Genomic DNA, 72,089 nt, shown 5'->3' with positions numbered 1-72,089 from the left:
AATGATTTGTACTCCAAGCGCTCAGTCAATTCTAATTATATATAATCTGGCTACTGGGTAACCAGAACCGCTTACAGGGTAACCAGGACCTCCTCAGCTAATTCGTGCAAGTTGCATTTACGAACCAGTTTCGCTGCCGACCTTACTGCACGCTTTAAACCTAATAGTATTATGTACTTGTGACATGCCTACTTCTGTAAAAACGAAAACGAGAAACTTATCACATTTTATTACAATCAAATAAATCGGGAATACTATGAAACTATGAAACGCCTTTGGTGATTCAAAATCTAATCAAGTGTGGACTACAAAGTCTAATTAATGTTTATGTTTACAGCAAAGTTCTCGATGCCATCTGAAATGAAATATGAAATAAGAAACGAGGGCTAGAAATTAAAGGTCCAATACTAAGGAAAGTGAACATTTTAATTTCTTTTAAAAAGCACAGAAACTATTTCATTTTATTGGAAAATGAAAGTTGGTATGTAGAAATTCGAAATAAATCGCAGTATATGTACAATTATTTTTCTATGAAGTATGAAGAAAGTTAAAAAGACCTGAGGGGGTCATTCTGTCGATTCATTGAAATTTCAACATAATACACATACATTTCTTTGAGTTCCAAAGACCTTCTGTAAATTTTGACATGCCAATCTTCATTATTTAGTGTCTTACAGATGTCTATGCACTGGCTATGAAAAAAATTGCCAACTCACTTTCCCTTAGTAATGGACCTTTAAAGCACTTAATACGTCTGATGCAAATGTTCTGCTTAATTAAAAAAAAGATTCCCAGCTACTTAATCACATCTTTTTACGCTGATTAAATTATCTGTTTTCAGTGATACGAGTAACGCATGATGTATGGTTTCTTCTGATGATTATATTTAGTTTTTACCCCAAAGTAATTACTAAAAGAAAGGACTTAAAGAATGCATTCTTTCAGATTAGGCTATTTTTTAAATATTTCTGCGATTTCACAGGCTGATACAAATCGGCTTATAGTGCAAAATGCATTAACGACTTTATCTTATAAATGAAAGCAAGAGTAAAGTACTATTGGCATTGTATTAAAGATATGAAATCTTTCGCTGTAATATCGATTGAAAGGCTTTTGAAATTACACCAATTTGATAAAATAAAATACATGACTTTGAAATTAAGCATATAAAATGGTATACAATAAAATATAAGGTAGAGTTACTGTAGTAGATTTGTTTTGTTGGGTTATATGTTGCACCAACACAATATAGCTCTCTTAGCGATTTTCAAGCTTTGATGGTGGATGAATACCCCAGGTGACCCTCCATGCATTATTTCATCAATCACAGACAGGCACCAGGGTAGAACCACCGACCTTCCGTAAGCCAGCTGGATGGATAAAATATAGATATTAATAGATATTGAATAGAAAAGTTTGCATCATAATATACATTGTATTTGTCATAGATGATGCGATGCAGCACGTATGATGATTCCTACAAATAAATTGATGTATCTCAACAGTGCCTGTCAGTTGATTTGCTCGAAGGCACATATCCGAGAGGTAAACCCATTTCAATAAACACAATCAAGTCATACAGTCGTCCACGTTAATTCTCTTGAAAGTCAAATGTACTGTGATAAGATCTTAAACCAACTTCTCGAAGTAAACAAATACTTAAAGGTGCCTGCGCTGGTGAATGGTTGATTTAGTACTTTCTTTTCGCTTTGGGTTATCAGTACATATGTTTGCCGTAAACCAGTTTCATGGTGCCAAACCTCTTTATTTAACCACAAATTTCTATATCAATATAAAGTTCAAAATATCAAAGATCACTAAAATTCATTAGCTGCATTTGGGAAAACCCCATTTGTAAGCTTACTACAAGCTATAGACATTTCTTAGTTTGACATTTCACGTTGTCCTGAGGTTATTATTAAATGTCAATCAGTATCCCAGCCGGACATTTTGTTTCAGGTTTAATTTCTGCGTGGGAATTTCATATTATCAAAACTGCCCGTTTGTATGTAGGGAATCGAAACTTTGTCTCTGATCCTGCAGACAATTTGTTTTTTAATTGCTTTCAACGCGTAAGTTCAAAGAAGCATGCAGTGTCACAATACAATTATGTAAACTTTATTAACGTACGTGTTGCAAAGGAAGAACGGTCGACGTGGAATTTGAAACATATACAGTGTGCTAGCAAGAAGGCTGACATGTATAATACCGTAAAAATACATACTTTAAGAATGGATTAAAATCTGCAATTACTGGAAGCGTTATTATCTGACTTTTATTATAATAAAGCGCAGTGTTTCTTTTATCAATCAACTTTCTGTAATGTCGCTTGCCTAATGAAAACATACCAGATGGTTTTAACTTACAAAATATATGATTCATTCAAACTATATAACATCAATTTTACCGACGATGTCAAATGTTTAAATATATTAGCTTAGTTTGGACAGAGAGCATTTGCATCAATAATATTTAAATGAACATGTAACATTGAGAAAACTGAAAAAAGTAAATATTCTTTGCAAGCAGCAATAACGTATAATTACATCAACTATAAAAAGTATATCAATTTGATATAATATCATTTTTCCGTAAAGAACAGTGAAAAGAATATGCTATTTTCTTGCTGATATTCATTCCAAATCCTGGGAATTTGACAGAAGTACAAATTCAAAGGCATTGATCAAACATAGACAGCAATGCTCCATAGATGCAGTATCCAAAACAATGTATGGAATGGTCAGTGTCATCAACTCATCTTGGGAGCTTAAATTGGTTAATTGCTCGTAAACCCTAGCTCTTATCTCCATCTTCTTACAAAATTACAGGACAAATTGAATAAAAGTTACTCCTACAACTAACCCCTTTGCCATATGTATTGTTAACAAAAGGCACACTATCTAAAACACAAACATATTCGTGTAAAAGTTGGACTTTTCATACGTTATTTTTACCCGATGTGATGAGGAGTTTGAATAAGTAAATCAACATGACACTAATAACGCAATAGACATTATGTTAATATGTACTATATATCCCGTAATGAATACTGGTAATGTTCGTGCATCTCCGTATGCAAATTCGGGATTCTCCGATTGGTTGCTCGTATGAGCTACATTAACAGTCGGAGACTGCCGAAACAGCATTGGGAATTAACGTTATCATACGTAAATTGCCGATTGTCATGACTCATCCATTTCATTGAGTTTGATCGAAATGTGTCTCTGGATCTAAGTTTACTCAATAAGAAATATATTCAGTATTTTTGCCCTTTTTTCGGGCGGGTTTTACGTCGCACCAACACAATGGTAAGTCATATGGCGACTTTCCCAGCTTTGCTGTCAGAGGAAGAACCCCAGGTGCTCCTTCGTGTATAATTTCATTACGGGCGAGCACCCGAGTAGAACCACTGACCTTCCTCACATGAAGAATGCAATGCCCCTAATGAGGTGATGAGGATAAAGTGATTCTGTCAGTGACCTTAACCACTCAGCCACGGAGTTTTGCATAGTAATATCTACATTTCCTTTAAAGCAGTTCCTTTCTCATCTGTTTAGGTATTTCACACGTGTCTGTTAACAATAGGCCGTTATAGTGTTATTTGATTTCATTGTTTATCTTACTATATACAGAATATTAGCATTCTGTATGAAATTGATTTTAATATAAATAATAAAAAAACCATCACTATAAAAGGTCGAATTAGACCATCTTGGAATTTATTTCTCTGAAATCCCTATGTTGTCTTGCAATTTCCTACAGTACATGAAATGTTAGGACATATATTGTAAGTAATTACTTCGTCTGACATTGTATTTTCCGGGCTTAATGTCTGCTTGGTATTTTCCTTTGCAAATTATTTCGTTCAATATTAAAACGCAAAAGTCAGTTGTCTGTAATAGTGAAGTAGTCTTCGCTTTTTGTCACGCATCTTTGCTTAAGAAATAATTTTGTAGAACAGAGTAAATTCCAGTATATTTCCTAAATTTTCATGACTGATTCTTTAGAATTATTTTATGATGAAAATACTAATTTAACGTAAAGCATATATCTTTCAAGTGACTTCATTAAGATGTAACAGAAATGTGTTACAGAACTAAACCAAAATGAGACCTTCCAGTACTTGAATTCGCTAGAATTTTGCGCCATTTTGCTTATAAGAATCGTTCACTGGTTGAAGTAACGGATAGAAATATTTTGCATGAAAGCAACTGTTTAGCCGTTAAATAGGCTCTGCCAAGTTACCGCAAAACACTTATCCAAGGGCCAGATATTTCCGTCTGCCACGTCCAGTGATAAATGCTTACCGTATTTTTCAGTTAGTGTAAGATAATTTTAATAATAAAATCGATGGTTTTCCTTTTTACACTACTTTGATATAGTAGCATGTGAATTTACGCATTTATGGGGTGTAAGACGAGATTTTCCATCAGCTGCAAACGTAAGGGATGCCTGGCATGCAAGAAATATAGTGTCTGTATATCCGAAATGTTTTACATTGCAACAGTTAACACAAGTGTACGTAAACTCGTAAGAAATATTGACGTTTACCTGAAGATATCGCCAGTAATAAATTGAGCCGTGCCATGGGAAAACCAACATAGTGGCTTTGCGACCAGCATGGATCCAGACCAGCCTGCGCATCCGCGCAGTCTGGTCAGGCTCCATGCTGTTCGCTTTTAAAGCCTATTGGAATTGGAGAAACTGTTAGCGAACAGCATGGATCCTGACCAGACTGCGCGGATGCGCAGGCTGGTCTGGATCCATGCTGGTCGCAAACCCACTATGTTGGTTTTGTCATGGCACGGCTCAATTTTATTTGTGCTGACAAATACGTATCATTGCTTTTAAGGCATGTGTTGAAAGCGGCATGCAATATCTATAAATCTTAAAGAAACAGTTTATTTAATTGGTCTAACATATGTATCACAAATGCTGATGATTATTTATTGAATAATATATGAGATGTGTTATCTCGCTACTTGCCAAGCAAAATAATGGCAGATAATTTACTTTTTTTCTAATGCTATTGCGGTTCAATCATAAGAACGACAATGTTTATATAAATACATCAAATATTTCTACGTATTTTAGATTAGTATGGAGATCGAATATATATAGAACTTGATTCACCAATAACGAAGGGGTGAGTGCAAAAATTGTGTATAAAGAAATTTTTTGATTATTTTGAAAAAAATTGCGAGAACTATAATTTTATATTTCGAAGTGAAATCCAAAAACGTGTTCAATAATAACGTTGTTTCAAAAAGGGCAAAACGCAAACAAAACAAAAACAAAAACAAAACAACAACAAAAACAACAACAACAACAACAACAAAATAGTAGACTGATTTTGTCGGCACTGTCAATGTCCCATTTCATAAATTAAATATTAGCATGTCCTTGTTTGAAATAAGATCTTTTTTTTATTTGCCGATTTGGGGCATTTGCGAGTGGAGGAGTACTTGTATAGAAAAGGGGTATCTCGTCATCACACGCTACTTGTGAACGTTTTTACCGAACCTTCCGAAAAAAATACAGTTCTTGTATCCTTAAATCTTATAATTAATTACACAATTTTATTGTTTGCTAACAGTAAATGAGTTTAGCTATTATTGGGTGGTCTTTTCTGATATTTTGGTTGTCGATTTCGAAATGAATGTCACAAAAAGTACATTACAAAACTATTTTTTTTGTTTGTGCATAGATAAATATAATGACGTCATGGCGCACAATATAGTGTCACTGATCTTAAATGTGATCTTAAATAAGTGTTCACATTTTTATGCCCCCACTTTGTGGGGGCATATAGATTTGCCCTTGTCCGTCCGTTCTTCCGTCAGTCCGTCCGTCCGAGAATGTTGTGTCGTGCCTAGCTCCAAAAGTATTTGAAGTAGAGTCACAAAACTTTACAGGAATGTTGGTTAGCATGTGTAGTTGTGCACCTGGGGTTTCGCATCCGGATTCATTCAGTCATGTAGAAGTTATGGCCCCTGACTTTGTAAAAAATTGTCATATTAGTGTTGTGTCGCGCCTAGCTCCAAAAGTATTTGATGTAGAGTCACAAAACTTTACAGAAATGTTGGTCAGCATGTGTAGTTGTGCACCTGGGGTTTTGCGTCCGGATTCATTCAGTCGTGTAGGAGTAATGGCCCCAGACTTAGTAAACAATTGGTCATTTTAATGTTGTGTCGCGCGTAGCTCCAAACGTATTTGACCTAGAGTCACCAATGTTTACAGAAATGTTGGTCAGCATGTGCAGTTGTGCACCTGGGGTTTCGCGTCCGGATTCATTCAGTATTGTCGGAGTTATGGCCCCTGACCTAGGAAAAGTTTTGTGTCCTTTGTTATGTAGTGGGGGCATCTGTGTCCTATTGACACATTTCTAGTTATTAAATATTTGTCCAAAAAGTGAACGAAATAATAAATCTAAATAAACATTTTTATGGAATAATAATTATATAACACACATTTGGTTTTTTAAACAGCATCAGCAAGAACGTACATTGACTTATTACTCACGAAAGAAAAGTGCGTCAACCCTACACTTAAACCCTACATACGTAAGCTGACTGCTTTTAATTACATCCGTAAGCTAGTCGTAGTTGACAAATTCGTCATAATAAAAATTTAAAATTGATTAAACCGCATGCAATTTTTGATTTATTGCTTACATCACACATACATGTTAAATTTAACCTTTAAGAAGAAAATCGATGTCCTGTTACTTGTACAAAAATATGTGGTGCATGAGTAATATAAATCGACATAACAGATGGCAAATATAAGAAGCACGCTGTTCAAAACGTCAATTGCGTTTAAGTATAATAATCAACTTCCGGCAATAAACTGATCTATTAAGATAGTGGGCTCGTAATGAATAATGACAATCGGAAGTCTCCATTCGATTACGTGTACGTCGAATGTAATTTCGGCATTTTCCGGTATGTACGAAAGGCCAGTTGCTCCTACGAGCCACGTTGTTGTGAAAGCCATACAATAATGCGTTACCAATTGCCATTATGAATTTATCACCTTGACAAGTGCATTAAACATACAAGAGGTTTTAATCTGACATGTCTATTGCTAAAACGTTAACGTAACCTACATATCCACAATATATGCCAGAATAACAAATGTAAACAGTTATATTGTTCTTTTGTCAACTCTCAAAGGTGCATTTTGTCACGAGCAGTGCAAGCTATATATGTAAAATGAATTAAAGTGTTTGTTTATTAAAGTGTCACCCCTACTGAAAGGGTCAGTCATGTTGACTTATGAGACACTGAACAGCATTACTTCCAGATGTCAGGTACCTGGCAGGTACTAGACAATCAGTAGGTGGTTCACCAACCGGTCTCTCCAATATCAAGACCCGCCTATGACAGGGCTCTCGATTCCGGGGTAGGCACCTTTTCCTTTAGGCCACTGTAACTCGGTGTACATACTGAATATCAACCAAAGATGAATATATCTGAAGCAATGACCTTTAATTCTATAAAGGAATGTGGTGAATACAGCTTTTAAATGTCTGGAGTCTTTATAGATGATTTGTTAAACTTGAGTATTTTGGGACCGAGAAAAGTGAAGTCTGGTATATGTTGTAATGCACATTATCAAAGAAAATGGTCTTGCAAAGAAGGGTGTATGCCATTCAAATAAGTCAACATAGGAAATACAGTTTCTTTTACCGACACATAAGTTACTTATATATGCGACTATTCAGTTTAGTGAGCTCGTGTTTTGCTAGTTTGGCTCGAAAGGTTCATTCAATTCTTTATTTACGAATAAGTCCTTGTATATTATTTAAGTATGTATTTCAAAATATTGTGTAGTTCTTGAGATGATCCGATATTGCTAGTACCTCGTGATTCATGTTTACCACATTGCCACGTACAAAAAATCCTACAATTTTAGTGTGTCCCTGCAGAAGGAAGCTGCAACAGTATCCTACATCAATGTAATGTCACCTGGTTTTGAAAACTTAATTAGTGTCTGTGGGAATCATGGTCGTAACTCCACCCCCTGTGAGCCACGCAGAAAGGAAGAATATCGATGATGATCACAGGTAGAGAATCACTAATCAGACATAATTATTTTAAGTGTAATACTAACAAATCAGCTAGTGGAAAGGTTTTAATCAACAGGTGTACACATCGGCGTAGCTGTATAATATGGATTTTGATCTATATTCTATGGTCAATGGGACAGGTGCGCGCTGAAAAGATAAACCATTTATTTACTAAGTCTTAAATAGCATTGAATATCAGAAGGCACATGTTAAACAGAGGGTATTTAGTCATTTTTTACTCAAAACTAATTTCTTATTTTAAAGTCTTAAATTATTTATCATTGCAAGAGAAATCGAAAGTAAACTTCTTCCCCCGTTGCGTACCTCGTTTTCATATGAATGAGTGGTGGCTGGTTGTAACTGTAGTCAAACTTCGTATGCGGGTCGAGAAATTGTTCTTTACGTAAGAGGGCACGATTTTTTATTCAATAACAGCACAGGACGTCAAATCATTTTAACCTTCTATTACTGAAATGATACTTATTGATCATTTAAATTTGCAATTTTCAAATGCATCATGTACTCATAGATGCATATCAAATCTTTCCTGTCTGTATATCCTTTTAGCTATTATTTTTCCATGCGCCAAACATTACCTCTACGCCGTTTGTCTTTTTTAAATACATTTCTTGTTTAATATACGACATTATTCATCATGATTATTACTAAATAAATTATCTTATTATTTAATTTGTCTATGCTGTTTAACGCCAAGTCCTAACGTTCTTTCCTTAGATCAAAGTATAGAATATGATACAATTGTGAGACTACTAAATGGTTATGGAATGCACAAGCTGTACCAGTAGATTCTATACAAAGCCGATTGAAATTTGAATTTTGAAAATGATAATAATAATTTTCTGATATTGCTTATATGTATATTATGAAATACGCGTGCTTGTTGTCTTGGTATCCCAAATAATAACGTAGTATATACACTTGCGAATGTTTTGCTAATTCATTTGTAAAAAATAAATGAGCCGCACCATAAAAAAACTAACAGTGCATTTGCGACCAGCATGGATCCAGACCAGCTTGCGCATTGGTCAGGATCCATGCTGTTCGCTTTCAAAGCCTATTGCAATTAGAGAAACCGTTAGCGAACAGCATGGATCCTGACCAGACTGCGCGGAATGTGTCAGACAAACCTTGGGGTATGGGTCCTCAAGCCACTTGCAACATCTTAATTACGGTAATGCATGTGACGGTTACACCATTTCCTCAGAATGAAAGCATTTCAGGTCGTTAACGGAACGTCAATAAAAACTAAATCATTTAAATCCTTTGAATGAGGATGTTCATCTCTAAGCATGACACCGCCGGTAAAACTTTCGTGGTAATTTTATGAAATAAAATATTTGTTATTGTAGTGAACAATAGTCAAGTAACACACCTACTGCAAGAGAAAACTGAATTTCACAATCAACGTTATTTCTTCCATTCAGGGAAAACCGAATTCTTTTCTTTTAGAGACCGTACCATAGCCTTCGCATACTTTGATTTCAACTAAATGATTTTTACAAGTGCACCGTTACGAAAAATGTAAACAACGACTCTGTCTATGAACTTTGAAATGAATGAATGACAGTCGATCTCGTCATAATACTGATTGACATGTGATGCTAATGACTCCATGTATTAGAAAGGTATTTAGATTTGTAACTGGTAATTTCCCATCAATGAAATCCTCCACATAAACTGGTAAAATAATTACTTATATTTGGACATATTCATCGTCTTTGCGTTCGGCAGCTGCAAAAAGGCAAATATAAAAGATTCAGTAAGTAATATTTCACTGGTATGCCAGTTAGAAGTTAATACTCTGAACAACACTCAGAGAAATTTGGCAGATTGACCAATTATGACGTTGCAGCATTAGATATATTTTTTCTTTACACAAAAATGCCGTTAGGTAACAAACGAATTCGCCGATAATCCGGAGTTCACGATTATTGTTCCATGTCACGCAATGTAATTCCAGCAATTAACTGCATAAGTATTCTACTGCTGTTATAGGAAGTGGTATAGTGTCTGCCTTAGGGTGAGAGGTCCTGGTTCGAGTCCCAGTTAAGTTAACTATTTAGATTCTGCTAAAGCTAGTTTTGCTGTTAAAGACTGTTTCCAGATGTTCTAAATTTTTAGCACACAGTATCATGGATCAGTATTTAGCAATCCAGATCAAAGTTGAATGTTAAATCAAATGCACCCAATTAGAAATTATTGACTATATTAGTCCCTTTGATGTTAATGCTCTACATGTTCAAGAAGATTACATATCCTGATCACAAAATTTTCGTTATCATGAAAATATTAAATGCTCATAACCCGCACTTCTGGTTAAAATATGTCTATATTTCTGTTTTTGCGAAATAATATGGACATTTCCTTCATTTCAAGCTTTTTAACTTCAAAACCTATGATTTGAAAAACTTAGGTACTATCTCTATTTCTTTGCCTAAAATTAAAGCAAGGCTGAATAAAAGTTTATCAGACAAATTAAAATGAAATATCTTTAACGCTTTGTAAACGCATTTGTATTACATGTTTTCTCTTAATTCTGTATATTTCTCAATGTCAGGTCTACATTTTTCCTTTCTAATCCTAAAGAGAACTATACCATCTACGGATAATAAGTTACGGGAAGATTGTGAGACATAATGGCCGCCTAGCAACAACGATAACTGACTGAAAATAATACACAATCTCCATGACCATTATTATTGGTTTGATTGACAGTTCGGATCTGAGCATCACGCACTCATGTTGCTGTTAAAGAGTGAATACCATCAAAGTCAGAAATGTCTACATGGGTGCATAATCGTAAAAAATAACTTGAGTACACTAGCATTATTTCAAAACGCTACGCTGTTTACTCCACTTGTTATGGCCAATATGACTATTTCTTATACTTTCATTTGTCTGTACTTCAAAGGAACATATTCTAAATATAGCAAACAACTTCAGAAAAGTGCTTTTTCTAGGTTATTAAGAAAGTATCGAAACATTTTTCTAAAATTTTTCAAAATAAATACTTATTTCATTAGTGTCTACTAATAGCATTAATTTGTTTATTATTTCATACTAGATATCCAATCAAGTTTTCATTAAAAAGAAATTCAAACTATTTAGTAAATCGATGATAAAATCTGTTAGAAGGTTCTTCGGTATCAAATCTCGAATTATTTGTGTTAGTTCTTGCATGCAAATGTGTCTGAATTTTCGTGTGAAATATTTCTCAATGGTACGTCTTGATTAGTTTTTGTTTCATCACAAACCTCTGGGTTGGGTTGATTAAAAATCTAGCATTTGCATATAAGTGTGTCAATCAAAATTTTAAACAATTAAAATCATGCAATTCTCAACCAGCATGTACATTTACATAACATAATGATTGTTAGGTCATTAATGATCAGTTAACATGTACTGAATACAAGCTATTACATAAAGGGGCTTCCATTTTTAAGTTTTAGAAAGGAAATCGGCGCAATAAAAGAGGAAAGTTTAAACTGTAAAACATGATTTGTATTAGACGTTTCGTAATAAAAATGTCTGTTCACATGTACGACTGATTTACGACAATTCAATATGTTTGAAACGGTCTGCTATAAAAGGCTCGCACTTTTGAAGTTTCACTGCAATCGCCAAATACTCGTCTATACACAAACAGGTAAGTGAAATAATTTATTATGATTTTTTTAAAAAAGAAAACTTTTTATGCTGAGAATTTTGCATTTTTTTTTCTTTCATAATTAGAAAATTGTATATCATTCAGTTAATGATTTTAATTCGACTTTCAGATAACAGTGAACGTTTAAATAATTTCAAATTTCATGCTACATGGGGTTTTCTTAATATTGTTTGAACTGATTAAAAATTTTGATAATAAGGTTTGTTTTAAAATGTTTTCAGCTTTTTAATTCTTTTTCTTTTTAATTTGAATTAAGATAAACAAACGAAAATTCCTTTAAAATAGGACCTTTAATCATGAAAGAATGATATCTTTTGTGCTAATATAATGAATTTCCGTAAACAGTGTATAAATTATCATAAAGAAAAGTTGGCGAAATGCCACATTGCCGTATCAGTTTCATATATTTTTTTTTCAAATGAATTTTTAATATGACTATCGATAAGCGTGTATCGATGTAATATATAACTTAATAAAATATATATCATATCTACGCTCATTGCATTTATATCAATTTATTTTCTGTTTGACTTGTGTATTAACAAAAATGGCAACACGTGGAACACATTCCAAAGTTTAGTTGAGCCGCGCCATGAGAAAATCAACATAGTGCATTTGCGACCAGCATGGATCAAGACTGTTTGCTTTCAAAGCCTATTGCAATTACAGAAACCGTTAGCGATCAGCATGAATCCTGACCAGACTGCGCAAATGCACTATGTTGGTTTTCTCATGGTGCGGCTTATTTATTTTATTTATTTTCAAAGTGAATAGAATGCTTAGTATGATGATGTTTTACGTTTTACTTACACTTGCCAGCAAATAAATATATACTTTCTAAACTTTAAAAATATGAAGGAAAGTTGTGTGTGTGTCTTTTAAGACTTTTAAGGCTATTCACATGCTATAAGAATGTTAAGGCTAGATGCCAAAATATTTAAAATTTTAGAAAACAAGTAAATCTGTGGGTTATATCATTACTTTAAAATATACGTTTACACATGGTATTAAAGCAATATTTAGACAATAACTTTGAAGTTTTATTTGAAATTTTCTTCTTCTCACTTATGATTCTCTACTATTTCGTTCATTTTGAAACAAACATATACCTCGTATCAGAACTTAACTAATGGATGTCGTGGCGTTAAAACAACGATCAGTATTTTGAAAACTTTCTCTGTCAAAATCATTTAACTGTAAAAGTAAGAAGATTTTAATGTGTGCATCGAAAACTATGCACATGTTCTTTGCGAATAAACACTGTATCCTTCAAGTCATACAAATTCTTCCCTGCAGAACTCATGCATATTCATAACCTTCGCATGCACACTTAAAAACATCATGCCGTACAAGAGCGTCGTCTAGCTCTTGACGAGTGTAAATATGTTCATCCTGAAGATGACACTACTTTCCTCGTAACATTCATTTTGTTACATTTGATATCTGATATTTTTCAATGTGAAAATACAAGATATATTTCACTGTAGTATTTCGGCAATTTACTGAAAAACATGCAACAAAATTCATCGCCACAAGACTGGAAAAATATGTGCACGATTCCTTTACATAATGTTATTCTTGCACATTTAAGGGAACGAAAATTTTTCATATGGCATAGGAAATGTAACTTTTATGTCTTGCTTTTTTTTTCAGACAATCACTCAACAATGAAGTCAGTTATCCTGTTCGCACTCTTCGGCGCCGCAATGGCCATTGGTAAAGGTAGGTTTAAAACACAACCTGATCATTATCATGGAGCTTAAAATTCTTGATAAAGAACTGAGCATTTTTGAAGAAAACTAAATAAATACAAGTACATTAAACTGAAACTTTCATAAACCATCCTTTCTGGAACCATAAACTACTATTGTTACAGTATGTTTTTACATTTTGATACTTTGGGAGTTTGCGAAATACGTTATTTCATGAAATTTTAAAAATGTGATGCTGCACGCAGATTACATTTTATATCTGTGATGGAGCTGATTTTAGCCGAGAGATTCCTCTGACTAGTTTGTTGTTCAAATCTAAATGAAAACATGATTAAATGAAATCTGTTCTAAAAGTCTAAAAAGAAAATATCCCAAGGTCACAAAATCTGGAATCAAAGCGCAATCACTCATCAAGTTTCTAATTTATAATCAGAAATTGAGCGCCAAAGCGATTAAATTAATGATAAATACATATTTGCAGGCGGTTATGGATACGGTGGCGGCTACGGCGGCGGATACGGAGGTGGATATGGAGGTGGCTATGGAGGCGGCATGGGTGGAGGCACCGGGGGAGGTGTAGTCATTGTGTCTGGCGGTGGAGGCGGAATTGGAGGCGGTGTCGGCGGAGGAATTGGAGGAGGATACGGAGGCGGATACGGTGGCGGATACGGTGGTGGATACGGAGGCGGTATGGGAGGAGGAAAATATGGCGGTGGCATCGGTGGCGGATATGGCGGTGGATACGGCGGTGGTTACGGCGGTGGATACGGAGGCGGCATGGGAGGTGGCACCGGAGGAGGAGTTGTCATCGTATCTGGCGGCGGAAGTGCCGGTGGTATTGGAGGCGGAGTAGGAGGCGGTTATGGTGGCGGCTATGGTGGTGGCTATGGCGGCGGCTATGGCGGCGGTATGGGAGGTAAATACGGAGGCGGTATTGGAGGTGGATACGGAGGTGGCTATGGTGGAGGTTACGGAGGCGGTATCGGCGGCGGTATCGGCGGCGGTATTGGAGGCGGTATCGGAGGCGGATATGGAGGTGGATACGGTGGTTAGTACTTATATCTTGAAACGTTATTTTAAATCCATTTCTTAAATGCACTACATTATATCTCTGTAAATGGTTAAGCACACGTTCTTGTGCAATTCGTAACTCTTTGAGACTGATAGTAAAATTTGTGTTGTTACTATAAGTCATTTGAAACAGAAACTTTTATTTAAAATAAATTAAACAAAACCGTGACAGTTTTGGAAAAAATAACTCCAACCCTGAATAAGACAATGGTAATACTGAAGCAAAGTGGTATTAAAATGTGCGGTTAAGCAAAGCTTTCAGCATTTTAGGATGTGGCCTTAAACTCGAAACGCAATTTTCGTAACAGTTAATACGACATAGCTTATTGATAATAATTATTATCATGACAATGTTTGAAGGTGGTTACGGAGGTGGTATGGGAGGAGGTGTTATCAAAATTGTCACCGGCGGTGGTATGGGAGGCGGATACGGCGGCGGATACGGAGGTGGTTATGGTGGAGGATACGGAGGTGGCATGGGTAATTATCTAAAATTATTCCTATGGCTTTAAATGCAATTTAAATTAAACAGCAACATTTGGCGTTAGCGTCATGCACTCGAATGAATTGGTCATTATTCTTTGCTATTTATTCACGTGATAATTAGCTGAGACTTGCAAATGCTATTACAATTGCATTGCGAATGTAATTGCACTTACATTAAAACGGTTTTGGTGTCTACAAGGATTTGCTCTGCAGTTTTAAAAGAAATACAAACCGTGAAAGATAAATATGTCAGCATTTTTTCTTTTTTTCAAATCCAAACAATCTGCTTGAATGTTAAAAGAAGCTGTTCTTCATATATACAAATTACGGGAATATAAACTTTGCAAATCAGTAAAAACAAGCTATAAGTTTGCCTTATTAAATTGATAGTATGGAAGTCGTACATCAGCAAAAACATTCCGCCCGCTTAGCTCAATAAGGAGAGCGCAGATCAACCGTAAGTTCGATCCCTCGGCGAGAGGCGTATGTTCTTCTTGACGATTTGATAAAAGACAGTTTGTCTGAAATCATTCGTTCCGCACCTACGTGGAGAAGTTATTCCTTACTTGCGGAAAACAGGTACAGATTCCAGGGAACTGCCCGCCGTTACATGACTGAAATACTGTTGAAAACAGTGCAAACTAGAAAAATGTATTAGGTCTGAATTCTGGTTTGAGAAATATTGCAGCCGGAGGCCGTAGTTGAGAGGTTTATAAAAAAAAATTCATCTGTCATTTCAGGCGGCGGCTACGGTAGCGGTTATGGCGGTGGATACGGAGGCGGATACGGCGGCGGTGTAGGAGGCGGTGTAGGAGGCGGTGTTGCACTTACAAAATGTACGGTTTGAATATGTTGAAACGAAAATAATAATCTTATTTTATTACTTTTTTTGACTAAGTAAAATAATTTTTATTTCCAGTTATTTATATATAAAAAAAAATCTCATTTAATCTTTTTTTTATAAAATCGCAAAATCGAGTATTTAGTATGTGCAAATGCTTACTTGAGATGAATTTCTAAAACATAACGTACGGATAAAACGCCTTGTTCATATCTGATTTGGTGAGCTTAATGTTCCGCACGTTTAAACCTTGTCACTCGAGTAAGTAGAATGAAAAACAGTACACATATTATTTAAAAATAAAACTTGTATCATCTCTGACTTAAATATGTTTTTTTTTCTACTTTCAGCATACTAAAAAGTTCTAAGACCGTCCGACAAAGTAATACGAAATAAAGTCGACCATGATTTGCTGATGTAATACGACATCTCACTATCCCGACGGAATGCCGACAGGACCGTTTTACCGACGAGATCTATATTTTGTAAACGCTTAGTTGTTAGTTTTTATATAATACCCTTGTTTCATGATTAATTTTTGCTGTTTGTGTATGGAAACCTTTGCTTCAATGTAATAAAGCATTAAAAATCTCATATCTTGTTTGTTTTAAAAAGAATATTTGAAATGTTTCTATCTAATAAAACGCTATATCTTTGTAGAGGTCAATTTCCATACCATTGAAAACCTAGACTCACCCATAACATCAAATGTTTGCAAGCTGGATGCGTTACAGTTACGCTACAGTTTGCGCTAACAGACCGCCTAATGGAAGGCCCAAAGTGGTGTCTTTGTACACATGGTCCCTTAATACAATCTCAAAAAAAGGAGCTGCATGACTGATTCCATAATGCAAGTGGTCTTATTTTAAACGTAGTCACTCGAGCAAGTTTGACCTCATTGACTAATTAACCTTTATCTTGCTGTGCACGACTGATTCTGCCTTTGCGACTAGTGCAGATCATGATCAGCCTGCACGTCCATGCTGTCTGATCATGATCTGCACTGTTCACTATTCAGTCAGTAAAGTTTTTGTATGCACCCCTTTTACCAGTAAATGGTACTGTCGAAACTGAAAGAAGAACAAGTTCATTATAGAAATTTAGCAGGATAAGGGTTAACTTATGCATTTTCACTTGCTGTAACATTATCTGACATATTTTAAACTGACAAGATTCAAGTATACTGCAATTAAAACACACGGATGTCTCGTCCCCGCCGATACCCATGTGTCTCCCTTTAACTATAATAGCTAAATTCCTTCATACAACCATCCATAGAGGCACACGAGCACCAGAGAAAATAGAACCGTAGCAAACGCACAGCGCTCGACAGTAAGACATGGCAAACGAATTAACATAAAAAGTGAGCAAAATTCTCTGGAGACTGAGAAGTAAAAAAGATTTTCTGTTTAAGTACAAAGTGACATGATTTTCTTGCAAAATATTGCTAGTTTTAACAAATTATTTCTACTTTATGGAATTTTTTGAAATAATACTGGCTTAAATACTTATTCTCGTCAACGGTAAAATGAGGCCAGATAATCATATAGGCAAACTCATCGCCCAAATGTCCATGTCTAGACTTTATTTTCAATATTCATAAATCTGCCTTTCTCAATTGGTAATTGATGAGATCTAGTTGTATTACGTCAGCGTGCCATATTATTCACTTGGCATCAAGCCATAAAACGTTTTGATTAACTAATGAAAAAATGTCGAACTTAATCATAATTAAGAAAAAAATCGAACACTTCAGTATAATGACATGACTTCTTTATATTTTTTGAAAGGAGTAGCACACGTTGTACAAGAAACATCAACAAAATAAAACGTATTATTAAAAGAAGGACAAAGAATAAAGTAATATTTAGTCGCAGGTTATTTTAACGGCGAGTTTTCTAAAGCTCAAGAATATATGACTGATAAGTCTCTTAATCTTTTGAAATACAAAAGACTATGCTAAAATATGTCCCGCCCATATCAACGAACTATAGTTTACAGGATCTTTACACTTTCGATTATTTTAAGAACGCAAGAGTAATAAATTTATGTGACTATGCTATGCTTATGTATCCGAGAGAGAACCTTTCACTACTTCGTCCTAAAATTGCTTCACGGGGCCTTTAAATAGATTTCCAAACGACCGTTTGAATAATTAGGACATCTTAATGTGTAGAACTTCATCTGTTCTATTAACAAATGAAACACAAAAATGTCAAAGGAAGGTAAACGGAATGTGAATTCTACGATTCTTGTCCGATATACAATGAACACCGGTGGTGTATAAAATATTAGATATTATAAAACATAGACATGCATCTTTTGCCATACATTTACAACTAAGCCCATCCTTCTTAGGGAGTAACATTAGATAATTGTAAGTTTCGTTTAAGGCGATCGAAACAAAACGTTTTCCGACTGGCCTAAATGTCTAATTGAATGTCATTAAAACTTCCGTATATAGTTTTTAAAAAGATGGCCGACGCAGTGTAATTGGAAAATAATGATAAATGGGATGTTATTCGTAACAAGAAAGCCATGGCCGCGTGACGGAAACAGCTGATGTACACAAAACCATTATTCCGCAAATCAACCAAACACGGGATACCTACTTTCGTTTCGGCCAGATCTTTTCGGTCTGTTCTAATAATGTTGTATTTTGGATTAAAATCATCTGACGTGGAGAAAAAAAGCTTCCGTCAAAAAGTTGAATGTTATAACACACAAGGGAAAAATTGAAACTAGAAACATTTTAGTAACTGGTATATATAGAACTTGTATTTTAACGTGACTTTTATTGTATTATTAGTCATACTTGCTACATTTATTTAGACATACCAATAGTCATACTAAATATGTACTGACCGACACATACATTTTAAACTGTAAGCAGTGTCATTCAGGATTTGTCATTTCACTCAGCGTTGCACAAAATACAGGGTGAAGAAAATGAACACTTTCATTTAGTTAGAAAGCGTGTTGCATGAATCGTTCTATAGCTAAAACTACCTTTTATACGTTGATCTATCTGATTTTCTTACCTAGTCACGTGACACAAATCATTGTAGGTCATAGAAACGATTTTAATACGGCTGCGCCGAATAACATGATTAATACTTTTATACTGTATCATTACATAAAATTTCCATTTTTTCTCTTGCTGGGAAATTACTGCAGTGTGCAGTTTATTTCAAAATGTTTGCCCGCTATCTTAGTTAACTAAAGCAGCCATTTGAACTGGTATATGAATTATAAAATTAGCCCTCAACAAAAGATTAAACGTGGATCTATAATATCTCCCCCAATAAGAATAAACATCTTTTACTTTAATTAAAACTGAACGTCAATTTTGTCAAAGTAAGATCATACGTATGAAGCGGCAGGAATAGCGTATACAGTACAACATATTGAAGTAGACTGTCATCTTTGAGTCAAAGATAAGAGTTATTGTACTTGTTTTCAGAAAGTGCTATTGGAGAGGATTTAATGGCAGAGATATTCATTTTAAAGGACAAGAGAGAAATGGGTTTTCTTAGAAATTATCAGTGTCATTATGAAGAAAGAAACTTTATTACAGATTACTTGATCTCACTAGAGGTTGTAAGTCCACCTATTGAAATTGTGCACTGAGTTAATCATGATACAATTAAATAAAATGATTCCAAATGGGATACAAACAATCTGTTTTTAAATTAAATAAGCCCAGACTGTTTTTACTTGCAAATCGTCTTTGTTATAATTCCATAATAATTACTACATTAAGCCCTGAGTTTTAATTTCTGTTTCAATTTTATTAATTGATAATGCTAGAACCTTAACCTTTAGCCTGCTAGCGGCAAGTGTTCTGCCTTTACGACCAGTGCAGACCAAGATCAGCCTATACACCCGTGCAGTCTGATCATGGTCTGCACTGTTCACTATTCAGTCAGTAAATTTTCAGTGAACACCCCTTCATAATAATAAATGGTATTGCCCAAACTCAATGATAGACCAGTCGATTTTAGAAATTTAGCAGGCTAAAGGTCTAAATAACGTTGTAAAATTTCAAAAATAGCAAGATTACCTCTTGTTTAACAGATAATAGGACATATATTCATGAAGGACTGAAGTCCGAAACCTAGTCACACTCTAGATTAGTGTCTTCAGGAAGCACTTCCGAATGCAGGGTTTTCATATGAACGGTATTCAACATTTGTCACCTATATACAGACATAAACGATATGATATGACTTACGATCTACTTTCCAGATTTTATTTACTTCACAACAGCGGGTGTTAAGTGCTGTGTGGCGGCCGTAAAAAGTCGCCCCGACTTCATCTCAGTGTTGTTATATTTTCTGGTCCTTCGGGATCATTGATTTCAACTCATTTAGATTTGAAGATTGAATACTGCTTAAGCCGGTGCTAGGGGGCGTTGGCAGTGTTGCATTTTCAATTACTGCTCACGAACAGACTCAATCAAACCGAGTCTGCAATTTTCACAATTTGCATTGTTCTCGGTGCTTCCGAGGGATCAACTATCCAGATTCAACTATGCACTTCCCATTACTGCTCATGAACAGACTCAATCAAACCGAGTCTGCAATTTTCACTATTTGCATTGTTCTCGGTGCTTCCGAGGGATCAACTATCCAGATTCAACTATGCACTTCCCATTACTGCTCATGAACAGACTCAATCAAACCGAGTCTGCAATTTTCACTATTTGCATTGTTCTCGGTGCTTCCGAGGGATCAACTATCCAGATTCAACTATGCACTTCCCATTACTGCTCATGAACAGACTCAATCAAACCGAGTCTGCAATTTTCACTATTTGCATTGTTCTCGGTGCTTCCGAGGGATCAACTATCCAGATTCAACTATGCACTTCCCATTACTGCTCATGAACAGACTCAATCAAACCGAGTCTGCAATTTTCACTATTTGCATTGTTCTCGGTGCTTCCGAGGGATCTACTTTCCAGATTTTATTACGTTCGTTCGATACTACGGCTAAGCACACTTAATGATTTGAGCCGTGCCATGAGAAAACCAACATAGTGGGTTTGCGACCAGCATGGATCCTGACCAGCCTGCGCATCCGCGCAGTCTGGCCAGGATCCATGCTGTTCGCTAACAGTTTCTCCAATTCCAATAGGCTTTAAAAGCGAACAGCATAGATCCTGACCAGACTGCGCGGATGCGCAGGCTGGTCTGGATCCATGCTGATCGCAAACCCACTATGTTGGTTTTCTCATGGCATGGCTCATATTTTCCTTAAAGGTGCAGTGGTAATTGTTATCCCATTAAGTAAATATTCAAGTTGAACTTTTGCATTTTATTAGTTACGAAAGTTAAATTTTATTCTTGTACTTTGCAAACCTCTTAAATTCTATTTACTTACGCTTATACGATGCACTTGGTTTAGTTTTAACAAACTTCAGTTTCTTTACCTAGTACGGTCGATTATAAGTATAAATTCTTTTCTAGAATAATTTCTACAAGTACAGTGTATGAAAATATGGTATTTTATACTAGTCTGCAAGCGATAGTATATTTCTTGATTTAAAAAATGTACTGTAGAAAAAAAAACACAGCGTATCGCTACAAACGAAAAAAAAAAGACGCCCAGACTTTGTGCTTACTGTCTTTGAAACGTCATGACGTCATTTCTCTTTAAGGACGTTATTTCCCGGCTCTTGTGTACCTTAACATTTGTGTGTGCGCATGCCCAATCGGAGGCTAACTTGACGATTTACGACAACGTTTACGACAAGATAATTGCGTTTGTATATCTATTCTTTTGAAATAAATTCATCAACCTGTATCTGATCTGATGCTTAATGATTTAACAATGCTGAAATAATGAATAAATTACCGCAGAAACGCTACGAAACATTGTTGCCTCAATATGACGTCATCGACTTCATAACGTTACGTGTCAGTTAGCGCGCAAAATTAATAGCTTATATCTTAAAAGTACGTCATTCTGAGCATTTCTTTTTTAGTTGAGCCATTATCTGCCAAACTATTTTTATGAGTCTTTCGCTCTGAATAATGATCAATATTTTGCGGTTTTTATGTAGTTATATCGAAATGTTAATATGAGGAACAGGGATGTGCTTAACTATTTTATAAAATAATTAATTATTTACCTGATTCACTGATCACTGCTAGATGAGGCACAATAATAAAGAATAATTAGATTTAATTGACAATAACTGGTCAAATCTGAGTGAGTAATTAATTAATTACAATTATTAATTATTAATTACAATTATTTTAATTGACTTTTGTCTCAATTATTAATTAATTTGAACTATTTCAAATCTGTTAATTAATTATAATTAATTAAATTATAATTATACATAGGCACAAGCCTGATGAGGAATGTAAGAAAATGGATAATGATAACGAATGTTTTTGGGAATATAGCTGGGTTGAAGGTTACTAATTAAGGCCATTTTTAAATAAAAATTGAGCAGTTTGATTTATAATAACTATTTTTAAGTTTCCATTGAAAATTTGGTACTTATATATTATAACTGTGCTGTAACTGTAATTGTTCAAATGTCAGAAGAACATAGTGATTTATTGAATTCAATTAATATTTCAATGGAAACGAATACCGTAACCTTTATATCTAAATGTAAAATTCAAAGGTGTTGACACGTGTCTATTTAGGGAACACAACTTAAGCACTTTATCTGTATTTTAACACTATCCATGAGAATAATAATTGCAAGCACAATGACTTTTCCATGAAATTGCCAGACGAAGGGTACTGCTGTAAGTATTTTAAGCTTTGAAATATGTTTGGATAAATGCACATAACATGAATGTATTACTTACTTTAAAAGTAAAATGTTTTGAAGCTACATTAAACGAGAAAGATAAATTTTGTTTCATTTTTTTTCTAAGGAATTACGATAAAAAACAAGATATAAGATACTTTAAAAAACTGTGTTGCCACGGTTACTTCAAACGTTAAGATAAATAGGGTACCATGTAAAGTGCTTGATATTCTGGTAATAATATTACTCTAATATTCCATGTTGGTCATTAACAGAATGGCACTGAAGCCGTTGAAGAGCGCGTTATCGTACATTGTTGTTTAAAAATGAGAAACACTAGCCCGCGACATACTGTATACATTTTAAGCTTATATTAGAAAGCTTATGCGCATACTAGTAAAATTATCTAATACGCAGACTTCTGTGTTCCAAACAATGACTGTTTTTTTACAATATGTAAATATTGTGACTTGGAATATTCAAGGACTTAGTAAATACGTTGAGGGTTGTACTTTAAAATATTTTTTGAAGGGCTTTGACATTATATGTTTATGTGAGACTTGGTCAAGTTATACAGGTGAATTCGATCATTGTATGAGTAATTATGTGCATTTTGATAATATCCGGAAGGTTAATAAGAACTCAATTCGTAACAGTGGCGGAGTATCCGTATTTATTAAAGAGTCGTTGTTTCAACATATTAGTATTACTAGAATTAAAAAAGAATTCAAAGATTGTATCGTGATGCTATTTAAATTTTCGTTGATAAGCGACTGTAAAGATCTTATTATGTACTTTTCATACGTATCACCAGAATTATCATCATTGTATCATGATAATGAAAGAAATGGAATTATTCTAATACAAGATAATATTGATAATATACGATTAAGTTTTCCTGATGCTATGTTTTTCTGGGCTGGGGATTTGAATACTAGGATTAAGGATCTTTTAGATTATATACCAGCAGATAACCTTTTTTATGTATTTGGTGATACAGAATATAATAGTAGCTTCTTTGATATCCAAAGGCAAAGTAAAGACAATCGGTGTAATAATTTTGGTCGAACTCTTATAAATTTTTGCTGTACCCACGACATGCATGTTTTAAATGGTCGTTTTGATGATTCTCAAGGTAATTTTACTTGTTTATCTGGGGATGGAGCTAGCGTGGTAGACTATATGATAGCATGTGAAGATCTTTTTAATCATGTTTCATATTTCGATGTCTTGGAAAGGGATGAATCGGACCATTTTCCCGTAGCCTGTAGATTACACTTTAGTATATACAGTCATAATGAAACACAAACATTGGTCTCAGAGAGTACATCTGGAATGATATTTCCGAAATTTAAATGGGATTCTAATAAGAGCCATACTTTTTTCACTGTTTTTAATAATCTTTTTGAACAGCACCGAGACTCCTTTCTCAATCTTATAAATACAGACATAAATAGAGCAGTTGGTACATTAACTAATGTATATCAAGAAGCAGCATCACATATGCGAGTGTATTCTAAATCTAGCAATACTACATTATCAGTAACTCAACCAAAATGGTGGGATGAGGAGTGCGAAATATTAAAACTCAGTAAATATAGGGCTCTGCGTCAGTTTAGAGCAACAAACTGTAATCAAGACCTTGAATGTTATAAAGAGAGGAAAAGTATTTTCAAAAATGCTGTAAATCAGAAAAAGTATGCTTTTCAAAGTAGAGAACGCATTAAACTCGTTGAATGTTGTAATAACATCAATCAGTTATGGAAAGTACTGAAGAAATCTAGACCCAATCAGAGCGTAAATAGTTTAACTGTTTCAGCAAATGAATGGTTTACATATTTCAGTAGCCTGTTATTTGATGAGTCTGCAGAAGCCATTGTTATTAATGATGAGGGTCCCCGCGATCAATTTCTAAATTCTGAAATTACCTTAGAGGAAACTAGAAGCTCCATTTTAAAATTAGCAATCGGCAAAAGCCCAGGTAACGACGGATTGAATGCAGAATTTTATAAGTATACAGATGATATAATAGCTCATGTACTATGCGTTCTATTTAACAAGATATTCATGAGTGGGAGTTTCCCTACTTCTTGGGGTCAAAGTATAATCTGTCCAATACATAAGTCAGGAGCCCTTAATGATCCGAGCAATTATAGAGGTATATCTATAACTACCACAATGTACAAAAACTTTTCTAATATCATGAACTCACGTTTATATTCGTGGGCTGAAAACAACAAAAAAATTGATGAAGCCCAAGCAGGTTTTAGACGTGGTTATTCTGCCATTGATAACGTGTTTTGTTTACAAGCCATGGCTCAGAAATACTTGTCTAGATCTGGTGGTCGTTTTTACTGCCTATATGTCGACTTCAAGAAAGCTTTTGATAAGTTTAACCATAAAAAGTTATTTGAAAGTTTACAATCTAAAGGTGTAAACGGTAATTTTCTCAGGATCCTTGCTCAAATGTATCAAAATTTACAATCTTGTGTTAAGACATTAACGGGGAGAGTGACGGATTATTTTCCTTGTAACATTGATACAAGACAAGGGGACATAAGTAGTCCTGTGATTTTTTCCTTATTTATTGATCAATTATCCTCCTTACTGCGCGAAAAATGTAATTCAGGTATTTTTATCGACAATTCAATACCTGATATATTATGTCTGATGTTTGCAGATGACATTGCAAATTGTGCAGAAACTGTATTTAAGTTACAACAACAACTCAACGTATTTACAATTTTGTAATTCAACAGGAATGGAAGTTAACCTCAGTAAAACTGAAATAATTGTATTTCGAAATGGTGGACCCTTAAGAATTAATGAAAGACGGTTTTTCCGTGGCCAATTAGTTAGCGTTACGACTGTTTATAAGTATATGGGCATCTTATTTACGCCGACCTTATCTTCGACAGCAGCTAAAGAAAAGTTAGCGTCACAGGCACAACAGTCGATATATGCTATGTATAACTATCAAAGGCCATTTGGATATTTTAGCATTAAACAGTTGTTTCAGTTATTTGATGCTATGGTAAAACCAGTACTCTGCTATGGATCTCAGATTTGGGGATATAAATATTCGCCAGAAATAGAAACCATACATACTAAGTTTTGTAAAAAATTTCTTGGAGTAAAAAACTCAACGAATAATTTAATTGTTTTGGGAGAATGTGGCAGACTACCAATATGTATAACCTATTATTCAAACTGTGTTAAGTATTGGTGTAAACTTATACGGATGGATAATTCAAGATACCCTAAACGGTGTTATTATATGCTAAAATCTTTAGATAACGTAGGCAGAATCACCTGGGCTACTCAGCTCAAACACTTACTATTTTTGTTTGGTTTTGGTTATGTTTGGGTTTCACATGATGTTGGAGATACTGACTACTTCGTTAGTATTTTTCGTCAAAGACTCATAGATTGTCATACACAAAACTGGAAAGAGTATATCGATGAATCAAGTAGATGTCACCATTATAAACATTTTAAAACTTTAATATGAAATAAGGCACTGCCTCAATCGGGAATCGATCAGACTTCAACTCATCCCTTCAACATTTAAAATCAAAGCCTCGAGATGTCTGATGGTTGCGGGTTTTGGTAGAGTTATTTTCATTTTAAATGCCAGTCTATAAATATACATGTACAAGAAACAAATACTAATGTGCCTTATATCTAAGATAAACTCTGCCTGACCTTACATGAACAGCTGGAGGTCAGTGATGTAACCATGGGCTGGAATACCTGATCATTGACAGATCTTATATAATCTAAATGGCTAGTGTGAATGGTTAGAAATAAGAACTGCTTGATCATTGATAATTCATCCGCATTGTTGATGAATGGGACTACTTTGTGTAGCACATGAACAAATTCCTTTGGATGTGATTTGGAATCAAATAAAGATGCTACATGATTGTCAGAACCCGCAACCAAAAACTGTCTACTAGGGTGTTTAATAACAGGCAAATTGTTGAGAAGCACAATGACAGATTTAAGGTGATCACAACAGCTCACACTGTGCTTCAGGTAAGCTAAAAATCATACAAACTGAAAAGTTACTAGATTGCAACTCACTGTTAACAAGACTTAACAGACAGACACACATTAACAATCTATTTGCACCACCGCAGGTTAAGAGCTCAGTCTAGGGAGACATATTAGCCTTCTTGTGCAGGCTTGGCTTTTTCTATTTGTGTTAATTGTAATTCTGAAATTACTCCGTAAAACAAATCCTAATTTTGTTTTTATATACACATCACAAAGACTTGCATTACACTTTATTTATTGAATAAACTGTTCACATGTTTAAGTTTTATCTGTATACACATTTATAATGATCACAGATCACAAAAATTTTTTATCCATACATGAAATATAGCTGAACTGTGAATAACAACTTTTAATAACAGTACTGGATGCTTTTGTCACGCTTTGAAATAAGTATTGTCAAAATAAAGAAAATGTGACTTGCTGTAATCTGTATTCTAAAATGTACAATTTCTCTTGCAACAAGAACAAATAAACAAGAGGGGCCATGATGGTCCTGTATCACTCACCTGACATATTGACATAAAGATCATCAAGATCAACATTCTGACCAAGTTACATAAAGATATAATCATAAATGTAGCCTCTAAAGAGTTAACTAGCTTTTCCTTTGATTTGACTTGGTGACCTAGTTTTTGACCCCACATGACCCAGATTCAAACTTGACTGAAAGATCATCAAGATTAACATTCTGATTAAGTTTCATGAAGATGCAGTCATAAATGTGGCCTCTGGAGTGTTAACAAGCTGTTCCTTTGATCTGACCTAGTGACCTACTTTTAATCCTACCTAAACTAGATTTAACTTGGCCTATAGATCATCAAGATTAAAATTCTGACAAAGTTTTATTAAGATATGGTCATAAATGTGGCCACTACAGAGTTAACAAGCTTTTCCTTTGATTTGACCTGGTGACCTAGTTTTTGAGTTTAGACGACCAAATATCAAACTTGTCCAATATTTTATTGAGGGTAACATTTTGACCAAGTTTCATTAAGATTGGGCCAAAATTGTAACCTCTAGAGTGTTAACAAGCTTTTCCCTTAATTTAACCTGGTGACCTAGTTTTTGACCCCACTTGATCCAGATTTGAATCTGATCTATGGATCATTAAGATTAACATTTTGACCAAGTTTCATTAAGATATGGTCATAAATTTGGCTTCTAGAGTGTAAACTAGCTTTTCCTTTGATTTGATTTGTCCTAGTGACCTAGTTTTTGACCCTACATAACCCAGATTCAGACTGGTCCTTGAGATCATCAAGATTAACATTCTGACCAAGTTTCATGAAGATATAGTCTTAAATGTGACCTCTACGGTGTTAACAAGCTTTTCCTTTGATTTGACTTGGTGACCTTGTTTTTTATCCAAGATAACCCAACATCAAATGTGTCCAAGATTTTATGGAGGGTAACATTCTGACCAAGTTTCATAAAGATTAGGTCAAAATGTGTTAACAGTCAAATTGTTGACGATGGACGGACACAGGGTGATCACAAAAGCTCACCTTGAGCACTTTGCGCTCAGGTGAGCTAAATGCTAGAGTTGTCACAGGAGTGACGAATTATACCCCTACAATATGGCCTTATCACAGAACTAAGCCAATATCAAAGCAGCATTTTCTTGAGCTATGACCTAATGACCTCAAATTCAATCTCCATAGTTTCATGATCCTCCGCCTAAGTGTTCTCAAGTTGTTGTATGGAAAAGGTTTAAATGTTCCGGGTCATCCTGACCTTTGGAACTCTAAATCAACACAGGTAATCTGCTGGTCAAGACCAACCTTGTACTAAATTTTGTGTTTCTCATCCCAAGCATCCTGAAGTTATTGTCCAAAGACCGTTTTAAAGAACCATAATTTATTTTGTTGAACTTAACATCACACCGACACAGGATAGGTCATATGGCGACTTTCCAGTTTTAATGGTGGAGGAAGACCCCAGGTGCCCCTCCATGCATCATTTTAAAGAACCGGGTCAGTGTGATCTTGACCTGTGACCTACTGACCTCAACATCATTAGGGGTCACCTGCTGGTCATAATTAACCTCCCTAACAATTTTCATGATCCTACGCTCAAGCATTCTCAAGTTATAATCTGAAAAACATTTCACTGTTTTGCCTTATTGTGACCTTGACCTACTGACCTCAAAGTAAAACTTGACCTGTAATTCATGATGTGACACCTGTGTACCAAACTTTATCATCCTAGGCTCAAGGTCCAAAGTTGTCATTCAGAAACGGTTCAACTGTTCAAGGTCACTGTGACCTTGACCTTTGATCTACTGACCTCAAATTCAAACAACCTGTATTTTATCATGTTACACCTGTGTTACAAAAGCTATGATCCCAGGCCAAAGCGTTTGCAAGTTATCTTGACCTTTGACCTACTGACCCCAAAGTCGAACTTGACCTGTAGCTATGTACCAAAAAATATTTAAATCGGTCAAGCTTTTCATGAGTTATCATCTGGAAGCCATGAAAACCTACTAACTGAAAGACAGACAAGCTTACTACATGGGGGTATAACAGAACATTCTCTTTAAAATCTCATGAAAAATATGAGAACTAGATGCCCACGGGCAATATGTCAAGCCCACCAGCTGTCAAAAGGACAGGGAGTTGTGCATGACACTCCTTGTCTCATTGAGTCAAACATTTATGCCAAATAAAAGAGATTGCAAAAAGTTACAATATAAGTTATTTACAGTAACAACAAAGGAACGTAAAATTTAAAAAAAAAAATATAAAAAAATTAAAAACAAAAAATATAAAAAAATTCTAAGTCCACACAAAAATCCGCACCAGCAGAGATTGGTCAAAATACACCTGAAAATTGGATGTAACATGCATGTTGTACTACAGAAAAGTTGTCTTGATTATTCCCTACGACCAGTAATAAAAAAATTACAAATGTAAGCTATTCATAGTAACAACAAAGGGAAGTAATTCCAGGACCTTATGCATGATACTCCGTCGCATGATTATGAACAATTGTGCCAAGTTAAATCAAAATCCCTCTATGCATCAACAAGAGCTGTCTCCATAGGATGACATATGCCCCCGATGGCACTTTGAATGAGTAGTTATGGCCGATGTTAGAGTTTAGGACCTTTGACCTACGGAGCTGGGTCTTGCGCGCGACACGTCGTCTTACTGTGCCACACATTCATGCGTAGTTATTTTAAAATCCATGCATGAATGACAAAGATATGGACCGGACACGCCCATCAATGCACTATCATGAAAAATGACCTTTAACGTCTAAGTGTGACCTTGACCTTTGAGCTACGGACCTGGGTCTTGCGCGCAACACGTCGTCTTACTGTGGTACACATTCATGCCAAGTTATTTGAAAATCCATCCATGGTTGACAAAGATATGGACCGGACACGCCCATCAATGCACTATCCTTTAATGTCTAAGTGTGACCTTGACCTTTGAGCTACGGACCTGGGTCTTGCGCGCGACACGTTGTCTTACTGTGGTACACATTCATGCCAAGTTATTTGAAAATCCATCCATCGATGACAAAGATATGGACCGGACACGCCCATCAATGCACTATCCTTTAATGTCTAAGTGTGACCTTGACCTTTGAGCTACGGACCTGGGTCTTGCGCGCGACACGTCGTCTTACTGTGGTACACATTCATGCCAAGTTATTTGAAAATCCATTCATCGATGACAAAGATATGGACCGGACAGGCCCATCAATGCACTCTCCTTTAATGTCTAAGTGTGACCTTGACCTTTGAGCTACGGACCTGGGTCTTGCGCGCTACACGTCATCTTACTGTGGTACACATTCATGCCAAGTTATTTGAAAATCCATCCATCGATGACAAAGATGGACCGGACATGAAAATTGCGGACAGACTGACAGACTGACAGACCAACAGACTGACAGACCGACAGACGGTTCAAAAACTATATGCCTCCCTTCGGGGGCATAAAAAGAAATGCTCCAGACAATGTCGTTCTTGTATCTGACTTTTGACCTCTAAGTGTGACCTTGACCTTAGATCTAGGGACCTGGTTCTTCCGCAAGACACTCCGTCTCATGCTGGTGAACATTTGTGCCAAGTTACATCAAAGTCCCTCCATTCATGAAGAAGAAATGCTCCAGACAAAGTTGACATTCTTGTATCCTTTGACCTCTGTGACCTTGACCTTAGACCTAGGGACCTGGTTCTTGCGCATGACACTCCATCTCATGATGGTGAACAACTGTGCCAAGTTACATCAAAATCCCTCCATGCAAAAAGAAGAAATGCTCCGGACAAAGTCATTTTTGAATTTGACCTTTGACCTGTAAGTATGATCTTGACCTTTGAGATGGGAACCTGGGCTTGCGCATGACACTCCGTCTCAATGAGGTTAACATTCATACCATATTAAACAAGATTGCTCATGCCTGTCCAAATTATGGTCCGGACAAATAAATCCGGACGGACGCACGCAATACACCAAATAGGACATTTGGACAATATGTCTTCGCATCTGCAAGCGGGCTCGACAATAACAAAACCAATGTGATAATAACATTATCTCTTAAAGTAACAGAGCTTAGTCAAACACTGCTGTTCTCAAATAAATCTAGTTTCTAAGTAAATCCTGAATTCCTATCCTTAAAAGTTTTGTTTTTTTATTAAAGTTCCCTTGTTCTTCTGTCTTTTTATATTTTCTGGCGTTTCTTTCTTGCTTTTTAAGTATACTGGATTTGTTGACCTTCCATTTGTAGCTGCCTGCTCTCAAGAAGTGAACCTGTAAAACAGAAATCAAATATTGTAACTTGATAAAAAGAGACCCCAACCAACTTTCATAAAGATCCCATGAAAAATGTGACCTATAGAGTGGTCACAAGCAAAAGTTTACCGACGCAAGGCCGGACGCCGCGATATCACAAAAGCTCACCTTGTCACTATTGACAGGTGAGCTAAAAAATCAATATCTGAGAACCGCTTCCTCCGGTAACACTAAAATGTAAATAAAATTAAACCATTTGTTGATGTGATTTTTGGGAAATGTTACCTTGCATGGAAAAAATGCAATATTTTTTTTATTGGGAAGTGGCCGAATATAGGCCTCATTCATGTAAGGATGAAAGCCCTGCCAGCTAACAATTTCTGACAAGAAATCATTTTCAAAGTTTTTCTTTTCGGTGAGTTCTATATGGAATTAAATTCTATGGGTAATTTTGAAAGAGGACCACCCCATGATCATTCTGTGAAGTTTGGTGTAAACCTGCCCAGTGGTTCTGAAGAAGATTTTTTACAAATTGTTGGCACATGACGGACATCAACTCATGTTGTCACCCTGTGACAGGTGATCGAGCTAATAATTGTTTAAATTTGCATACATGCATGTATTATATTTTATGGTTTTGTCCAGAAATGCTTTATCATCAAGAAAATGAAATGGAGTCTTTACTAAGGTCCAAAAAAAATTTTGTTTCCGGTAAAATGCTAAAAAAAATTAGGGTAGATAGGTCAGAAAAACTTTTTCTTTGGATTTTTTAAAATTATTTTTAGGGAGACTTTTTGGAAATAATTTTTGTGTCAAAAAATGAATACAAATAGTGGGGTTATGCCTCTAGAACATCAATAAGTTGATTTATAACATCACTGTCCATGTTTAAAGCATAAAAAGTGCAGTTTTGCAACTTTTTGTCAAAAAGTTGAAAAAAAATGTTCTCAAAGACAAAGGCGGACAGACCGTCCATTTAGGGTCGGGCCAAAAATTTATGGTAGGTCAGGATACAGGAAACAGACAATTTTTACGCCTAATTTCCTTGGTATTTGATTCTATGCACTGACTCAATCGCAAAAATCTGTTCACACAAATACTAATTTGTATACAGTATACCTGATCATGCTTTTTGAATGATTGAAACTGCTTCCCACAGCTGCAACTACATAATAAAGAAACAGAAAGATAGAAATACCTTATGAGCCGCAAGCAAGTGGTTTCAGTCTGTCAACAAGCACTTTGGAGCAGTACAACAATACTCTGTATAATAGACCAAGATGCCTGAAAATAGCGAAAAGTGATCAAATTAAGAAAACATGGACAACCAGCTGTTTTGAAATTTCAAAGGTCTAAGGGCTAACATCCTTTTCGCAGTTTTTTCAAATTTCATGCCAATAAGATGACCCCAATTATTATGAATTATATCATCGGCATTTTTTAATGAAAATAAAACAGTAGCAAATTTTGTCAAAATGTATAATGAAACGAAGTAAATGCGGTTTAAAATTTCAGTTTGAAAAAAGAAAAGTCACTGTATGAGTAGGTTTGTTTACACGACTGACCAGCCAGAACAGCCAACATTACTTTAACCCAGTGAATTCCAGGTACCTTTTTTACTTGGTGGTCTATGACCTTCACTTTGCTCGGTAATCATTAAAAGGCAAAAACAGACTGGTAAAGCAGCTAGAAGAATCTGTTCTGCCTTCCTCAGTTTAGTATGAACACAGGAGCCGACAAAATGCTACAACGTTTATTGGTATCTGACGGTCATGATTCATAAACGTATAACTTTAAACGTATTTGAGTATGTGTGCAGTGTACAAAATTCAGATTTGAACTAACCCATGCTGGCAACCAGATAGAAAATTTTCCAAGCCTGACACCAATTTCACATGGCTGAACTTAAAGCTGAATTTTGAACCATAAAACAACTGGTCTAGCTCATACCCTCAAAATACTTCATCATATGAGCCATGCCATGAGAAAACCAACATAGTGGGTTTGCGACCAGCATGGATCCAGACCAGCCTGCGCATCCGCGCAGTCTGGTCAGAATTCATGCGGTTCGCTAGCAGTTTCTCTAATTCCAATAGGCTTTGAAAGCGAACAGCATGGAGCCTGACCAGACTGCGCGGATGCACAGGCTGGTCTGAATCCATGCTGGTTGCAAACCCACTATGTTGGTTTTCTCATGGCACGGCTCAATTATTGTTTGGGACATGCTCGACTGGGGATTCCTAGGAGAACAGGAACTGAATGCATCGGACCAAAAAGTAATGTGAGCAGCCTCAGTTTGCATTTGCAGAGCTCAAATTTAACTTTTTTGACCAACGTACTGCAAATTTTAGCATGTAGCTTTTTTTTCTTGTTGCTAAATCTGAAATCTACTTGCAAATTTAGACTTTCAATTAAGAATGTTAGAATATCCTAAAAAATCATGCTAGAACATCAATATTGTTTGCACGGTTTTCCTTGGCGTACAATTTTGTGCGTTATAACTCAAAATGACCATCAAAGTAATTCGGAATGCATCATTGATGGCGTAACTTAACTACTGGCTGAAACTACGGCAAGGCAAATTTTTGTACCTAATATTATAAACAGTGATTCAACTGTATACATGTACGAATTAGTAAGATAGCCTGCGTTCTAGATTTAATTATAAGATAGACCTCTACATTTCTTTATAATCAGTAATCCATTCAACAAAAAATGGCTAACCAAAAAAGATGTTGTGTTTTCTGTTATCCTCAAATGAAAGCGAATCTACAAACATTAACAAAAACCGCAACAATTTTGACTATCATTTGTATTTGCAAAATAAACTGTGTGAAATTTTTATCTTAACTTGCATTCCATGAAATTGACTTGCATTTAGCGAGTCCAAAATTTGAGCCCCGTGATTTGTGAAAGTAGAGTTTTTTCTAGCTAATTTGGGAACATAACCTATACCCCCAAAATTAGGAATTTTGATGCATAAATGTTCCAAATTGGGAAATATTTAGTCCCATAGGAAATAGTAAAGATGTGTTTAAGCACTATCTCATACACTTGTTTCACATTGTACAACCTATTTAACATACTTCCACCACAAAATTGTCTATAATTTGGTCAATATTTGTGAAATTGTGATGAAATTTTTTTCAGAATGTAGACTGGGAATTTTTGCACTCATTTTGGGAAAATACATACTTTTTGGCATTGGGAATATAGCCAAATAACGGCTATAAAAACGGCCAAAAAATAACAACCCTGGAAAGTAATTACATCTTCTGTATGATTATGGTTCTGACTAACTCTTAAATTCTTGCATTTATGGAACAGTTTGAATTCAATTTCTTCATAATTTTACAGACATAATTCTGATCAACTAATCGAGCATGCTTCAGAACTCCAGATAAGGGCTGTATTTTTGTAACTACGAACTTGTTAGGGATCAGATATGACTTTATCTTAAAATGTGGACGTATCAATACAAATTTATTTTAAAATGTGGTTGTATCGGTACGACATGTAAACAGTATTATATATTACAAAGAAAGATCGAGCCGAATTGCATGTCTGCGCCAAGTTGCGCTTATCAACGCTATTGATAACCGACTGTTGACAATTTGCACGGTGTCAAATGAGTGTGGAATATATGAAACAAACGTCAATAGCATAATGTAATGCATTAACACATAACTTTTTTGGACTTCAAAAATTATGCGTCATAAAAATCTGAAAAGGGGAAATAATTCTACCAAAACTGAAGCCCAAGTTATTTTTATTTTTATATATATTTATTCGTGTCATGAACAGATGAACCAAGTTTGAAAGAAATATCTTTACTATTTTTCAAAAAATGTTACTTTTTATGTCGAAAGCCCGATAGGGCAATGTTACTAACCTGTTTAAAATCTATATTTTTTTCTATAAGCCGATCCGATTCCCTATATTTAGGCCGAGCACAGCTTATCGGCAGAATCATAAGCTCAACTTAATACTGTGTATACATACAACGAGCCTTAGGAAAAAATAATCTTAAAAGGCCCATTTCAAATTGATAAATAAAAAAATGTAAAAATAAGGAATTTCTAATGCTTTTTATGGGTGGGGTGTTTGTTTACATTATTAATTATACAATGGGAAGTTAGTTACTCACGTTTCTAAAAATGTCAACAGGTCCAACCATGCACATGCTGTACTGGAGTGCCGTCCATATTCTATATAAAAGTAAAATAATTCCATTAATCAGTCATGCCTGCAAGTAAAATCACAGATCTCTTAATTTTAAAAATTCAATATAGGCTTAGTAACAGAGAAGTTCAAAGAAACTTAAGTACCGGAAAGGAATTAAAATACGATATGAAAAGCGACACCAAGGTGAATCTATTCCAATCTATTCTCTCATTCCCCGAGCTGAAGAACTCGTTGGAGAATGTTTTTGTTGGGAAACACTACTTCCTATAGTTTTGTCGGCCATAGTCCAGGCTTTGCACCACTAAAATTATGACTCTAATATACTGACTAGAGGTTAGGGTTAGGTCGACTATGGCCACAGTGGTTCGTTTGCCCTATCCTCAAATTTTCAAAATGTCGGCGCCAATGTAACGTGTATTCACTCTCACTCTAAATATAAAAATGTTCAAAATGTCGCCGTTTAAAAATGCTACTGTACTCAGTATTGAATAAAGCATGTTTGTATCACAAATTATATCAGTGTATATAGTCACGTTACCGGCTGATTAGCTTCTGACGCAACAAAATTAACAGCTTACTTTGAATATTCTTTCGGGTCGCAGACATCTTATTGTGCGGATATTGCGTTTCGCCTACTGATCTGACGGACGCTTATTAACATTAACGAAGACCGTGATATCCCGAATTTCATCGGGGTCGTAGCACGCCCATGGTCTAAACCGGAACTCCATATTTTTTTATTTGGATAGTATGTGTTGTTTGGATACCCTCGTATGTTACCGTAGTGGGATTCGATCCCGATTTTCGTCGCTTCGCGACGAAAACCGGTAAGATCGATTCCCTATTAAATACAGAACGTTACCTTACAATAAATTTGCCATTTAAATACAGGCTAGCAATGTCAAAAGTTCGTTGTTCAAGCCATAAGCTGCATGTTGAAACTGGTAGGCACAATAATACCCCTTTTGAATCTCGTATCTGCCAATTTTGTTATAATAGAAGTAACACTAGTATTGTTGAATGTGAATATCATGCTTTTTTTCAGTGTGAGAAATTTAATGAGATCCGTAATCAGTATCTTCTTAATTGGTATTCATCTGACAGAAGTATACAAAGTTTTTATAACATACTTAGCTCTGATAATGAAAAGGTGTTATATCAAACAGCATTGTATCTTGAGAAGCTTTTAAATAATGTTTGACCAGTTAATTATGATATTCAGCAGCCTAGAGAACTATTATGTTAAGATATGTTTGCTAGTTGACTGTGTGCTGAATCTATGAAATATGTATCTCAACTTAATCAGTGTATATGTATACATTTTGTGGGATCACAACTATCTGATTGAACCACTTACTATATATTATGTAGTGTATTTTGGGCCGGAGGTACCTTTGTTACATTTAATTAACTTTTGACTTGACTTGACTTGATAACAGTGAACCCGAAATACACAGAAAAGAGCTAAATGTCCGCATTTTCGAACTTTTTTCGATATAAAATACTGTTTGAGGGTCATGTACTTCAAACCTGGATAAAAACTGTACTTGGAAAAAGAGACAGAGATAAACGAACTTGAGATTGTAGCAGCTAAAACATTAAATTACACGAAACAAATTGCTACAGTTCAACTGAAGATTTGAATTTACCCTGGTAACAAGGTATGCTATCTCCTGAAATACGCTGTTGTAAGAAAAAGTATAACTGTAAAAGTTATACATATTATCTGGCTTTTTAAATAAAAGAAAAATGTTTGTTGGCCAACATAATAATCAAACAAGTTTAAGTATAGCATAAGTTCCTTCTAGGGCACATCAATAAAAATATATAATGATCATCTTGTAAAATTTTGGTTGCAACGTCAGTTTTAAATAGTTGACTAGTTGAATACTATATTAATAAAACGCTCATTACAGTTACGTCAAATTACGTTTGAATGACGTTTGAAACGTCACGCTAATAATATTGCAAAAAAAAGAATTTAACAACTTTCAATATAACTAACAAATTTAAAAAAGCACGAACCCAGACCACAAGATTTGTAGTTCAACGCCTTATCCACTCGGCCATGGACTACTACAATAATTCAGCTGCGCTAAAAGTATATAAATACTAAATGCCTAGACGGTATCTTAGGTAAATTCTCATGTATTTTTGGTTCCCATTTTAATCGATAATTTGAGGAGCTCGATTTTTTTCTGCACATGCGCATTCCCTAGTCCTGGCTTCCAAAACTCTAAATGCCGCTTTTTCATAGTTAACTTTGTTTTTTCATAGTTGCGGCTTTAGAGTTTTGGACCAGGCCTACTATGAAACCATACCAAAATAAAAGGTTGTCCAACTTTTGATCGCAAACGTAGTCAGCTGAAATTCTGAACGAAGACGTATGGGTATCTTTATAAAGTAATCAATTCTACATCAGTTAACACCATTTATCAAATTCTGCAAGCAAATCTTACAATAAAATCGCCGATTTTTACAAGTCACTGTTAAATCAGCATCATTTCTGCGGCAATTGTTGAATGCCTACAACGAGATTCTCGCATGACGTCACCGCGCGAACCGCTTAAAATATACATGTAGAGCTCCTTGTAAACAAAAGAAATAATTTATACATACAAGTTTTCTTAAGGATTTATCTATGAAAATAATAATGCAAATCAATTTCAATAAAAAATAACCATTTTTCCAAGTTTTTTTGTCACCGGGATGCTGATGCAACTTCAAACACAAAGCGGCACATGTAAGTTCTCTTATAGCGGTTCGCGCGGGTGAAAAGTCAGTCTCGTATTTCAAAGGAGCAAGATGGCGGCGTGGAGTAAACGTTTCTGGCCAGTTCGAAATTGTCAGGTATTTCTGCCTTCAGTTTTGGGTTTTAATGCGTAAAATATGGCACAATGGTAAATTTTACTATTATATATTAACTGATTAGAAAGTGCTGCTGCCGGTTTCTTTTAATATGTACCAACGCGAGCGTGTCAGATTTCTAGCACGATTATTGTTATGATTTCCCTACGGAGTACACTTCAGCGCTCCCGTCCAAAACGAGCATAAAAACCGAGAGCGCTGAAGTATCTTAAGCTAGGAATTCCCCAGCACAAAGACCGGGATATTGAGAAGGTCGAAATGGGGTTTGTTTTCACACATTGACCATGCATTCGAAAATAACGACATAGGTTGACCTTTGGGACAAATAACTTAGATACAAGAATTTTATAATTTGGTGGTGATGTAGGATTACCACGATTATCGGAGATTTGAGGAATTATGCTTTTTCTTAAAATTCAATTGTAAAAACAGGTTGTTTTTGACGTCATCAATATCCGCGTACGTAACATGTAAACAAATAATCAGCTGTTCAGTGAGCTGATAACTTTTCATAGAGATGAGTAGATTCTGGTTAGGTGTGTGTTTAGTTTGCATAAACTATAGATATTAGATTTTTTAGGATATAATTTAATATATTTAGATTGCCATGACCTGGAGATGGCCCCAAATATTTTTAGATCATTAAAAGGACATTCAGTATGACTGATCTGAATATACATTTCTGGCGGCGGAAAACCTTTTGACTTGTTTTATTTGACCACATAATTGAACATAGATACATTTACTACTGTGGATCTCTATTTCCTACCTGCTCAAAAATGGCATTTAAATGTGATTTTACCATAGATGTCAAATGTTAATATTGATCGGAGGAACGGGCTAACAAAAACAAATCAAGCATACGGCCCTTCCAATTGACTAGATGCATTGATGAATTTCTTTGATACCGCAGTCACACATACGGCACAGATAGCAACGTTTAGCTAGGGATAGAAAGGTAGTATTCCGTATCGATCCGTACCTGAGCCGTACGGACTGGTACGGATTGATACGGTTTACTACTTTAAGGTACGGTTAGGTACGGATCGATACGGATTACTACGTTTCTATCCGTGGTTTGACGTAGCTATCCGCGCCGTATGTGTGACTGGGGTATTAGATACAAAGATGCTTTGGATAAATAGTTTATTAATAGTTTGATGAAATTCTACATTGATCGGAATATCATTAATCTGTACAAGCGGCGATATGTTAAAAATATATAATATTGACCTAAGTTGTGGCGAAGACGCTTTTTTTGTTTTTGAATTTAACGCATCGCAACAGACGTAAGCCGATGATTCGACAACGCATGTGAGGAAATTGATTTGATATGTCACATGTAATTACATCTAATAGACATAAAACGTATCTATGTGATTTACGTCTTCATAAAGACATAAATTAAACAGCGTGTGGTTTTTATGTAATGCTTTGAGACAAAAAATGTGTCAAGTTAAATCTTTCATAAGGAAAACAGTGTCATATCTCTTGTACGAAAACGTGTGGTGCTTGCATAATGTAAAACGTCATATAACATATGGCGAACTCGTGACTGTCTAATAAGCACATAGTTTAAAATTTTGATTGCGGTGAAATGTTTTATCTATTTCCGGTTAAGAATTGTTATGTTCAAGTTACATAACATGATGTTGGCGTTTTAACAGGAAAGACAGGATTCAATTACATTTTTGCACTAACACATTACTAGTATTGCAATAATAATTCCTAAAACATAATTTTATAAGAAAGACCAGTTCTGTCTACATAATTTCCAATCTTAAAACTACGAAATTATCAATCACAAGATTCCACACGATTTCTTTATAAACAACATCATCACCAACAACAACAACAACAGCAACATTGAAATCGTTAAGTTTTACTCTTTTTGTTTTTGCTGGGTTTAACGTAGCACCGACACAATTATAGGTCATGTGGCGACTTTCCAGCTTTGATGGTGGAAAAAAACCCAGGTGCTCCTCCATGCATTATTTTATAACGGGCGGGCACCTGGGTAGAACCACCAACCTTCCGTAAGCCAGCTGGATGGCTTCGTCACATGAAGGATTCAACGCCCCGAGTGGGGCTCGAGCCAACATCGGTGAAGGGCATGTAATTCGAAGTCGGCGACCTTAACCACTCGGCCAAGGAAGAATTACGTAATCATAAACATCAAGATTTTAACCTGCACGATTTCAAGATTTTTTTAAAAATCATAAAGCTCCAAATCGTGAAGTATGAAATCATAAATTTCACGATTCCATCATTCACATTGAAAAACATCGTGCACGTGTAGTCGTTGTGTGTGGATTCATAAAGTTTACGATTTCATTCTTCACAAATTTTCGCTCAAAACATAAAAAATAAGTGTGAAATCATGATTTCGTACCTCACACTTCCAAGTTTAAAGTTGTGAAGTGTGAAATCATAAAGCCACCACTAGTTGTTCGTACAATAATGACAAAGCTCCATTTTTAGTACTGTTTACAGAAATCCACCGTTTCAACTTGATGGTCTTACTGATTTTCATCGAGGATCCCTGCATGGGTAAATCAGCCCCTGAGTCATCATTCTAAAATTACTAAATTAATCATTAAAAAAAGAAAAGTAGTTAATTGAATTCTTTAACAACGACTAGTAAAATCCTTACCTAATATTATCATATGAATGAAAAACTTTAACTTGTTAAACATGATTCTTATTATACGTCCCGTAATAAAAATGTCTGTTCTCATGAGCGACTGATTTACAACCATTCAACATGATTTAAATGATTTGGTATAAAAGGCCTAAACTTCGCAAGCATATTCGCAATTGACAAATACACGTCCATACACAAACAGGTAAGTAAACTATTCTACTTTTAATTAAAAATATTCAGAATTTGTCGTTATCTGGTAAAACAGCTTTCTTTTAAGACTAGAATATTTCAAATGAATAATCAGAAATTAAATAGTGATCGCTAATGAGAATGCGCATTATCTTGTTTATTTCAATACTAAAAGTGTTGTTACATTTTAACGCTAAACACTTTTCTGTCATATTGCAGTTTTGTTTCAATGTTTTTGATCAGATTTGAACTAAATTATGTATGCATGTAATATAGATATTAGAAAGCTCCTTTCAAAATTTAGTTTGCCTTTAAATTATCTTGAACTTAAATACATATCAAGGACTAAAGTCAAACAGGAATAGCTACAACCATAGAACCTAGCTACCAATACGGCATAACGTATGAAAATATGGGACTGTTTAATAGACATAATCACATACATAAAGAAGGAAAACATTAGCACATTGGCTCTTTGGAAGAGTGGCACAACTTAAGATACCACTTAAAGTCAAACAAACAGGCACATTTATTATACAAATTACATACTTTGATGGCACATTCATAATAATTTATGTTTTCTAAATATAAAGTATAAATATGATTCTTTGACGTAAGTTGGACGAGTTCAGCTCGACAATGGATAAAGAACACTGTGCCTGAATTCATTCGTCCTTCGACTTTGATTCAAGTGGAGAAGTTGGAAGTATCTTGCGTAGAACATGTTAGCAATGGTACCGAAACCATAAACTCTGGTAACGATAACTTCTTGTCTTTACGTAACTGAAATGTGGTTGAAAACGGCGTTAAACTGCTAACTAACAAACAAAAGAAAGACAGCGAAATATAACATTTGCATGGCAACATTCTTTAAACCAAACTGTAAAAAGTCTGTGAACCACCAAATGCCGTTAGTCAATGTTCTTTATGTAGATATAATATAAATATAATATAAAGACAATATAAATGAATATAGCTCTTCATACATAGTGGATTTATATATTTTATTTAAGTTAAATATATTGGATGATGATTTCTACATTTGGCGAAATATCAAAACATGAAATATTCTAGTGAAACAAGGATATTGGATATCTTTTAGGGCTCCCTAATTTTCAACTAATTACTTGGAAAAATACTGTCAAAAATTATACCTTCGGTATAACTTATCGGTTTGAAAAACACAAAGAACGGGAACGAAATCTTTTTTCAGTTTGTGAAATTGATACCGGTAGTAGTATGTAAATTGATCTGAAAAAGTAAATCGAACAAACGATGGTGGTGGGATATATTTTATTCACAAATTAAGCATTCTACCTATCACAAAATTGCAATCTTCTCTCAATGTTTGTCGTATTAGTAAAATAGAACTTTGAGTAAAACAAATCAAAACACGTTTCTTCTAAAAAAATCACGGACCAAACATATAGAAAACATCTTCTTATTTATAATTTAAATAACTTATTGAATGCTGAAATATTACAACTTCCTAATTTAGTGTTTTCATATTTAGAAATGAAATGACGACTAATTTAGAAAACCAAAATGCAACTTCGTGTTTTTCAGACAATCACTCAAATATGAAGTCAGTTATCCTGTTGGCACTCTTTGGCGCCGTAATGGCCATCGGTAAAGGTAGGTTTCAAAAATGTCCCCGAAGTCAGTTGCCAGGTTTCCATGATTTCATTAACCGCCAGAAAATATTCAGAAAACATTGAAGATGAAAGAAAATGCTAATTGTTAATCTACGTTAATATTTAAACTGATTCAATAGATACTTATACGGAAGATAATTCTCCTGCTAGTTGGTGTCCTATAAAAAGGAATCACACGATTCTGCTGATCAATGAAAATAACAACAAACATATTAAAATGTAAAACGACATGATATACGAAGTGATTTGAAGCGTAATTGGGGAAGGGGAGTTCAAATCAGTTTTGATCATAAAAGCGAACCACACAGTTTTGATATTATTGCGATTTAAAAGCGAACCATGCAGTTTTCATATTAATGCGATAATTAGATATTTTTATGAATTTTTATCAATTTTTGTTAATAACATTAAGCCGAATTATATTATATTTTAAGGCGGTTCCGGTAGTGGCTACGGCGGTGGATACGGAGGTGGATACGGTGGCGGATACGGAGGCGGCGCTGGCGGTGGAACCGGTGGAGGAGTTGTCATCGTATCTGACGGCGGAAGTGCCGGCGGTATGGGTGGAGGATACGGAGGCGGCTACGGTGGCGGATATGGTGGCGGCTACGGAGGCGGTATGGGAGGTGGAAAATACGGCGGCGGTATTGGTGGCGGATATGGCGGTGGATACGGAGGCGGTATGGGTGGTGGCAGCGGAGGTGGAGTTGTCATCGTATCTGGAAGCGGAAGTGGCGCGGGTATAGGAGGCGGAGTAGGAGGCGGAGTAGGGGGCGGTGTAGGAGGCGGAATCGGTGGAGGCTATGGCGGCGGCTATGGTGGCGGTTATGGCGGTGGTATGGGTGGTAAATACGGAGGTGGTATGGGAGGCGGTATCGGCGGCGGTGTCGGAGGCGGTATCGGAGGCGGCATCGGAGGCGGTATCGGCGGTGGTGTAGGAGGAGGATATGGTGGCGGTTATGGCGGAGGTATGGGTGGTAAATACGGAGGTGGTATGGGAGGCGGTATCGGCGGCGGTGTCGGAGGCGGTATCGGAGGTGGCATCGGAGGCGGTATCGGCGGCGGTGTAGGAGGAGGATATGGCGGTGGATACGGTGGTTTGTATATATTTGTGTAACGCTTTAATGCAGTTTATAAAATGTTTGTAGTTTGTTATTTTAATATTCTTACGTATTTAACTGTTAACGATCTTGAGAAGTCTTCAAAATTCCGAAAATGGTGTTATCAGCTCAATCCTTTTTGATTTAAATTTACCTGAATAGTGAATAAATAAAAAAGCTCTGACAGAACAAGATACTGATGTTATTAGAAATGTTAAAGGATATATTACTGTTGGATGTGCACTTTAGATACAAATCATGATTAAACATCCTTATCGAATTTCCAAATACATCGCAGAAGTATTTTTAAGACAAAGTAGCATAATAGTATAAATAATAATAATGTGTTTAGGAGGTTACGGAGGTGGTATCGGAGGAGGTATGGGCGGAGCAAGTGGAGGTGGTATTATCAAAATTATCACTGGTGGTGGCATGGGAGGCGGATACGGAGGTGACATAGGTAATGACCCGTGTTTCTAGGATAAATGGCCTAAATGTCACTAGTTCAAACTGAAACATTTGGCGTTTGAGCGCTTTGTTGTTTTTTATCTTTCTTTCTATGCTATTGTAAAGATGTATAATTAGTTGAATTGAAATCACCATTTTATTTGTCAGTTTTCTTTTTTACTACACTACTGTGTTAACATAACTATAATAATATAATTATGAAATACTTAGTTGTTTATATTTTAGTAAAGTTTCAATTGTTGTTTCAAGCTATGGCTCTCAATTAAATTTTAACATCAACCTTTACTCTAAGCTAAAGACTCACGGAATATTTAATTGCAACTTAAACAACATAACGTTTGACTTATTTAACTTAAAAATATGGAACAGTAACGAGTCGGAATTCTGGTCTGAGCATTATTTCGGCGCAAGAACGTTCGTTTGAAAGGACTGATTAAGTTTTTTATTTCTTTACTTCAGGAGGCGGTGTTGGAGGTGGTGTAGGCGGCGGTGTTGGAGGTGGTGTAGGCGGCGGTATTGGAGGTGGTATGGGTGGAGGTGTTGGAGGTGGTATAGGTGGCGGTGTTGGAGGTGGTATGGGTGGCGGCTACGGTGGCGGATATGGCGCCGGAATGGGAGGTGGTGTTGCCCTTACAAAATGTAAGTTTTGAAACCGCGACATTAAATCCAATTTTATTGCGTTTTAAGGTTTTCAAAGTAAATGGATTTCTATGAAATGTGTTAATAAATGAATATGTAAAGAATATTCTTTCTATAAAAGTAAGATATTTGTTCAAACATTTAGACTAATTTCAAAAACATAACACAAGGTTAATACGCATATATTTAATTTTCAATTTAAACAGCACAGTTAATTAGTGCTAAGGTGTGTGTCTTTTATGGCAATTTGAACAATATGTGATTGACTTTATGAAAGCAAAATGTATATATAGGTTTATATATGATAATAATTATATTATCTACTAACCTTTACTCATATTGTGTTTTGTTTCCTACCTTCAGCATATTAAAACACTATAAGACAATCTGACGAAGGAATATAAAAACTGACAATGTTTTATGGATGCGCTATGACATCTCACTATCCCGACGGAATGCCGACAGGATCGTTTTACCGACGAGATCAATTTTTCATGTATGCTTAGTTTTTAGATTTTTTATATACAACTCTTGTTTCATATTATTTTTTGTTGTTTGTGTATGGAAACACTTGCTTATATGTAATAAAGTATTAATAAAAACTAATGTCACGCTTCTTTATCATGAAAATGTTTCCAGTGTTTCAATTTGATCACATATTTATCACGACCTTTCAGCGTTTGATTATTTAGTTCTAGGCACTAATCTATTTGTCTATGCTAATGAGCCATCTATTTATTTGTAATATTCGTGTCTTAAATTGACAAATGCTGTATTTCACTCTCATACTTTTGCGACTCCTTTATCAGTATACTCTGATTTGGAATGGCCGTTAAAACTACAATTTCTGTTGTAAATAACTGGATAGCTTCTACTAGACTATCACTGATCCACCTACAGTGCAATGAAATTAATTAAATACCAACGGTAAGTATTGCATGTGTACACACAATTCTCAACAACTCGAAATAAACCCTACTTATAAAAAAGTAAGATGTGAATGATGAAAGAAGTGTTAACCTGAACTAAATAACAGGACAAAATTACCGTTGCAAATATGCTCGTTTTGATACTTGCGTGACAACAATTGATGCTCTTTGCAATTCGTTTGGAGCAGAGAATAAAACACAGAACATAACATAAACTTTAGTGAGACTATATTTTACAATCCACTAAAACGTTTAATAGGCAAAGAAGCAAAGTTAATTTAGATCAGTTTTACCATCAACTTTACATTTTGTATGACTGGAAAGTCTTTCATTTGTTGGCATTATCTTAAAAGTAAACATTATTTAAAATATGCAAGGAATCAAGTGTGCAACTAAGCAACGGAACATGGGTTTGGCGGCTGGTTCAGTATAACATTTAAAAATAGTTCTTTTGTTTGTTTATACAGGTTCTAAATGTATAAAATGCAAAATCCAATACAAGATCAAAAACCGTCATACCTTCTAAAGAGCATTAAACTTGCGTTTCTATTACACATGGTCGATCAAAAAAGGAATGCTATTACGTCCACGTAAATAAAGGTATGGCAGATGATAGAAATGTTTAGTTGACGTTTCTAGACTTGGTAACTTTAATTATAATTATTGCGTATTTAGCGAAAAAAATTGATAGACAGTATTAAGCTAAACTACACTTTAGGTTGCTGGTCTTATTTCCATGACATCTCGACTGTTTCTAAATGGCTAAATGCTTGAGAAAAGAAATTACATACCTGACACTTATTATTTTTGCCTTTAGACCTATTGTGGCAAAAATTGAAACAAGAAATTGTAACACCGGTCAGATAACAGTGCTTTCGTAAAATATATATCAACAAACAAACTAATAATAAATCTGACTCACGAATTTAAATAACATTCCAGAGAACATATTGCAGGGTCAAATACATGTGACAGTATTAGTCTGTTTCAGTGGCAGATATTGCATCAGGCGTTAGATTTTTCTGTTGCAACAGATCATTGTTCAAATCTAGAAATATTTCTTTATATCCTCGAGAAGAGTGATTAATTGCCTTCTTAGCTACAGCCAAGTCACATGTCACTATAGTACATTTCTGGCCAACTTTATTACTTGCATCTACAGACGTTTGTTTATTATGCTTGACTGTAGTATTATCATTGTTTGAATAATTCAAAGGTGCAATATATATGAAGCAAGTTTGAGCACTCACTCTCTGCAAATCATTTCAAACATATGTAATTCATCTATTTATCTATTTATTTCATTTCATTTCATTTCATTTTACTTTCAATGAAATCAGTTTCATTTTACATGAAACATGATTTGTATGTTAATCTTGATTGTAAATTCAGTTTGAAGAAAATTATATAGAATTTATGTAATTAGTAATTTTTGTTTATTATTTTACATATGTGTCCTCTGTGCATTTGTAAAATAACTCAGTTTGGAGTGGAATATTTTCACAGTTAAAATTACTGGACATTTTTGAAATTTGGCAAATGGTCTATAAACCTGTAGAAAACGAGAAAAAGTAGGTTAGTAATAATGTGTTTATTGTTTTTATTCAGCTAAAACTTCTTCAAGTAACCTGTTTTTTTATGTTTAATGTGTGCAGGATGTATGAAAAAAAATTTTAAAAAAAAGAAAAAAAAAAAAACAAACAAAAAAAACAACCAAAAAACATTTGATTAATTCTGCCTCAAACCATACATCCACACCTATTACATATCAAATATATTTTCTTGTTATATATCACTATAACATGTATAAACCAGCCTACTGGAAATTCACTTAACTTTCGAACTACGGTTGCAGTATTTTCTGATTGGTACCTCTCAGAACTTCTCTAAAGCTATTTATTTATAGTTTGAAGGTTTTTGTAATCATATAGAGGAAGCGACAATCATAAGTAGAAGATTTGAATATTTGAATTTTCTACCCATATGTTGCACGTTCGCCTCAATGCTTTGAAAACTACCGATATCAATACTGACCTTGCAGATATTAATATTCCAGACACTGACTCTTTAGAATATATAAATGAGATCTAGTTGTATTACGTCAGCGTGCCAAATTATTTACTTGGCAGCAAGCTATATAACGCTTTGATTAACTAGTGAAAAAAATGTCGAACTAAATCAAAATTAAGACAAAATCGAACACTGTACTGTATGTTGGCATGACGTCTTTTACTTTTTGAAAGGTGAAGCTCACATTGGACAATAGACTGGCTCCCGTCCCAATGTTTGTTCTTATGTTAAAATATGCCCCGCCCATATCAACGAACTATTAAAAGGGGGGTCCCAGTTAGGTGTCTGCGCAAAATGTTTTTTGATTTTATTTATACTTTGTGGTATTATACCTACATGTATTAAGTTTCATTAACAAGTATTGTTGTTACTAGTTTTGACTTACTTTTATAGATATTCACATTTAAAGTGGGTGGGGTAATCTGACATGTGACCAGCCAGGAACACAATTTCTGTTATTCTTTTAAAAATAGTTCTAACTTTTTATCTGAAACTTTCATGATAAAATAACTATACAATGGACATTCACATAACATGATGCATTTTAAATTGTACTGAATACTTTTTTCATTACAGAGCCACAAAGTGGTCTAATCAAATTTACTGATTTTCAATGGACGAACTTTGCCAAAAAGCTAAAACATTTTTCATTAGTTGAGATATTAAGGTGTTATTTTCAGCAGATATTGTAAACTAAATAAACATTAAAATGACAGTATATCAGTATATTCTGATTAATATTGGTAGAGTGGTACACTCTCAAACTGGGAAAAAGTGGGTGGGGTAAAAAAATAATCGAAGCAACACTACAAAAATTGTGCAGTTGTTAAGAAATGGCCTCAGATTGTCTATTACTATCTTAATTTTATTAAATACAGCATTGATTGATAAATTTTGTAAGTAAGTAAAAACTGGTAACAATAACACTTGTTAATGAAACTTAATACATGTAGGTATATTACCACAAAATATTAATAAAATCAAAAAACATTTGCGCAGACACCTAACTGGGACCCCCCTTTACAGGATCTTTACACTTCGATTATTTATAAGACACAAAAGCAATTAATTTATGTGACTATGCTGTGCTTATGTATATTTACAAGTATTCCAGTACTTTAAATGTATTGTGACACATAAGTGACGGACTTTGTAATGCCTCACTTTCTTAGATAATCTACTTGTTTTCAAATTTTTGTAGTGATTTGAGTATTGCTGGTGATTGGTTACTAATGTTAGAACTTTAAGTGCAAAAGTAATATTGCATTGCGTTTAACAAACCATTTCGCCTATATTCAAGAACGTTTAGAGCTTGAAACTTAGAGCGGAAAGCTGCAAATATTCAGTTTGCCATAACTTTGTTAATACACTTATGCTACGGAAATTTTGCCAAGTTATTTGTAGTTTAAGAATGCACATTCATGTTAAGTGTCATAAAAACTGAGCATAAAAGAATGTTTAGCCTTCTGAAGTCTAAATTTCAAAGTTAAAACTTTGAATACAACGATTGGGAAATTTAGTGTTCGCCTGATTCTATATGTTTTACAACTTGTAGGATATAATTGGAAAAACATTATTCATTTCATACGGGTAAAGGATGTCGGTTATTTTCTAACCGGTAATCATCAAATGAAAAACATATAAACGCCTTTCAAACTACATTCAACATTCCAGCAGCCGCCATGTTGTTTTCCTCAAGCTTGCAATGTACATTATGTGCTGAATGCTTAAACCAAACACCTAGATCAAGCGAATAATTAAATCTTTAACTTTGAATATAATGCCCACAAAGTACACTGGTTTAGTCAGTAATTAGAAAGATGCAAGTAATTATTCTCAAAGAATATCGGCAATTTGTCTTAAAAAATCACAAATAATAAATGTCTGTTTTGCGCCTTCAATTTAATAAAAGTACCTCTGGGAATTAAAACTGGGGTGATGACTGATTCTATTATGTATGGAAATTTAAAAACAAGTCAGTTTTTTGAATGGCTATGATGCAAATAATATATAGAATTGGTGTCACTAATATTTGAAAATACAAACTCGGGACGTATTTCAAATATATTGTGTCAGATTATTATGACTTATTTTACAACCAACCGTGTAACTAACTCATTTTGCTCCAGAAAATAGTAGTTTGTAGTGCCATCCTTCTATAATTATAGAAATTGATCATGTTTGCCTAATTTAGGCTTCATAGACACGTTGTCACGTTACGTAATGTTTTGCCGTTCGAAACAGTCATTTCAAAGACATGAGGAGTCTATCTGTAGACAGTCTCTGAGAGAGAGGTTTTCATAATTTCGTACTAAAATTGCTTCACGGAGTCGTTAAATGGATTTCCAAACGACCGTTTAAAAATAAGGACATCTCAATTTGTAGAATTTCATCTGTTCCATTAACAAATTAAATACAAAAATGACAAAAGAAGGTAAACGGGATGTGAATTCTACAATTCTTGTCTAATAGTTTGACATACAATGAACACCGCTGGTTTATAAAATATTAGATAGTATAAAAGATAGACATGCATCTTTTGGCATACATTTACAACTAAACGCATCCTTCTAAGGGTGTCACATTAAGTAATTGTTAGTTTTATTTAAGGCGATCTCAATCAAACTTTTCCGACTGTGTTCGACTGTCTCATTAAAACTTCAGTATATTTAAAACAAAAATGGTCGACTCAGTGTAATTTGAAAGAAATGAATAATGGCGTAAACTGCATGTTATTCGTAACAAGAAAGCCATGACCGCGTGGCGGAAACAACTGATATACACATAACCATTTTTTTTCGCAAATCAGAAAAACACGGAATACCTACTTTCGTTTCGGCCAGTTCTTTTCGGTCTATCCTAAGAATGCTGTATTGTGGATTAAATCACCTGAAGTGAAGCAAACAACTTCTACGAAAATGTAGGTTGTAACACACGAGAGAAAAATTGGCATCAGAAACCCTTCACTTACTGGTATACATAAAAATTAGTATTTTAACGCGATTTTTATTGTATTTACTAGTCATACTTGTTACATTTATTTGGACATACCTATATACATGCGAAATATAATGACCGGCACATACTTCTTACAACTGTAAATAGTATCATTCAAGATAAACGCTTTGTCATTTCACTTAGCGTTGCATAAATACACGATAAAAAAAAAATTGAACACTTCAATTTAGTTATCATTAGAAAGAGTGTTGCATGAATCGTTCGTATAGCTAAAAGAACCTATTATACGTTATCAAGCAATCTGATTTGCCAGTCTAGTCACGTGCACATGTCATTGTAGATCATGGAAAAGAGCTTAATCTGGCTGCGCCGAATAACATGATTAATACTGTTGTACTGTATTATTACATAACATTTCCTTTTTCTCTTGCTGGAAAATGGCTTAAGTTTTGCAGTTTATTTCGAAATGTTTAACCGCTACATTAATAATCTAAAGCAGCTGTATGAACTGGTACATGAATTTTAGAATTAGCACTCAACAAAGAATTAAACGTGGATCTACTATTCCTCCACCAATGAAAATAAACAGATTTTACTTTAATTAAGCATGTACGTCAATTTACAGCAAACGACTATGTCAAAGTAAGATCATACGTATGAATCGGCATAAGTAGCGTATACAGTTTAAAAATAACAATACAGCCGATTGAAGTACTGTGGTGAATTAAGTACAATACCAATTAATAGATCGATTCCAAATTGGATACAAACAATCTGATATGCCCAGACTATTTTTACTTGCAAAGCGTCTTTCTTATAATTTCATTTACTACATTAAGCACTAAGTTTTAATTTTTGCTTCAAGGTTATTAAAGAAATAATTTATAGCAAAAGAGTGTTTTATCACTATTTATGCACGATGGGCGGTTATACGTCCGGCGTAATAATATCACGAGGGCGCAGCCGTATGACCGCCCGAGTGTATAAATAGTGCTAAAACTCGGTTTTGCTATGTTATTTCGATTCTAATATGCCCTTAATCTAAAACTGTAGATAAAATATAGAAGCGCTTTTTCCTTGTCGCAACAAAAACTTTGACGTCACCGCATATTAGAATAATTTATAATGCTAGAACCTTAAAATAACGTAGTCACATTTAAAACATTGCAAGTGTACCTCATGTTTATCAGATAATAGGGCCTATATTCATGAACGACATGATAGTCTATAAGCTTAAAACCTAGTCTAACTCTAGATTGTTGTCTCTAGGAAGCACTTCCGAGTGCAGGGGTTTCATATCAATGACATTCAACACTTAAATTTGCAGTAATAATTGTCATCCCATTACGTTAATATTCAAGTTGAACTTTTGCATTTTATCAGTTATGAAAGGTAAATTTTATTCTTGTATATCACCAGCCACTTAAATTCTATTTACTTACGCTTTTTTATGTTGCAATTGGTTTAGTATTTACAACCTGCAGCTTTTTCACTAGTTAGGTCGATTATAAGCTAAAATAATTTCTACATGTACAGTGTATGAAAATTTGGTATTCTGTACAAGACTGCAAGCGATAGTATATTTCTCGATTTTAAAAAAGTACTGTAGAAAAGCGTATCGCTACAAACTTAAAAAAAAAAACAGGCTTTGTGCTGAGTGTTTTTGAAACGTCATGGCATCATTTCTCTTTAAGGACGTTATTTCCCGGGTCTTTGCTTAAGGAGGTAATGTACCTTAACATTTTTCTGTGCGCATGCCCAAACGGAAGCTAACTTGACGCTATACGAAAACGTTTACGACAAGTTAAATGTGTTTGTATATTATTCTTTCGAAACTAATTCATTAACCTGTCTCTCATCTGATACTTAATGGTTTAATAATGAATAAATTTTAGCAGAAACGCTATAATTCATTTTTGCCTTAAAATGACGTCATCGACTTCATGACGTTACGTGCTAGATAGCGCGCAAAATTAATAGCTTATATCTTAAAAGTACGTAACTGTGTGCATTTCTTTTTTATTTGAACTTTTTTTAAACAGACATTATTTGTCAAAATATTTTTATGAGTCTTTCGCTCTGAATAATGATCAATTTTTGCGGCTTTAATATAGTTATATCGAAATATTATGCGGAATGTACGAAAATGGATGATAGTAACGGACGTTATTGAGAATATAACTTGGTGAAAGGTTACTTATTACGGCCATTTTGGAATTAAAAAATGGGTAGTTTGATTAATAATACATATTCTTCCGTTTCTATTGATAACTTGGTACTTATATACTAGAACTATGTTCTAAAATTATTCAGTTTTCAGTAGAAAATAGTGACTTCTTGAATTAAATAAATGTTGCCATGGAAACGAATTCCGTATCTAAATGTAAAATTCAAAGGTTTTGACACGTGTCTATTTAAGGAACACAGATTCAGCGTTTTATGTTTATTTTAACACGATCAATGAGAATAATAATTTGAAGCACAATGATTTATCCATGAAACTGTCAGACGCGGGTTAGTACTGCTGTTATTATGTTTGAATAAATGCATATAACACGAATGTATTACTTACTTTAGAAATAAAATGTTTTGAAGCTACATTTAATGAGAAAGATAATTTCATTTATTTTTTTTTTCGAAGAAATTACGATAAAAAGTAAGTTATAAGATGTTTTAAACATCTGTGTTTCCACGGTTACCTTAAACGTTAAGATAAAATGGGTACCATGAAAAGTGTTTGGTATTCTGCTAATAATATTACTCTGATATTCCATGTTGGTTATTAACAGAATGGCTCTAAAGCCGTCGAAATACCAGTTATCGTACATACTTCTTTAAAAATGAGAGAAACTGCGTTACCACGGGTACACGAGCCCCGCCACATATACATTTTTAAGGCACTGACCTCTAGATTTGGCTAAAAGATAATCTTTCTTTCAAATTGAAGTTTGGTCATATTATGAACATTAGAATATGAATTTTCGTTTCTAAAATATTTTAAAAATTCCAGATCAAGAGAAAAAGATGACCGCGTCTGGAATCGAACCGCAATAAAGTCCTGTAGTCGTAACCAAAAGCGCTATAGCTGAAGTAGTCAATAATGACTTCAAAAATAGGTACATTTATAAAAGAGACAGTAAATTTATTTAGTTGGTTAGTTATTTTGTTGGGTGTTTAACGCCGCACCGACACAATTATAGGTCATATGGCCACTTTCCAGCTTTGATGGTGGAGGAAGACCCCGGGTGCCCCTCCGTGCATTATTTCATCACGAGCGGGCACCTGTGTAGAACCATCGACCTTCCGTAAACCAGCTAGATGGCTTCCTCACATGAAGAATTCAACGCCCCGAGTGAGGCTCGAACCCACATCGATGAGGAGCAAGTGATTTGAAGTCAGCGACCTTAACCACTCGGCCACGGAGGGCCCCACCTGGAGTAAAAGCGTAATAAACGCTTTTTGATTTTTGGGGCGGTGCGTAAGCTCCGCCTCCAATGGAATTAAGACGGGAAAATGAAAGCCCGTCACTTCTTAGTGCAAAACGGCAAAGCGCATCCACTTTCTACATCCTCTCATAAAGAAGAGCACAGAAAACGAAGCGGATGAATATGACCTATATTGCGGCTTTTTAGACTTGTCTGGTTCCCGTCGTACTTTGTATTTTAGTACGACAGTGAAGGAGGGGCAGGTAAACCAGACTATTTTTACACTCTGACGTCATGAGGGAAAACCCCACTTGGTTTTATCTGAATTGTCTAAAAATATATACAAGTCAGTGACTTGTAGCCTGGCGGACTACTTTTTTAATTTTTTTCTTAAAACGACGCCATCTTGTTCTTTCCAATTTAACTGCAAAAAAACATATCTACGCGATTATTATTATAAACTAGACTTTTATTAGGTTCGTGAGACCATGGTACAAATGTATAGTGTATGCATACCGTATTTGCAATTACTACATAAAAGTTTTTATAACGGAAACGCTTGAGGAAACGGAAAGTGACTCATGTTAGCATTTGTTCAGGATTTTAGCTTTCTACAATTCAAATTAGGAAGATATTGCATCTGGAATGGAGTGTTATTGAATAAAATCATCGAGGATACGGGTTGCCTATTTGTTCTGTCAAGCGGCGTAATGGCGTGTGTATAAGTCACGTCATTTGTTTGCTTGGTGAAGATGGGTAATTCGGTAAACAACTGAACTTGGACAAAATTTTGCATGGCAGCAAATCAAATTCATTCAAGAATGTTAAGCAGAACAGAGAGGTCGGGCAAAAAGTTAAACAAGGTAAGCGTTTGTTTATCAGCTCATATTTTTAGTCCTATCAATAAGACCTGACATAACGTATTTTAACATTTTGACGTCTATCTGTTACGTCCGGTCTTATCGGATCGCCATTTATAACATGTAGCCAGAAGTGGACACACATCATGTCGCCTTTATTCTTCAAATTACGAACAACATAACCCAGTCCGAAGTGAAAAAACACTACTTACACCGAAAATAATCCTTTTTTCAACTGCATATGTGAATAATTACAAAATAAAAGTTACTTTTCATGTTAAATATAGAGTTGTTTCTTTCAACTGTATGTATCGCTGTGTATCTGTGTTATGGTGTGCAACATTGCCGGTCTATTCCGAATGTTGTGTAAATACAATTTATTTTGAGAATCAATTTTAGACGAAATATTTTCGCTCTAAATCAGTTGGCAAATAGTTCACGTTGTTTTTCGTCTAAGTCGCATCTAAATATATTATTATTATAACCTGCTGCATATGCTTGAAAAATGGCGGAATGTGTATTGAAAACTCTACACAATTGGCATACATTGAATATAAGGTTTTTTAAAGGTAAATTTAAACGATATATTACTAGAATATGATAAATAACGGTAGGCTAAACTGTTTAAATCTGCGTACATCGTATATTTTACGTTTGAGAAAATGCTACATTCTACATATTAGGGCCCTTTTAGACGTTACAATGCAGATTAAAAATGAAATATAAAATAATGAATGTTGAAGGTAAAATGAGCATGTACATTGGACTACTCTTATTTTATAATATTTTTGATTTATTTCAAAGGCTCTATTCAATAATTTAGCTGTTTGTGTATTCTAGTATTCTACTGTCAATTCTACTTTTAAATTTCTTGTACAGGCGCGCAGCTGCACATAATACTCGTAAAGAGGGGTAATGCAGTATAAATAGATAGATAATGGCAGTGTTCGAAATTCGCGGTAGTCTGACAGCCCGTGGCTACCAAATTTCAGCTCGGGCTACCGATTTGCCGCAGGTACAAGCCCGACCAGGCTACCGAATTTTCCTAATTTGTTTAAAAAATCATGCTAATTAAACGAGTACTGCATCCAGACTGAGAAACGCTTATGGAATTATTGTTGGTTTTGCACTCTCACGTGTTGACAACCAAACACAGTGTCAAAGACGTAACCGCGGCGCTAATTGGCTGAATACAATCACCTCTAGCGTAACGGATAATTTGATTAGCTTTCATACTTCTCGCGAAAATCTCACAAGTACCTGCAGTAGGCGGAGCTTAAATTATGCTATCAGCGTGTGTGTAAATGTATATTCAGCACTCGTTATTACATCTTGCAAATTGTCAACAGTCCGAGTTGCAGTAATTGGCGAGTGCGGATCCTAAAAAATTGGGCGTAACAGTTTAGATTTTGTTTTGGCAAGGAGTGTCATGTCCGATGCTGATCTGGACTGGAGTATTTAGAGTTAAAATTTTTCAAAAACATGGCAGACATGAACTGTATGTCTTTTTTATTACTTCAAACATGCATAGAGATGTCTGTAAAACAAAATGTTATATGGTGCAAAAAATTATGACATTTTAAGGTATTAAAGTTCGGGCTAGTGAAATTGGTGTCGGGCTTGGAAAATTTCCAATCTGGTAGCCCGAACAGGCTAGTGGATTCAAATCTGAATTTCGTACACTGTAACGGTTTGACGTATTAATCTTCAGATTTTTATGCAAGGTAGCAGGGGTGGCAAAATCTGATTTTGACTTGTTTGTCCTTTTTGTCAGTTGCTATTTTGTACTTGTCCGTATAGTAGTTACATGTATATAGTAAATTCTAGTTAAATTAGACTCGTCCGTACAAGCTTTGGGACAACCTGGGCAATATGGACAATTGAATTTGCCACCCCTGGGTAGCCGAATGTATTTGATGATGATCATGAACGAGCATTAAATTACAGCGTCAAAGGTAGTTGTTCTTTGAAAGTCAACAGGTGTACGGCTCCAGTCGCATTCGGTTTAATAATATTACAAAACGCACATTTTTACAAATTGGTATCCAATCAATTGGACCTCATACTATTAGTGTACAATGAAAAACGATATTCTTGTTTCGTTATTCAAATATCTTTTGAAACTGAATAACCATTTTAAATGTCGTATGATTTAAATAGCGCTGTAGATGACCTCAACTTTTAGGACACCATAAGTTATTTTACACTAACAACTTCTTTCCATAAACAGGGTTCGAATTTAAGCTCGCATACTCGCGAAATGCGAGTGCAAACTGCAAGGTGAGATTTCAGACACCAGCATTTTTTTGCGAGTGAAAATTTTTGGCCGAATAATGTGCATTTCTAACGGTCGTCTCGATCTTACACTGTTCTTTCTTTCGGAGCACTCTTTCATCTTTCGTCGTAAAAGGACATTTACACTCAATACATGTCCCGTGCGCATGTCTTTTCAACTGCTGACAAGTACCTGCGCCAATTTTGATGACGTTTTACCGCATCCGGTGGGTTTTTTGGTAATCTATTAATAAGTTACTATTTATATAGCGCAAATACGATTGGCTGGACTTTTCACGTGGATGTTTGTGTTAATGTTCTAATAAAGTAACATGTCGCGGAAAATGCAAGTTGTTTTTCATTTAGCAAGTTAAAAAAATACCACTTGCGAATAAATGCAAGTAGAAAATCAGGCTAAATTGGAACCCTGATAAATGGCATTTTTTCCCAATCTGAACAGTTATCACGCAGAAATTTTCACACTTTTGAGCAAGTCTCAATGAAACTTAGTCAGAATGTTACCCTTAATAAAACTTTTGATGAGTTCTTGATTGGGTCATCTTTGCTCTAAAACTAGGTCACCAGGTCAAATCAAAGGGAAAGCTTGTAAACACTCTAGAGGTGAAATGTTTGGACCAGTCTTAATGAAACTTGGTCAGAATGGAACCCTCAATGAAATCTTAGAAAAGTTTGACATTGGGTCATCTGGGGTCAAAATCTAGGTCACCAGTTCAAATTAAAGGAAAAGCTTGTTTACACTCCAGAGGTCACAATTTGGGCCCAATTTTAATGAAACTTGGCCAGTATGTTACCCTCAATAAAGTCTTTGACGAGTTTGATATCAGGTTATCTTGGGTCAAAACTAGGTCACCAGTTCAAATTAAAGGAAAAGCTTGTTAACACTGTAGAGGCCACATCTATGACTATATCTTCATGAAACTTGGTCAGAATGATGATCTTAAAGATCGTAAGGTCCAATTTGTATCTAGGCCATCTAGAATAAAAGAAACTAGATCACCAGGTCAAATCAAAGGAAAAGCTAATTTACACTAAAGAGGCCACATTTATGAAGATATCTTAATGAAACTTAGTCAGAATATTAATTTTGATATTCTTTATGTCAAGTGCAAATTTGGGTGAGATGGGGTAAAAAACTCGGTCACTAGGTCAAATCAAAGGAAAAGCTTATTGAGGCCACATTTATGACTGTATCTTCATGAAACTTGGTCGGAATGTTAATCTTGGTGATCTTTAGGTCAAGCTGGAACTTGGGTCATGTCGGGTCAGAAACTGGGTCACCGGGACAAATCAAAGGAATAGCTAGTTTACACTTTAGAGACCACATTTATGACCATATCTTAATGAAACTTGGTCAGAATGTTAATTTTGATAATTTTTAGGTCAGTAGCTCAGGGGAGCGATACATGGCCTTCATGGCCCTCTTGTTTATATTTTCTCTGACTCGCTTAATAAATTTAAATTTATATGACAGTAACCTAATATTCTCTATTTATTACATAAATGGCGTTGCAGGAGTGTAATACAGCCATTAAATAAAAACGATACTACACTGTTGTAATAAAGCTTTGACATTGACGTGATTTATAGTATAGGCGACGTCGGTCAAATTGACTTGTTTATATAGCAGAAGAAAGTCGAATATTTGGTGTTTCGACAAGAAAGGCTAACATGTGATAAAAAGAATTCATCTTACATTTGTGACTATCTACGTTGAATTTATTAAACTCTTTGAATATAATTGATAAAATGTGGTGTTTCACATTTTATCATGCAATCTATCTTATATTTGGCATGAGTGTCATCGTCGGTCAGACGAAGTCTCTTGCGCAAACCACAGGTTCCTATCTCAATATTTGACTTTCATCTAAGAATGTTACAAAAACAGCTGAAATGCACCGCCCCATCAGTACTCTCAGTGCTTTGATTATTCTAAAGTAAAATGTAGTAAAAACAGCAAATTCTCATGTGTTTCCGTAACATAAAGTTTGTCAGAATCAAAGTTTTAAAGCCTTCTGAAGAAATATAGCATTTTTTTTTCAAGATATCTAAAAAAAAAATATTTTTTTTGTTGTCGAACGATCTAGAGGTCATCGCTTTAAGCTGATATTAGAAAGCTTATGCGCATGCTAGTAAAATGATCTACTACGCAGACTTATACGGATAACAGTGAACCCGAAATACACTAAAAAGTGCTAAATATCCGTATTTTCCTACTTTTTTTCAATATAAAATACCGTTTGAAGGTCATGTACTTCAAACATCGTTAAAATAGTACTTGCGATTGTAGCAGCTAATTTAAACATTAAATTACACGAAATACAACAAATTGCTACGGTTCAACTAATTTGAGCAATGTATATTATGCCGCTGTAAGAAAGAGTGCTGCAAAGTGCTTTATTTATTATATAATAGCAAAATATGGTATGTAAGAAAAAATTCGACCACTGGTTTTAGAAGCAGATGGACATATCCCGCAATCGGGTAACTATCTTTGACGGCAACTCGGCATTGGGAAAATTAGACGCATCGTGAAAATCATCATAAAAGCCGACAATAAGTTTGGCCAGGTAAATAAGTGTTCGGTACATTTCGGTGTACTCCGGTATTTTAGGCCAATGTCTATGTAATCCGTTCTTGATTTCCGAGTTTGTTTGAAATTCAAAGTCAGCGAAATTCAACGTCATCCTTTCGAAAATTTGAATTTCGATCTTCTACATCTAACTTGCCCAAAATATACCACCTAAAATTTCAACGTATTGAAACTTTTAAGTTTTTTCCTTCCTACACGCTCGAAATTTAATTCAAGCTCGAAATCTGTACTTTCAGATTTCCATTTTCGACAGACTCGAAGTTCAATGCTGGCTCGAATAAAACACTGAACATTTCAGTTTCGAGCTTCGTGCAAGAATCAAATTCGATGCGAACTCGAAATTTTTTTTTTTGAAATTTTGAATTTTGACCCCAAAGCTGTTTAAAATTGTCATTTCGCTGTAAACGAAATCATATTATGGAGCGTCCACTAATTTCTAACTCCGTACATGTGTGAGAAGAAATCAGTCTTTACCGTTAAGATACTTAAATTCCATAAGAATTGACGGAAATATACGAGAATGTTCGAGTCTTTCCGATAACGAGCAAAATGCTTAAAAAGTACGGAATTCCGTTAGGGCCATCGCCTTTGAATTTGTTCATCTGAAACGCGATACTCGATAGTACGATGATGAAAACGCGAATTCACGAAACTACGATCACGAAAACGCGACAAGACGATGACGATAACGCGATACTATGATAACGAAAACGCGATAATGCGATATTACGATGATGATAATGCGATATACTTGCGCGTTTTCACCATCGTACTGTCGCGTTTTCACCATCGTTATATCGCATTATTGTGGTTTCGTTATCGTAGTATCGTGATTTCGCAATTTCATTATCGTACTATTGCGTAATCACTATCGTACTATCGCGTTATCATCATCGTACTATCGCGTTATCACCATCGTACTTTTGCGCTATCATCATCGTACTGTCGCGTTATCATCATCGTATTGTCACGTTATCACCATCGTACTGTCGCGTTATCATCATCGTACTATCGCCTTCCGGTGCCCACTCGCATGGAAGAATTCCCTCCCAGTGTTTTGGTTTTTATTTATCTTGTTATTTAAGCACTGTTAAAATTCAAAATGATTTCTGTTGCTTGTTCATGGGTTGTATAACGTTTTTCAGCTAAAACCAAACATGTAATTTGGCAAACACTCTGCAGGTCAATTGCTTTGAGTTTTCTATGTAGCACAAGATTAATAACAACAAAGGAGAATGTCATATTGTACCATGATCAGAACGGTTTTTTTATCTGACAGGAATATTTTCACAAAATATGGGCCGGTGGTCTAGTGGTTACACGCTTGACTGTTAATCCAGAGGTCCGTGGTTCGAATACCGCTCCAGGCACTGGAAATTTCTGAGATGCTCTTGAGTGGCTCCCACCTAACTTAGAGGACTGTACAGGTTCTATCCAGGAAGACGGCTTCGCATGTATCGGTGCTATACACCGGGCACGTTAAAGAACCAGACTGTCTATTCGCAAAGAACTAGGCTAAGTTAGCCGGACAAGTCTGTATCTAAAAAGGATTTCTCTCTTTCTGTTTTGGGGACTTTATCTCACTCTGTCCCTCTGGTCAGATCGCTCTGTGTCTGTACTAGTAGAGGATTGTGGCAACGTTAAATGTCGCAACACAGCTAAATGTCGCAACCACCGTTAAATGTCGCAACGTTGACTTTAAATGTCGCAACTACCGCTAAATGTCGCAAAATCATCTGCCGCTAAATGTCGCACCTTTAACGTTAAATGTCGCAAAAAATTGCCCACCGTTATATGTCGCAACACCAACGCTAAGTGTCGCACAGCAAAATAAGGTAAGTTTAACAGTCTTTACAACTTTGAGATAAGATTGGATGTGTGCATACTTGCATGCATAAATATGTAACGAGGGCTGAAAATGACACCGTTCTGAACTGCCCATTTGCTTTTCAATGGTCCCGCGCAATACATACGGTATATATTTAATATACTAATGCGGTGCTTGCCATAGTATTAAAATTATTTCAGGACTACGTAATTCTATGTTTTGCTCATGAGACATTAATCTCGCGCGTCGTGCCGGGTCGTATTGTCGCGCATTGTATCGCATGTCTTGCGTCGACCTGGAAGAATTTCATTAAACACAAGGCCGGGATCCAGAAATATTTTATCGGGGCGGAACAAGTTTAGAACAAAGGCGTCACCGGCGAGGTGCGGTAGGTACGGGAGGGGTTTCTGTCCGTATTGGGGTTGGGAGTTTTCTATGGACAGGTATGAAATGTTGGCCTGTGGTGCTTTTTTTGGTCTAAATTTTTAGGTATTGGAGGGGTATTCCCCTTCATTTTAGGGTGTTTTTAGGGCGGGTGGGGTACATTTTGAAATGCAGGTATGAAATGCTTGGCTTTAGTGCATTTTATTTTTTATAAATTTTAATGTATCGGAGGGGGTACCCCTGTCATTTTAGAGGGGGGTCAGGGGGCTCTTTCACTGGGAAATTTTGAAATACAGGTATGAAATGGTGGCGTCTGGTGCATTGCTTTGTCTTAATTCTAAGGTACTGGAAGGGTATTCCCTCATTTTATCTGAAATATAGGTATGACATTTTGGCCTCTGGTGCGTTTTGAGTCTAAATTGTGAGAAAATATTATTTCAAAATAGCCACGATCCGGGCCTGTTTCACAACATGATGCTCAAAAGTGCGACGCTCGACACACGATACGACGGGCTACAAAACGACGCGACATCGTGACATAAGTGTCGCGCGTCGTGTCTCATTGTCATGTGTCGTGTTATACTGTCATGCTTCGTGTCGCATTGGCGTGTTTCGATAGCATGACATCTAATCACGAGTTCACGATATCAAATCTTGTTTGCACGACAACTCTTTTTGAGAGCACGACTTCTTATATCGAGTTCACTAAAATATAACATCTGCTTTAGACAGTTGCAGACAACTTACCTTCGAGAGACGGCAAGAGCACCGCAATGCGGAGCAATATACGCCCGAAGGTATGACCTTTTACCTGTGAGTGTGACCTGGACCTTAAAGCGAGCCATCCAAAACAGGCGCTCTGCATGTCGTCTCGATGTGGTGAACATTTGTGCCAAGTTTCTTTAAAAATTCTTGAAGCAGTTTAAGTGTTATAGAGCGGACATGAAACAAAGCCATATGACTTTTAACCCATAAGTATGACATTGACATTGAAACAAGTTATCCAAAACATGCTCTCTGCACCTCGTCTCGATATGGTGAACATTTGTGTCAAGTTTCTTCGAAATCCTTCAAGGGGTTCAAGAGTTACAGAGCGGACACGAAATTGCTAACGGACGGACGAACGGACAGACACCGGTGTCATAACATAATACGTCCCTTCGGGCATATAAAAAGCGAGTGGCTTCTATCAAATATATAGGCTAAACTAGCCCAGCACAGCCCAATCTGTTTCATTTCAGTAAAAGCTGCTACAAAATATATTTTTGTAGTGGGAAAATGTAAGATATATGCGACATTAAAAATGCCTTGCCACCAAAGGATCGAATCCCGACAAGTTGAAAGACATTCACTTGCAATTTGATGCACATGCAAGTAATGTGAACTGCACGATCTTGTTAAGCCAGTTCATGTAAAGGGGTGCACACAAGAGACTAAAATCTGTCTGTGTCACTTATTATATACCCGGAGCCAGTTAACCTAAACAGTGTTACCGGTGTTTTGTACGAATGTAGCTGTACAGAAAACGAAGATTTTCTAGTAATCAGTCTCTTTCTTTGTTGGAGGTTTACATTTAAAGTCATAAGGCGACTATCCAGCTTCAATGGCGGAGGAAGATCATATGTGTCCTTCTGTATATCATTTAAGGTACGAGCGGGCATTTTGATATTATTTTTTTTTTACTTTTAGTTTCTTAAAGTTGTCTGGCTTAGTCTCATTCTCCCTGCCCACATTATCCTCCTTTCTCTGCCACCCACCCCCACAAATACACACCCTCCCCCTCCATCTCCAACAAATGTAAATATATTTTCTTTTACTTGTTTTGGTATTTGTGTCTTAGATTTCTGTGTCATCATCCACCTCGTTCCCAATACAAACCCAAGCCCGACAAACACATAACGCCATTACCAAATCGTATTTAGTTAGTAGAAACTTCAAAATATGTCTGTTCTAAAACGCTGGCCCTATTACAAAATAATTTCATAGATATTTTCCTTGCGTGACTGTTCAAACAAGGTGTGGAACTCAGGTGAGGTTAAAGCTAACACCACATTATTTTATTATTGAAGATTCACAATAATTTCATAAAACAAAATTTTGAAATATACACAAGGAATTGTTTATATATGTCATAGTGTCAAATAGGAAGTGCGACATTTAGCGTTGTTGTTGCGACATATAACGGTGGTGAATTTTTTTTTCGACATTTAACGTTAAATGTGCGACACTTAGCGGCAGATGTTTTGCGTCATTTAGCGGCGGTTGGGACATTTATCGTCAACGTTGCGACATTTAACGGTGGTTGCGACATTTAGCGATGTTGCGACATTTAACGGTGCCACAGAGGATGAATTTCGCGCCCTCTGTGGCTGCGTTTGCTATATGTAAAGCGCCTTTGAACGTGTTTATCATGAAAAGGGCGCTATATAAATCTGGTATAATAATAATAATAATAATAATAATAAATATGATGGCTTTTATTTCTACACTGAAAATAAAATTGAAGCAAATGCATGTCCTGTAATACTCAAGTTATCGATGTTGAATTCCATAAGACGCATAATCACACTGAAATCGGAGCATCGCAAATATTCGAAGAATATTTCTTTGCAGTTTGCATGGCACATATTTTCATTTTAATGCATCAACGTCTGGTGATTTCCTGCAAAAATAGATAGCATTTCATTTTCAATTTTCACATGTCAAAATAAAAAGTAAAGCGGTTTACAATCAGTGTCAGAATTAACACCCCTTTAATCAGAAATGTTATTTATGTTTTACAGGGATGAGAAATGCAGTTAAATTATATTTTCACAGCCTTTTGAACCTGTTCAACATCCCACACGCTTCGCCTCCTTAAATTCATTCTCTGTAAATGTCTCTTAAGTTGCCGATATAAAGTGAATAGTTAATCATGTTGCTTTTGGCTAACTCGTAGCTGTAGCTATTGGAAGATCATCAATAAAAATCAGAATTTTCACACACGAGGACACGCGTTCGAATCTGCATATCGCCCTATCGTGAGAGCAGGAGCTGTAATTCTAAAAGCGTAACTTCTAATCTTTTAATTTTGAGCATACACATGCGCACCGGAAGGCGATGGTGCGATAATGATAACGCGACGGTACGATGGTGATAACGCGACAGTACGGTGACGATAACGTGACAGTATGGTGATGATAACGCGACAGTACGATGGTGATAACACGATAGTACGATGATGATAACGCGAAATCACGATACTACGATAACGAAAACGCCACATTACGATGGTGAAAACTCGATAGTATATCGCATTATCATCATCGTTCTATCATATTATCGCGTTTTCGTTATCGTAGTATCGCGTTATCATCATCGTCTTGTCGCGATTTCGTTATCGTAGTTTCGTGATTTCGCGTTTTCATCATCGTACTATCGAGTATCGCGTTTCAGATGAACACATTCAAAGGCGATGGCCCTAACGGAATTCCGTAAAGAAGACCATTTTCTTCTTCTTCTAGAAAATTGAAGTTAATATGAACAATAGTTAAACGAATATAGATTACTAAGCCGTTTGCAATGGTCTTCAGTCAAATCAGAAGATATTAAAGCAAACTATTCATATTTTACTATCAATGTATTTAATTGTGGATAGACACATATAAAATATACGCAAAAAAGACTATTTGCTTTTAAACTCATTTTAAAAATGACATATTCATAAGAAAGACAATGCATTTAAGGTTATCTCTTCGTTTGCAAAGCTAAAATACCTATAATACTTTTCGATAAATTTAAATAAAGTAAAGGACTCCTTCTTTGCGCTATATAAAATATTTTCACTCGGGCGAAAACCTATGGGTCTAATTCTCCCATATGTATAGCCCGTTACTTCCATGAATAGTTACTTTCGAACCCAAATCTCATCTGCATCTACAATAACTTGCATAATGTGAAATAAAGTGATACCATTCAAAGGTTGCCTTGAGATTAAGAAGCACTGAGATCTGGCAGTTATTTGATTGCCTTCTTTTGTATGCACTGCATCATGAACGAAATAAAGTTAGTACTGTTATTCAAGGGATCTGAAAGTTATAAGTTGCTGCCTTATAATTTCTTCAAGGCAATAATTGCTTCATTATATTTTACCGGTTTGTCTTAAAATGCTAACTTCTTTGACAAATTAAAACATATTAAAGGGATTTAAAAGCATTTACACGAAATATGTGCTTACTGTACTTTCTATATATATTTATACTTAGAAAAGAAATAATCTAATCTAAACCTTTATATACTAAATGGAAATTTATATGTTGTTATCGAAGTAAAGATAGTTATGAATTACAAAATTACCACCCAACCAAAGATAAAAAGACCGGATCTACTTTATTTTTACCAATGAGAATGTACTTATCATTAATTTTGATTTCACCTGTACTTCCGTTCATAAACATGTACTTCATTTTAATAAAAAAAAAATATATGCGTGTAACTTATACACCGTGGTTGAACACTTTGAGATCTGTTTCTGCTATATAAGTTCTTTTTATATACAATATAGAGCTTTATGTTCATTTTAACAAAACGACAGCTTTCTATCATTTTGTTTGCCGTGACCAGCTCTTTGATTCCACGGCAAACTAGCATATATTATGACGTCATTAGGGGAGGTCTTACGTCATATTCAGTTGCTTCATCTACAACACTTAGCTAGGGAACTTAGAGAACGGTAATATTATGTGATATAAATACTGATCATAACCATGAACTTTGAAACCATGAGAATGGCATTCCTTTGTCAAGGAGTGCTCTGTGATAATATCGATTTTAATGGAAATTGATCTACATCCCTGTAAGAAATTTCCTAGCGTTAAAAATCAATTCAGCAAAGTAACGACTTCTACTGATATTTGCTGAACCTTGAAAAATTAAATACATGTACCTGTTCATTTTATTTGGCCACATAACTGCACATATATACATTTATTACTGTGGATTTTTTTCCTTCTTGCTTAAATGCGATTTTCCCATAGATGTCCGTTGTTAATATTGATCGGGGGAACGGGCAACCGAAAACAAATCAAGTATACGACCCTTCCGATTGAGTAGCTGAATTTCTTTCGGATACAAGGATGCTTTGAATAAATAGTATATTAATAGTTTAATGAAATCCTGCATAGAAGAAAACTATCTTTTTTTTCAGACGTCGAGTACTATCTTAGTTAAAGTGATGCAGCATTCATATTTTTTTGTAATTTATCAATAGGAAATCTACAAAGTCAAAACAAAAAGTAAATTTGTAGAGAAATCAAAATAAAAACTATACACATCCTACACATACAGAATCTACACAATTACAGAAACAAACACGTTTTCTTTGTCTTTTTATTCGTCAAATGATGGAAACAAGTGCATATTAAACTTTGGGAGCTATCTTCTCAGCAGTTTAGAAATTGCGGAAAATCATTGTTCTATTCAAGCAGCGACATATTAAAAGAGATAACCTAACTTGTGGCGATGACGTCATTTTTATTTATGAATTTAACTTATTGCAACAGACGTAAGTCGATAATTAGATAACATAACGCATGTGAGGAAATTGATTTGATATGTCACATGTAATTACATCTAATAGACATAGAACGTATCTGTGTGATTTACGTCTTCATAAAGACATAAATTAAACAGCATGTGATTTTATGTAATGCTTAGAGACAAAAAAATGTGTCAAGTTAAATCTTTCATAAGGAAATCGGTGTCATATCTCTTGTACGAAAACGTGTGGTGCATACATAATGTAAAACGACATAACATATGGAGAATTCGTGACTGTCTAATAAGCACATAGTTTAAAAATTCGATCGCGGTGAAATGTTTTATATATTTCCGGTTAAAAGATGTTATGTTAACAGTTTTATTCAATATGTCAAGTTAAGTAACGTGATGTTGGTGTTTTAACAGGAATGACAGGATTTCATTACATTTTTGCACATACAATATTACAATAACAATTCTAAAAAGTAGAATTTTGTAATCATTTATACGAGAGGCCAATGGTGTCTACATAATTTCACGTCGTAAAACTTGAAATTGTGAAGTACATTATTATCAATCCCACGATTTGAAAGAACCTCCTCCCCCCTCAAAAAAAGAAAACAAACACTGATTGAAATCGTTAAGTATTACTTTTTTTTGTTTTTGATGGGTTAAAAATCGCATCGACACAATCATAGGTCATTTCGCGACTTTCCAGCTTTGATGTTAGAAGAAAATCCGAGGTGCCCCTCCATGCATTATTTCATAACGGGCGGGTACCTAAGTAGAACTATCAATCTTCGCAAGTCAGCTGGAGGGCTTCTTCGACATGGACAATTCAACGCCCCGAGTAAGGCTCTTATCAACATAGGTGAGGGGCAAGTGATTCGAAGCTTGCGACACTAGCCACTCAGCCACGAAGGACCATAAGTATTTCGTAATAATAAATATCAAGACTTCACCCGGTTTCAAGATCTTTTAAACCTTCGTAAAACGTGAAATCGAGAAGTATGAAATAGATCATGAACTTCAAGATTTCACCCTTCAAATGGAAAAAAAATCGTAAAGTTGTGATGTGTGAAATCGTAATGTTCACGATTTCTTCCTTTAGGAATTCAAGTTCAAAGAAAAAAATGTGAATTCGCAAAGTTAATCATTTCGTACTTTTAACTTGTGAAGTGTGAAATCATGAAAACACCGTCTTTCAATCATGACAACGTTTCACTTTATGCCTTTTACAGAAATTCACCGTTTCAACTTGATGTTCTTCCTGATTTTCGTCGGGGTTAACCGAGGGGGTAAATCGACCCCTGAGTCACCATTTTAAAATTGCTAAATTAATCATAAAAAAGCAATTAATTGTATTCTTAAACATCGATTGGTAATATTCTTACCTGAAATTATCATACGAATGAAAAAATTTCCTTGTTAAACACAATTCTTATTATACGTTCTGTAATAAAAACGTCTGGTCTCATGAGCGACTGATTTACGACCATTCAGCATGTTTTAAATGCTTTGCTATAAAAGGCCAAAGCTCCAGGAGTATATTCGCAGTTGACAAATACGTCCATACAGACAAACAGGTTAGTAAACTATTCTACTTTGATCAAACATATCAAGAATTTGTTGTTATCTAGTAAAACAGCTTTCTTTTAAATTTGGAATATTTTAAATAATTAATCAGATATCAAATAGTGATTGCGTAATGAAAATGTGCATTGTTTTCTTTATTTCAATTTGTAGAAGTGATGTTCAAATTAAACGTTTTCATATTGCTGTTTTGTTTCCAACTGTAATTTATTGCTCAAATTTGAACTAAAATACATATACAAGTAATATAGATATTAGAAAGCTCCCTTCAACATTTAGTTTGCCTTTAAATTATCTTGAACTTTAATACATAACAAGGACTAAAGTCAAACAGGAATGACCACAACCATAGAACCTAGCTACCAATACGGCATAACGTATGAAAATATGGGAATGTTTAATAGACATAATCACATACAAAGGAAAACATTAGCACATTGGCTCTTTGGAAGAGTAGCACAAATTGAGATGGGTTTTTCATACCAGATAAAGTCGAACAAACAGGCGCATTTATTATACAAATTACATACTTTGATGACACATTCATAATAATTTAAGTTTTCTAAAAATAAAGTATAAATATGATCCTATGACGTAAGTTGAACGAGTTTAACTCGACAATGGATAAAGGACATCATTCGTCCTCCGACTTTGATTCAAGTGGAGAAGTTGGAAGTATCTTGCGTAGAACATGTTAGCAATGGTGCCGAAACCATAAACTCTGGTAATGATAACTTCTTGCCTTTACGTAACTGAAATGTGGTTGAAAACGGCGTTAAACTGCTAACTAACAAACAAAAGAAAGATAGCGAAATATAACATTTGCATGGCAACATTTATTAAACCAAACTGTAAAAAGTCTGTGAACCATCAAATGCCGTTAATCAATGTTCTTTATGTAGATATAATATAAATATGATATAAAGACAATATAAATGAATATAGCTCTGCATACATAGTGGATTTATATATTTTATTTAAGTTAAATATATTGGATATGACTCTACATTTGGCGAAATATCTAAACATGAAATATTCTAGTGAAACAAGGGCATTGGATATCTTTTAGGGCTCCCTAATTTTCAACTAAGTACTAGTAAAAATACTGTCAAAAATTATACCTTCGGTATAAATTATCGGTTTGAACACAAAGGACGGGAACGAAATCTTTTTCAGTTTGTGAAATTAATATCGGTAGTAGTATGTAAATTGATCTGAAAAAGTAAATCGAACAAACGATGGTGGTGGGATATATTTTATTCACAAATTAAGCATTATACCTGTCACAAAAATTGCAATCTTGTCTCAGTGTTTGTCATATCAGTAAAATAGAATTTTGAGTGAAAAAAATCAAAACATGTTTGTTCGAAAAAATCATGGACCAAACATAATTATATAAAACATCTTATTATTTATAATTTAAATAACTTTCTAAATGCTGAAATATTACAACTTCCTAATTTGGTGTTTTCATATTTAGAAAAGAAATGACGACTAATAGAGGAAACCAAAATGCAACTTCATGTTTTTCAGACAAAAACTCAAACATGAAGTCAGTTATTCTGTTGGCACTCTTTGGCGCCGTAATGGCCATCGGTAAAGGTAGGTTTCAAAAATGTCCCCGAAGTCAGTTGCAAGGACTCCATGATTTTATTAACTGCCAGAAAATATTCAGAAAACATTGAAGATGAAAGAAAATATTAAATATTAATCTACGTTATTCTTTTACTTATACGGAAGATAATTTTCCTGTTGGTTGGAGTCCTATAAAAACAGATTCTTTTTCGTCTTGCTATAAAATTGGAAGATGTTTTGATTTTTGTTTCATTCTCATTAAAGTTTGAACCAAGAACTTTATTTATCTATATCTGGGACGAGCTTACTCACACGATGCCGCTGATCAATGCAAATAACAACAAATATCTTATAATGTAAAACGGTATGATATACGAAGCGTTTTTAAGTGTAACTGCCTATTTGGAGTCCGGGAGTTCAAATCAGTTATGATCTGTAAAGCGTACCATACAGTTTTGATATTCATGCGATTTTAAAGCAAACCATACAGTTTTCATATTAATGCTATAATTAAATCATTTTATGACACTCAATTTGAGTTAATAACTTTAAGCCGAATTATATTATATTTAAAGGCGGTTATCGATATGGTGGCGGTTCCGGTGGTGGCTTCGGCGGTGGATACGGAGGTGGATACGGAGGCGGCGCTGGCGGTGGAACCGGTGGAGGAGTTGTTATCGTTTCTGGCAGCGGAAGTGGCGCCGGTATTGGTGGAGGATACGGAGGCGGCTACGGTGGCGGATATGGTGGCGGATACGGAGGCGGTATGGGAGGTGGAAAATACGGCGGCGGTATTGGGGGCGGAGTTGGCGGTGGATATGGTGCCGGTTACGGAGGTGGATACGGAGGCGGTATGGGTGGTGGCAC

At 35.2% G+C, this 72,089-nt stretch overlaps 3 protein-coding genes and 1 long non-coding RNA gene across 5 annotated transcripts in view; 3 read left to right on the top strand and 1 right to left on the bottom strand.

Annotated features, from left to right (window-relative positions):
* The first annotated feature begins 11,641 nt into the window (after positions 1-11,641).
* LOC123562702 (uncharacterized) lies at positions 11,642-16,463 on the top strand. Its single transcript, XM_045355310.2, has 6 exons — positions 11,642-11,738; positions 13,413-13,481; positions 13,953-14,519; positions 14,903-15,022; positions 15,769-15,864; positions 16,220-16,463. The coding sequence occupies exons 1-6, from the start codon at positions 11,657-11,659 to the stop codon at positions 16,225-16,227; spliced, it is 942 nt and encodes a 313-aa protein (XP_045211245.2). The 5' UTR covers positions 11,642-11,656; the 3' UTR covers positions 16,228-16,463.
* A 14,836-nt stretch (positions 16,464-31,299) lies between these two features.
* Positions 31,300-36,335, bottom strand: LOC128548854 (uncharacterized). Of its 2 annotated transcripts, XR_008367256.1 has the most exons (4): positions 36,214-36,335; positions 35,598-35,658; positions 32,649-32,734; positions 31,300-31,468 (listed from the first exon to the last, which is right to left on the bottom strand). It is a non-coding gene; the product is annotated as an uncharacterized LOC128548854 (long non-coding RNA). The 2 variants fall into 2 exon arrangements; XR_008367255.1 differs by lacking the exon at positions 36,214-36,335 and having other exon boundaries at positions 35,598-35,750.
* Positions 36,336-41,957: 5,622 nt separating this feature from the next.
* On the top strand, positions 41,958-45,804 carry LOC123562690 (uncharacterized). Its single transcript, XM_045355303.2, has 6 exons — positions 41,958-42,091; positions 42,903-42,971; positions 43,426-44,088; positions 44,444-44,551; positions 45,019-45,198; positions 45,562-45,804. The coding sequence occupies exons 2-6, from the start codon at positions 42,917-42,919 to the stop codon at positions 45,567-45,569; spliced, it is 1,014 nt and encodes a 337-aa protein (XP_045211238.2). The 5' UTR covers positions 41,958-42,091; positions 42,903-42,916; the 3' UTR covers positions 45,570-45,804.
* Positions 45,805-69,596: 23,792 nt separating this feature from the next.
* Positions 69,597-72,089, top strand: part of LOC123562680 (uncharacterized) — a 4,797-nt gene continuing 2,304 nt past the window's right edge. Inside the window, exons 1-3 of the mRNA XM_045355293.2 lie at positions 69,597-69,640; positions 71,181-71,249; positions 71,798-72,089. The exon at positions 71,798-72,089 is cut by the window's right edge and continues 485 nt beyond it. Coding sequence (XP_045211228.2) covers positions 71,195-71,249; positions 71,798-72,089 — 347 coding nt within the window. The 5' untranslated portion in view covers positions 69,597-69,640; positions 71,181-71,194. The remainder of the gene's footprint in view (positions 69,641-71,180; positions 71,250-71,797) is intronic.

This window comes from Mercenaria mercenaria, chromosome 15 (genome assembly GCF_021730395.1).
Source record: "Mercenaria mercenaria strain notata chromosome 15, MADL_Memer_1, whole genome shotgun sequence".
NCBI lineage: Eukaryota > Metazoa > Mollusca > Bivalvia > Venerida > Veneridae > Mercenaria > Mercenaria mercenaria.
The sequence above is the reverse complement of the archived record's forward strand: the minus strand, read 5'-3'. Positions and strand labels throughout refer to the sequence as shown.

What these genes read in the sequence shown, in the direction of transcription:
- LOC123562702 (XM_045355310.2), top strand. Translation starts at nt 11,657, where the DNA reads ATGTTTGAAACGGTCTGCTATAAAAGGCTCGCACTTTTGAAGTTTCAC. An exon ending in ACTCGTCTATACACAAACAG is followed by an intron (nt 11,739 to 13,412) that starts GTAAGTGAAATA and finishes TTTTTTTTTCAG; the next exon opens with ACAATCACTCAACAATGAAG. An exon ending in AGGATACGGAGGTGGCATGG is followed by an intron (nt 15,023 to 15,768) that starts GTAATTATCTAA and finishes CTGTCATTTCAG; the next exon opens with GCGGCGGCTACGGTAGCGGT.
- LOC123562690 (XM_045355303.2), top strand. Translation starts at nt 42,917, where the DNA reads ATGAAGTCAGTTATCCTGTTGGCACTCTTTGGCGCCGTAATGGCCATC. An exon ending in CGTAATGGCCATCGGTAAAG is followed by an intron (nt 42,972 to 43,425) that starts GTAGGTTTCAAA and finishes TTATATTTTAAG; the next exon opens with GCGGTTCCGGTAGTGGCTAC. An exon ending in CGGATACGGAGGTGACATAG is followed by an intron (nt 44,552 to 45,018) that starts GTAATGACCCGT and finishes TCTTTACTTCAG; the next exon opens with GAGGCGGTGTTGGAGGTGGT.